The sequence below is a fragment of the Stegostoma tigrinum genome, chromosome 11 (genome assembly GCF_030684315.1).
Source record: "Stegostoma tigrinum isolate sSteTig4 chromosome 11, sSteTig4.hap1, whole genome shotgun sequence".
In the NCBI taxonomy this organism is placed as follows: Eukaryota; Metazoa; Chordata; class Chondrichthyes; order Orectolobiformes; family Stegostomatidae; genus Stegostoma; species Stegostoma tigrinum.
Window position 1 is genome coordinate 78,628,917 of NC_081364.1, and position 72,089 is coordinate 78,701,005.

The 72,089-nt window shown below is 44.5% G+C and overlaps 1 long non-coding RNA gene and 2 other non-coding genes across 3 annotated transcripts; 2 read left to right on the plus strand and 1 right to left on the minus strand.

Moving 5' to 3' along the window:
- Nucleotides 1-28,301: 28,301 nt before the first annotated feature.
- LOC132210150 (uncharacterized) lies at nt 28,302-36,906 on the minus strand. Its single transcript, XR_009446376.1, has 3 exons — nt 36,716-36,906; nt 36,523-36,609; nt 28,302-30,975 (listed from the first exon to the last, which is right to left on the minus strand). It is a non-coding gene; the product is annotated as an uncharacterized LOC132210150 (long non-coding RNA).
- Nucleotides 36,907-56,401: 19,495 nt separating this feature from the next.
- Nucleotides 56,402-56,474, plus strand: trnar-ucg (transfer RNA arginine (anticodon UCG)). Its single transcript has one exon. It is a non-coding gene; the product is annotated as a tRNA-Arg (tRNA).
- Nucleotides 56,475-62,292: 5,818 nt separating this feature from the next.
- trnas-uga (transfer RNA serine (anticodon UGA)) lies at nt 62,293-62,374 on the plus strand. The gene has a single exon. It is a non-coding gene; the product is annotated as a tRNA-Ser (tRNA).
- Nucleotides 62,375-72,089: the final 9,715 nt, after the last annotated feature.

The following is a 72,089-nucleotide window of genomic DNA, read 5'->3' on the forward strand; positions in this document are numbered from 1 at the left end:
GTGGGGTTGGAGGGCAGTGTGGAGCGAACAAGGGAGTCACGGAGAGAGTGGTCTCTCCGGAAAGCAGACAAGGTTGGGGATGGAAAAATGTCTTGAGTGGTGGGGCCGGATTGTAGATGGTGGAAGTGTCGGAGGATGATGCGTTGTATCCGGAGGTTGGTGGGGTGGTGTGTGAGAACGAGGAGGATCCTCTTTGGGCGGTTGTGGCGGGTGCGGGGTGTGAGGGATGTGTTGCGGGAAATGCGGGAGAAGCGGTCAAGGGCGTTCTCGACCACTGTGCGGTAAAGTTGCGGTCCTTGAAGAACTTGGATAATGGGGTGTTCGGGAGTGGAATGCCTCATTCTGGGAGCAGATGCACCGGAGGCGGAGGAATTGGGAATAGGGCATGGAATTTTTGCAGGGAGGTGGGTGGGAGGAGGTGTATTCCAGGTAGCCATGGGAGTCGTTGGGCTTGAAATGGACATCAGTTACAAGCTGGTTGCCTGAGATGGAGACTGAGAGGTCCAGGAAGGTGAGGGATGTGTTCGAGATGGCCCAGGTGAACTGGAGGCTGGGGCGGAAGGTGTTGGTGAAGTGGATGAACTGTTCAAGCTCCTCTGGGGAGCAAGAGGCAGCACCAATACAGTCATCAATGTAACGGAGGAAGAGGTGGGGTTTGGGGCCTGTGTAGGTGCAGAAGAAGGACTGTTCCACGTAACCTAAAAAGAGGCAGGCATAGCTGGGGCCCATTCGGGTGCCCATGGCCACCCACTTTGTCTGTAGGAAGTGGGAGGAATCAGAAGAGAAGTTGTTGAGGGTGAGGACGAGTTCGGCTGGGTGGATGAGGGTGTCGGTGGAGGGGGACAGGTCGGGCCTCCGGGACAGGAAGAAGCGGAGGGCCTTGAGGCCATCTGCATGTGGAATACAGGTGTATAGGGACTGGACGTCCATTGTGAAAATGAGGTGTTGGGGGCCAGGGAATCGGAAGGTCTGGAGGAGTTGGAGGGCACGGGTGGTGTCACGGTCGTAGGTGGGGAGTTCCTGGACCAAAGGGGAGAAAATGGAGTCCAGATAGGTGGAGATGAGTTTGGTGGGGCAGGAACAGGCTGAGACAATGGGTCGACCAGGGCAGGCAGGTTTGTGGATTTTGAGAAGGAGATAGAAATGGGCCAGTGCGGGGTTGGGGTGTGGATTTTTGGAAGGACCGTTTCTATCTCCTTCCCAAAATCCACAAACCTGCCTGCCCTGGTCGACCCATTGTCTCAGCCTGTTCCTGCCCAACGGAACTCATCTCCACCTATCCGGACTCCATTTTCTCCCCTTTGGTCCAGGAACTCCCCATCTCCGTTCGTGACACCACCCACGCCCTCCACCTCCTCCAGAACTTCCAATTCCCTGGCCCCCAACACTTCATTTTCACTATGGACGTCCAGTCCCTATACACCTGTATTCCACATGCAGATGGCCTCACGGCCCTCCGCTTCTTCCAGTCCCGCAGGCCCGACCAGTCCCCCTCCACCGACACCATCGTCCGCCTAGCCGAACTCGTCCTCACCCTCAACAACTTCTCTTTTGATTCCTCCCACTTCCTACAGACAACGTGGGTGGCCATGGGCACCCGCATGGGCCCCAGCTATGCCTGCCTCTTTGTAGGTTCCGTGGAACAGTCCCTCTTCCGCACCTATACCGGCCCCAAACCCCACCTCTTCCTCCGTTACATTGATGACTGTATCAGCGCCACCTCTTGCTCCCCAGAGATGCTCGAACAGTTCATCCACTTCACTAACACCTTCCGCCCCAACCTCCTGTTCACCTGGGCCATCTCCAAAACATCCCTCACCTTCCTGGACCTCTCAGCATCCATCTCAGGCAACCACCTTGTAACTGATGTCCATTTCAAGCCCACCAACTCCCACAGCTACCTCGAATACACCTCCTCCCACCCACCTTCCTGCAAAAATTCGATCCCCTATTCCCAATTCCTCCGCCTCCGCTGCATCTGCTCCCAGGATGAGGCATTCCACTCCCGCACATCCCAGATGTCCAAGTTCTTCAAGGACTGCAACTTTCCCCCCAAAGTGGTCAAGAACGCCCTTGACCACTTCTCCCGCGTTTCCCGCAACACATCCGTCACACCCCGCCCCCGCCAAAACCGCCCAAAGACTATCCCCCTCCTTCTCACACATCACCCCACCATCCTCCGGATACAACGCATCATCCTCCGACACTTCCACCATCTACAATCTGACGCCACCACCCAAGGCATTTTTCCATCCCCAACCTTGTCTGCTTTCCGGAGAAACCACTCTCTCCGTGACTCCCTTGTTCGCTCCACACTGCCCTCCAATCCCACCACACCCGGCACCTTCCCCTGCAACCGCAGGAAGTGCTACACTTGCCCCCACACCTCCTTCCTCACGCCTATCCCAGGCCTCAAGATGACTTTCCATATTAAGCAGAGGTTCACCTGCACATCTGCCAATGTGATATACTGTATCCATTGTACCCGGTGTGGCCTCCTCTACATTGGGGAAACCAAGCGAAGGCTTGAGGAGCGCTTTGCAAAACACCTCCGCTCAGTTCGCAATAAACAACTGCACCTCCCAGTCGCGAACCATTTCAACTGCCCCTCCCATTCTTTAGATGACATCTCTATCATGGGCCTCCTGCAGTGCCACAATGATGCCACCCAAAAGTTGCAGGAACAGCAACTCATATTCCGCTTGCGAACCCTGCAGCCCAATGGTATCAATGTGGACTTCACCAGCTTCAAAATCTCCCCTTCCCCCACCGCATCCCAAAACCAGCCCAGTTCGTCCCCTCCCCCCACTGCATCACACAACCAGCTCAGCTCATCCCCTCCCCCCACGGCATCCCAAAACCAGCCCAGCCTGTCTCTGCCTCCCTAACCTGTTCTTCCTCTCACCCATCCCTTCCTCCGACCCCAAGCCGCACCTCCACCTCCGACCGACTACCTCATCCCACCTCCTTGATCTGTCCGTCTTCCCTGGACTGACCTATCCCCTCCTGACCTCCCCAGCTATACCCTCCTCTCCACATATCTTCTTTTCTCTCCATCTTCGGTCTGCCTCCCCCTCTCTCCCTGTTTATTCCAGAACCCTCACCCCATCCCCCTCTCTGATGAAGGGTCTAGGCCTGAAACGTCAGCTTTTGTGCTCCTGAGATATTGCTTGGCCTGCTGTGTTCATCCAGCTACACACTTTATTATTATGAACTTTGTCAACAATATCTGTTTTGTTTCTGATATACAACATCCACAGTTCTTTCAGCGGTTATTTTTTACAGCTAAAGACCAGTCAATGTGATGATGGTTTTCACCTCTCCCACATTTGCAGGCTGTGAGTTTCAGATTCCCACCATCTGAGTGAAAAAAATCCTAACATCTCATCTAATGTGTCTGTCCTACCCCCCCCCCCCCGCTCCCCGATACTGATTCCACCACCAAGCAGAAAGATTCATCTTGTTTACTCTGTCTGTTTCCCTCATAAATGAACACATCACACTCACGTCCTCGCCACCCTCCCCTGTCCCCCGTCTCTCAGTGTATAACAAAAACAGAAGTTGCTAGAAAAGCTCAGCAGGTCTGGCAGCATCTGTGAAGAAAAAAAGTGTTAACCTTTTTGGGTCTGGTGACCCTTCCTCAGTCTATGCTGCTCGAAAGAATCTGACCCCAGTCTCTGGGGGCGGAGAGATTCCCTGCTGATAGATTAGATTCTGTCCTGCTGGGTGTCTCTCACATTCACTTTTAGTCTTTCAGATTTGAACCATCAGCAGTGTTCTTTCGTTCTGTAATCCTAACACATGGATGATACATTATCAATAATTCAATTCACGATTCTATATGTGTTTTGTAGTTTGCTTGAAACTGTGATAAATATTTGAGGCCTTTCTCATTTGGGAGAGAGTTTAAATGTATTTTCAATGTAACCAGCTCCCCCCAATTCGATCAGTTGCCAGCTCTGCAGGCCTTCGATGCACTGGCTGATGTAAGAAGTAAAATTGGCGACAGTTTCTTAAACAGTTGTATAAAGACTCTTCAGATCTTCGCTGAGACCCTGCACGCAGAACAAACAAAGTGTTGATTGTGTCTCTTCAGCCAAATGAGAATTCCTTACGATCTGTAACAGAAATGAATGGGTTTATTGAAGCAATTTCCCAAATTTATCCAGCGTCTGACAGTGTAATTTGCAGTCAAGTGGGCTGCTCAAAGATGAGGGCAATAGCTTTAAAATATTCATTTAAAATCCTGGAATAAGTGCTTAAAATTGGTTTTAATGTTCTGCAGGAGTAACAAAGTCATTTTGTTTCTCTCCAGCACCGTCTTTGTTAAATGTTCTTGTAATTATCTCTCTTCCTCCTCTACTTGGATCATAGGTCATCACTTCCCTTGCTATTGAGCTGTTAACATTTTACTCACACCATCGAACACTTTTTGATCACTGACAGAGACCTATTTTTGGACAGAGGCTCATCAGTTCCGACGTGCCACAGCAAAAACCCACAATGGCCTCCTCAGAAGACAGACACAGGATGCAACCTATAGAGTACCCTTCATCATAAAGTAATTCCCCAGAGCGGAGACATTGCACCATGTTCTCCACAGCCTTCAACATGTCAATGATGATGATCAGCATCTCACCAAGATCATCCATACACCTTCACTTCTCTGTTCAAACAAGCTCCAAACCTTAATCAGGCTGTCGTTCGCAGCCAGCTACTCAACCTTCAGGACAACGTCGACCACAACACCACACAACCCTGCCACTGGCACCTCTGAAAGATGTCAGATCATTGACATGGATACTAGCATCACACATGCAGCCACCACCCACCACATAAAGGGAGATACTTATGTGACTGGGCCAACATTATCGACCTCACACAGTGCAGGTAAGAATGCCCCAGGCATGGTATATTAGTGAGACCATGCAGACGCTATGACAACGGATGAATGGACTCTGTGCAACAATTGCCAGACAAGAATGTTCCCTCCCAGTTGGGGAACACTTCAGCAGTAAAGTACATTAAGCTTCCGATCTTCGGGTAAACATGCAACGTGACCTTTGAGATACACGACAAAGCAGAATCACCGAGCAGAAACTGATAGCCAAATTACATGCCCATGAAGACAGCCTCCATCATGATCTTAAGTTCATGTCTACATGTGATCCCGCTGTACTGTTCTGCATCTATAAAATCTTCCTTATTGTCCTATTTCAACACCATCACCTTGATAAATTGTTATGACATCTCTCTCTTGATCAGTTAGTACAATTTTGGATTATTTATTACTTTGCTTGGACTATCAGCAAGTGATTCTTATACCTATCACATAATTCCAGCCATAACAAGGTGTGGAGCTGGATGAACACAGCAGGCCCAGCAGCATCTTAGGAGCAGGAAAGCTGATGTTTTGGGCCTAGACCCTTCATCAGAAATTGGTTTGTGCCAAGCACGAACTTATTTTTAGTTTGTTTTTGTAATTATCTCTCTGCCTCATTTAATCAGATCACAGGTCATCCCTTCACCTGTTATTCAGCTGTTGACACTTTACTCACACCGTTTAACACTTTAGATCACCTGCAGAGACTCTTTATAGGAGACTGCACTCAAACCATTTGTACGATCTTTTGATCTCTCTGCCCATAAAATCTGGCAATGGAGATTGGAGAGCGAAGTCAAACCCTCTGCTTGCCCCAGTCTCACTCTGTGTGGAGCTGGGGAAGAGAGAATCATTGATGGGTGTGTTTTGAATCCAATCTTGTTGTAGCTTTTTCATGGGTTAAATGTAGGTCGGTGGTCACTTAAATTGTTTGATCCAAAATAACTAAAGTTGTGTGCCTGGATGGTCTCAAACACCCGACTTTTCGGTTTACCACCTAATGCTGACCGGTTGAGCCATAAAAACTGGCATCAACAAGCCATGCAAAATCCGCTAAAGCAGGGTGTTAGCGGAGTTCTGAAGGGCCGTTGTGAAGCCAGAGCTCTTGTTGTTTTCGGAGGCTGTTGCCCATTTTCCCACTTTCAGCACCGAGAGTATCAGAGGCCCAGGCAGCCACAGTTACCCAGAAGGAATGTAAACATTGCAAACTTGAAGTTGCCCAGCTCCTTCGATGTGACTGCCTGAGGTAGATCACTCATGATTTTGGTTACCGGTAAGATTCATACCCATGACTCGATAGAGACTAGAGCTTAAATGCAGTGATTTTGACCGCTCAGTCAAACTATCTACAAACAATTACTGCAGCCAGGCTATAGAAGCCCTTTCACATAGCTTCTTCGTCAGATCTTCCTTATCGATTTTGTCCAAGATCTTGTTGACGAATGGTCAAAAATACTCCCCCACGTCACTGTTGACAATTTGAGATTCTCCTGTTCCACCTGCAGCTGGAAAGATATCAGAAATACTGGAGTTAGAGAAAAATCTCTCAGTTGAGGAAATACCCAAGGAACAGGGGATGTCACTGTGCTACTGTTGCTGCATGATGACATCACACATGGGAATACAGGGCATCTGGGTTTGTGCAAACCAGAGATCACCCACACATTGGGAAGGACGTAGGGTCGTTGAGAGGGAGCAGACCTGTTCCTTTGCCAGGAAGGTTAAAAATGGAAAGGCTTATGATGTCAGGGATTAACTGAAGCTGAAGGGAGATTTGACGGAACTATAATGTTTACTGTTGGTTGAGGCAACGTAGACAAAACAAGGGGTTCACATTAACTGAAAAGAAATGGATCATGGGATACAAATGTCAGATTTAGATCAACATGAAGGTTATAACGGTTAAATTACCTGCAGTGAATGGTAATGACAGGGACCCGAATACTTATACTCAAAAGGCCAATAATGTCCAGTTTCTGATTAATCGATTGATCATGCCAAATTTTGATTTGATGTTTGTTTAAAGTTTCCTGTCTGTGATTTGTATTAATATATTCTGTAAAAGAAGTTTAGTAAGGACAGTGTCAGTCTCGGTTGGAAATCAGACACACAAATTATTCCTTTTGTTTGATTTAATATTTTATATGTAGGTCCTCAAATGAGCCTCAGTGAAAGAAGCTTCAAAAATCAATCACTATCAGTGCAGAGATAAAAGTATAATAACTGGTTCTAAACATTAGCACTATTTCTCTCTCCCTAGATGTTGCCAGGCTTATGGGGTGCTCCAACACCTCTCTTTTATTTCAGGAATTCACAACGTCCCTCCTCCTGGCTGAGGATGACTAGGTATACTCAGAACAGACATTATCATACATTGTGAAGGAGGGGAGGATCCTCAGAGGAGATAGATTCATTCATAAAATCTCCCTCCAACTCCAGGTGGTCCATCGCTTCACAACTCCCTCAGTCCTGAAACTTTCTGGTTTATGAATGAATCTATCTCCTCTGAGGATCCTACTGCAGCAACAGTAGCACAGTGAGACCATCTGTTCCTTAGGGATTTCCTCAACTGACAGAATTTTCTCTAACTCCAGTATTTCTGATATCTTTCCAGCTGCAGGTGCAACAGGAGAATCTCAAATTGTCAACAGTGACGTGGTGGAGTATTTTTGACCATTCGTCAACAATGTTGAGTTTTAGTGCTGTGCCTGTTACCTGTAAGATGTTCTGTAGCTTTAGGGCTGGTGTGTCTCCTTTAGTATGGATCTGAATCCATTTCAGTATATTGCTCTGTTTCACTTCTGCCTTACCTCTGTCTCTAATAATGTGTGAGTACCTGTCTGTTTAATGCTTCTGTTACTCTATCAGATTACGTCCAGATGAGCTTTCCACCACATTTCTTTCATTGAATCCTATGGTTTTAGAAGCTTTGTCTTCCCACAGTATATTTTGTAATCAGGAATTATTCTTAATGCAGTCTTTTTCTTTTCTGTTCTGAGCTTATATTAACCAACAAGTTCTGCACCATGTCATTCATTCAACATTTCCTGATACATGAACTTTGGATCACTCTCCACAGGTATCAGTAACTATTGCCAATCCTCAGTTACCTCTGGAGAATTTGATGTTTGACCTTTCTCGACGATGTCCGTGTAATGAAGTCGCACTTGCAACGATATTTGGTAAGGAGTTACCAAATGATCGTGAAGGATTAGTGATGTTTTGCAAAAGAGCAATTTAAATGTTTTCACATTTTTGATTCAATCCAATGATCTGACATATTACACAAGGTTGTCACAAAACAATATTTGATACCAGGCACTTATTAGGACAAGTGACCCAAAACTGGCCAATGAAGTAGGTTTCAAGGAATATCCTGAACAAACAAAGGGACTTTGAAAACCAGGGATGTTTAGGGATTAAATTCAAGAGTTTATGGCCTTGGAAACTGAGGCCATGAAAAAGGTGGGAAAGTTAAAGCCAGAAATCCACAGGAGGTTGGAAGTCAGGGAGAACAAATATCTTGACGGAAAAATCAAAAGAACAGTAGATGCTTGAAAGTAGTAACACAAACAGAAATTCATGAAAAACTCAGCATATCTGGCAGTGCTTGTGGAGAGAGAACAGCATTATTGTTTTGTGTCCAGTGACCCTTCTTCAGATATATCTCAGAGGGTTTTGCAGCTGGAGGCACTATCAAAAGAAGGAGGTTTGACGACAAAATTTCAAAATAAGGATATGAATTTCAATACCTTGGTGCTTTGCCACCCAGAAAATGTGTATGTTAATGAGCACCGGATGGCAAAATCCGAAGATGTTGAAATTGGTGAGAGTAAACACACAGGCAGTAGATTTTTGGGCCATTTCAAGATTTCAGGGCAGTAGAATTAAGAAGCCGGCCGGGAGTGTGTTTGGGGAGTTAAGTCGAGAGGTAACAAAGGAATGGATGAGAGTTTCAGCAGCAGATGAACTGAGATGCTGTTGAGGTTGAATTGTATGTGGTCTTTGTGATAATGAGTGTGGGGGTGAGTAATGTGGTTAGAAGCTCATCTTGGGGTGAAATATTGCACCATGACTGCGAGCAGTGTGCTACCAGCCAGTTACAGGGGCAGGGATGGAGTCAATTGTGATGGAGTGGAGTTTTGCTTCCAGCCTGGACTGACATTTAGCATTGTCAATTTAAATGTGATCTACACCCCTTTTCAAACAGGAATGGACTTGGCAGAAGAACTGATTTATGAACCAACTGTCAGCCTTATTGAGACAAAGTGTGGAGAAGTTTATCTGTTATGAAGTAAACTATAGTGACAACTCAGACAGCTATTTCCAGTTGAATGTGGGTTATACTGCTAATGTCAATGACTAGCAGATAGACAACTTATTGAAGTTTTTGTAGCCTTGGTTTCAAACTGTTTCCTCCGTCTTGGGCTTTTACCTTCTGATTCTTGTTGCTTTCCATCGCACAGACCTTTCTTGGGAATCTCTTTTCTGCTTGTTCTTTTTTGATTAACCTCCCTCTCTCCCCAATCACAGTTCATATGAACATCACTCACCTCACTTCACCACGTGGTGTTCTTCATGTTCATAATTATTCTCTTTACATCTTACCTGAGGTCTGTTATACCTGTATTTATTACCCTTATTTCATCGCCATTTCTCTATTCGCTGACAGAGCGGTATCAAGAGCTACCTTTAGCTTTGAGCTGCAGGAAGCATTTTCAGACGCGACTCATTAAAAAAAACAAAAGAACTGGGATGTTGTAAACCAGGAACAAAAACAAAGTTGCTGGAAAAGCTCAGCAGGTCTAGCAGCATCTGTGAAGGTAAAAAGACAGAGTTAACGTTTCGGGTGCAGTGCCCCTTCCTCAGAGCGACTTATTAAAACCCCAGGATCGCTAATGTAACAATCTTTCTCATCCAGTTCTCAGTCTCATTTGTCTCAAAATGTCAGAGTCTGAAGACAATGACAACAGAAAGTTTTGCGCATGCTCCAGGACACAATGGCGTCTGGTTGATTGATGTCAGTGTGGGACCAATAGGAACACAGGGTTGACGTGCATGACCGGGCGGACGTGTCTGCCCTTCTAACCAATCGGAATGAAGAGGGGGCTGGATCAGTGCAAACCACGTGATCATCCACGAGGGCAGTGCCGGTTCGCTTGGAAAAGTAGGAACTGCCGATGCCGGAGACTCCGAGATACTTAGGTGTAGAGCTGGATGAATATAACAGGCCAAGAAGTATCCGAACAGCAGGAAAGCTGACGTTTTGTGCCTGGCCCCTTCGCTGACACTAAGGTTTGTGTAATTGAGGTAAGAGCAGGACACGGTAAAGAAAGCAAAACAGCAGAAAGCGGGAGGGAAGTGATATTGGTATGGGCTCGGAAGTGCACGTCGGAAAATCCACATTTGAAACTCCCAGGCTCACGTTTGCAGAAAACATATCAACGCCTCAGATAGTGATATGCCTGTGTGACCGCCACCATCTTTATTGGGGGCAATGATCCTCGGGGCGCATGCGCGGCAGCATTGAAACTTTGAGGGCGGAGGTGAAGCTGGGCGCACGCGCAGCCGTCTCTGGTAGAAAGTGAGAGAACAAGGTGTGGGGCTGGAGGAGCACAACGGGAGAGGCAGCATCAGAGGGGCAGGAAAGCTGGCGTTTTCGGGCCTACACCCTTCAGAAATGGGGGAGGGGAAGGGGATTCTGAAATAAATAGGGAGAGAGGGGGAGGCAAGTGGAGAGGAGACTGACAAGTTAAAGAGATGGGGATGGAGCAGGTAAAGGTGAGTGTGGGTAGGGATGTAGGGAGGGGATAGGTCAGTCGAGGGAGGATGAACAGGTCAAGGGGGTGGGATGAAGTTAGCAGGTAGGAAATGGGGGTGTGGCTTGATATGAGAGGAGGGGATAGGCGAGAGGAAGAACAAGTTAGGGAGGTGGGGAATGGGCTGGGCTGGTGTTGGACTGTGGTTGGGGGAGGGGAGGTTTTGAAGCTTGTGAAATCCACATTGATAGTATTGGGCTGCAGGGTTCCAAAGTAGAATATGAGTTGCTGATCCTGCAACCTTTGGGTGGCATCGTTATCGTGTTTTAGGAGGCCCATGATGGACATATTGTCGGTGGAATGGGATTGGAAGATGCAGTTGTTTATTGTGAACTGAGTGTAAATATTCTGCAAAGCAGTCCCCAAGCCTCCGCTTGGTTTCCCTGATGTAGAGGAGGCAACAACAGGTACAGCAGAGGCAGTATACCACATTAGCACCTGCATTCCCCATGCGCACGGCCTAAAAGCCCGATGCTTTTTCTTGTCCTGCAGGTCTGACCGGTTCACCTCCACTGACCCCCTTGTGTGCCTAAGTGAACTCGTCCTCACCCTCAACAACTTCTCTTTCAACTCCTCCCACTTCCTACAGACAAAGTGGGTGGCCATGGATACCTGCATGGGCCCAAGCTCTGCCTGCCTCTATTTCGGTTATGTGGAACAATCTCTCTTCCATACCTAGACTGGCCCCGAATCCCACCTCTTCCTCCAGTTCATGGATGACTGTATCGGCACTGCCTTCGTTTTGAGTCTGGACCCTTCTTCAGAAATGAAATGAAATTACACAGAGCAAATTCAAACCAAGAGAAATGTTTGTTTCTTCTGGATTTCTTTCTCAGAGTGTGAGATCATAGCAGCTAGCACTGCTAACTTAGTTCTGTGCTTCCTGATCACATCTTTGTTGGTGTCTAATCTCTTCAGTCTCTCATGATGGATATATTTGATCTCTGTTTAGTATTTTATTGTTATTTTCTTATACCTATTGTAACTGAATTTTCCACTGCTGTCCACCTCCTAACTCTGCGCTGCCCTCTTACCAGATTAATTTTTGAATGGCGTCTTTCAAAGTCAGGCAATATTTTGGCAGAAAGAGAGTGCATTTTTATTCCATTTCAGACCACCAAATTTTACAGCTTTTTTATTCTGTTGTTCATTTTTGCACTTCTGCAACATTTACTCTGTTTCTCCTTCCACAGATACCAGTGATCGTTGCCAATGCCCTGTTGCCTGTGGAAAATGTGATGTTCAACTTTTGCGTGCTGCTGCAGTTTGTATGATGAAGGTACTTCCACAATGCGGTCATTTGAGAAGTTAGAGATCATTCATCTAGTGATACTGAAGAGCTGTTGGTGTATGTCCAAATCAACAAACTGTATGTATTTTTATCATATTTATAATTTCACAAAAATATTATCAAGAAACTTTTGATGTAAGGCCATATTAGATTAGTTGACCAAAAACATTACCAAATTCACAGGTTTTCATGACTATCTTAAAGAAGGAAAGCAAACCTGAGAGTTTTATCATAGGAATTCCAGACCATGTTGCCTGGCAACTGTAGAAACAGCTTCCAATAGTGAAGCAATGATTAAACACATTGACAAATCATTTACTTTCAGACTCCAACAGAGTCTCAAAGGTTGTGTGGTGCAGGGAAACAGGGATCATCACGGCCAGGAAGTAAATCACTGGTGAGAATTTTAAATTGTTGCTTATAAATAGGAGCCTTTGTGCGTCAGGGAGTACAGCAGTGATGAGTGAACAGGTTTTGGTACAAATGAACATGTGCGCAGCAGAATTTTATGTATTCTTTCGATTACAGGGACGTTGAATGTTGGAGGTCAACTGGGAGTATGTTTGGATAGTTAAGTCTAGAGGTAACGCAGGAATAGGTGAGAGGTTCAGCGGATGAGCTAATACTAAGGTGTCACTGTTGGGTCATTGTCACTGAAGTGGAAATAAGTGGTTTTTGTGCAGGACTCTGCTGTTTACCCTCACCTCACCTCAGGAATTCAGCTGCTTGTGAATTTGCGGATCAAGTCTGTAATAAGATCAGGAACCAAGTGCCCGCCGTGGTCCAAACTGGGTGTCACTGAGCAGGTTACTGCTGAGTATGTGCTGCTTAATACCCCTGTTGACAACACCTTCCATCACTTTTTACTGATGATAGAGAGTAGACTGCTTGAGGGGAAATTGTTCGGGTTGGGTCTGCTGTGTTTTTGTGCTGAACAGACCTGGGCAGTTTTCCAAATTGTCAATAGATGCCAGCGCTGTAGCAGTACTGAAACAGTTTGGCTTGGAGGCTGGCAAGCTCTAGAGCACTAGTCATTGGTACTGTTGCCAGCGTGTTGTCAGGGGCAGTATTCATCCATTTATTAATATGATTTGAAATGAATCAAATTGGATGAAAACTCACATCTCTGAAGTTGGGGACCTCTGGAGAAGGCTGAGATGGATCATTCAGTTGGCACTTCTGGCTGAAGATTGCTGCAGTCTTATCTTTTGCATAGATAGGTTGGGCTCCTCTGTCAGAAAGGATGGGGATTGTTGGCATGCTTCCTCCAGTGAGTTGTTTAATTGTCCATCACCATTCATGACTGGGTGTGGCAGAACTGCAGAGCTTACATCTGATCTATTGGTTATGAGGTGGCTTCGCCCTAACTCTTGCTGCTTATGTTATTTGGCATGCAGATAGTCCTATTTGGTAGTTTTACCAGGTTGGCACCTTATTTTTAAGTATGCCTTGTGCTGTTCTTGGCGTGCCCTCCGATACTATCCATTCGACGAGTGTTTGTCCCCTGGATCAATGGCAATGGCTGTCTGTAGGATATGCTGGGCCATGAGGTTACAAGTTGTGCTGGAGAAGGTCTGCTACTGTTGTAGTCTCTCACAAAGCCTCATAGATATCTGGTTTTGAACCCCTATACCTGTTCCAAGTCTGCCCGTTTCAGCCGAAGTTCGTGCCACCCAATGCAATGGGGGGTATTCTCAAGTTTAAGATGAGGCTTTGTCTCCACAGGACTGTGTGGTGGTCGCTGTTATCAATCCTGTCATGGACAGATGCTTCTGCAGCTGGGAAATTGGTGATGATGAGACCAGCTATGTTTTCCCCGTTTGGTGCGTCACCACTTGCTGCAGTCCAAGCCAAGCAGCTTTGTCCTTTAGGACCCGACCAACCTGATTGATAATCCTCCTGCAAACTACTCCTGAAGGTGGACATTGAGTACATTTCGTGCCATTCTCACTCACAGTGCTTCCTCCAAGAGCTGTTCAACATGGAGGAGTTTTTTTGTTTATTAAAATTCACTCTTGGGATATGGAAATCACTGGCTGGACCAGCATTTATTACCTGGAAGGCAGTTGACAGTCAACCACATCGCTGTGTGTTTGGAGTCACATGTCATCCAGACCAGGTAAGGATGGCACATTTCCCGAAAGGACATAAGCGAACCAGCTGGGTCTTTCCTAATAATTGGCAATGGTTTCATGGTCATCATTTGACTCTTAATTTCAGATCCTTATTTAATTCAAGTTTCACCATCTGCCATGGCAGGATTTGAGCCCAGGTCCCCAGAATGTTATCTCGATCTCTGGATTAATAATCTAGCGATAATACTGCTGCCAATTTATCAACAGAGGGAGGATGGTACATGGTAATCAGCAGGAGCCATGAGACTTCCAGGCATCAGAGTCAATGTTGAGTACTCCCAGGACAAATAATACAGTCGGAATAGCACTGTGCTGCCACATCTGCCGGTTCAGGCCTTTACTACGGACAGTGATGGTGATGTGTATCATTGTTTGTAAGGTGTTTCCATGAGCCTGACGCTGTTTCTTGACTCATCTTTGAGTCGGCTCTCCAAATTTTGCCACTAGCCCCAGATATTATTAAGCAGGAGTTTGGGGGGTCGATAGGGCTGATTCTGCAGTTGTCTTTCCTAGTTCCCTGGTAGATGCCAAGTGGTCCACCCAGTTTTATTGCTTTGTTGAGAGTTTGCAGTGATTTACAACTGAGTGGTTTGCTGAGGTTGGCAAATTTCTTTCCGTGAAGGACATTAGATTTTTTTTTCTTTTCTGCCACTCGCAATGGTTCCATGGCAACAGTTGATTCTTAATTCCATTTTCTTCATTAAATTCAAATTCCACCTGCTGATTTCATGAATTCAAATTTCATCTGCTGAGATGGGATTCGAGGCCGGACTTCTGTTGTTCGTTTTAATATTCTGGATAAAAGTTTGATTCAGCAGGTATTTTCACTCATTTTTAAATATCACTAACACAGGCATTCTTTGCAAAACACGCCCATCATCCTGTCCCCTCCATCCTCCCCTCCAACAGCCATAGAGGGAGACACATGGAGTTTCTATGTCACTAAGATTGAGACAATCCAATCAGCTGCCTCCGTTGCTTCCCTCTCTTCCACGAGCCCACCAAACCAAATTGCCTGGCATGTTGCTCATCGTTTTAGGCTTAAACCTGCACCTTTGTCCAGTCTCATGTCAAGCCTTATCAAAGCTCATCATAACACTTTGCCCTATTCTCACTAACTACAAATATTCCAACTGTTATTTCTCCTCCTCCTCCTCCGCCCTGCCTCTTTCCCCCATGCCAATTCACAGATATTGTCACTTGTTCTGTCTGTTTTTCTTTTCTGGTTATGTCCTTCTCACCCATTCTGTTTAAAACCAATGTTTGATCCCACCATCATTGGAAAATACCTCTCCCCCTCTCTCTTTCCTGTCTGAAATCCATGTAGTTTATGCCCCTCAAGGATCTATCCTTGGCCCATGCTGTTTCTCACCAACATAGTGCCAGGAGGTGAGACCTTCCACAAGCACTGTATTAACTTTCACATGTATACTACAGTGTTCAGATCTAACTCGCCTCCATCACTTTTCTCCACTGTTGCTCAATTATAAAACTGCTTATCATGCTTCCACTACTTGAGTAGCTGAAATTTCCGCCAATAACAGTTTGTGATAGTTAAACACATTGCTTTCAGCTATTATGACAAATTATTTTTCCTTACTACTGTACTGACTCCAATCCTCTCATTGGGAACTGTCTGAGGCTGAACTGCACCCTTCTCAACAATGCCCTCACATCTGGTCTCGAGATGAACATCTTACCATACATTTCAATCACAAATGCCAGAAATGTCAATCTCTAAAATGCTCCTTCTCTCCATCTCACTCCAGCTCATTTGCGACTGAAACCCCTTACCCATGTCTGTGTTGCCTTAAAATTCACGATTCCAAAAGAGAACCTTCTCTTCTCTGCCTTATCAAGAATCTGCTCCCACGATGAGAAATATTCCCTCAGCATTTATCCTGTCAACTCCCTTGAGAATCCTGTATTTTTAATTAGATCATCTCTGATTCTTCAAAAAAATATAGTTAGTATATTCCAGACATGTTTAGTCTTTGGTTTGGAGGGATTATGTTTAACCTATGATCATCTTAGTTCATCTTCTTTGAAATGCCTCCAGTGAAGTGATATACTTGCTCAAATAAGTGGACCAAAAAAGCTGCTCACATTCCTCCAGATGTTTTCTTGCCAGAAATTTGTACATTTGTCCTAAGACATGTATTCCAACTCTTATACTGCAAACACCTTGACATAAGGGATAACATCCCATGACCCTTCCCGATTACCTGTTGCAACTGTATGCTCGCTTCATGCTTCCTGCACAATTATACGTGAATCCCTTTATGTCACAGTTTTCCACAGTTTTCACCTTTTTAAATAACACTGTTCTTTGGCCATCTCCTCAAAAATAAACAACTTCACCTTTTTTCCATATTATACTCCATGTGCCAACTTGTCGCCCATTTATCAATATCTCTCCATAAACTCTAACCCTCATGGAACTTGACTGTTATCCCTTTTTGAGATCCTCCCTCATTCTTCTCATCTTTTTGTTGGGAGCACTGGGCAACATGACACTTATGTAATTGCTGCCTTTTTAAGGGGCATTCTTTCAAATGACTGGGAGAAGCTTACTGCTCATTTCTCAGAATCGAGACAACTTGTTCATCAAGTTGCATTGGGCTGGAAAAGCTAATGTCTCATTGTGGCAGTGCAGCAGCACAGAAGGAAAGAAAAGGAAGCAAATCCTGCTGCCTGCATCTCACTCATTCTTTGCCATGTGTCAAAGACCTGTTGATCTGTTCAGGGACATGAAGTCCAAATGTTGAAATTCCTAGAAACCCAAATAGATTTCCCCCGAATCAAATGTTCTCCTCCACAAGGAATAATGTGTAGCAGGAACAATGCAAAGTTATACTCGGCCAGGAGGAGGAGATGTTGTGAATTTCTACTCGGACTGTCAGTGATGGATTTTATGAATTTGCGTCACAGGATATTACAAGTGGACTTTCAGGTGGGAAGCCCAATAATTGTAACACCAAACTGACAGAATTATTCAATTCATCAGGAGGTGGATATTCGCATTGTGTGAGTATTGTGTTCCTGCTCATTCCCATTTGCCATGTAAAATTTCTCTCTTATTACTCCATTCTCTCAATAGATCTTTCCTACAACTTTCACTATATGTGCTGTAGTCCTTTTTTATGGCCAGTTGAGTGTACGTTTTACCATTCTAATGTTTATCTTTTGTAAACACCTCGTATCAAAGGTCCCCTCAAAATCCTTTGTTTCAAGGAGATCAATCTTATTTTCCCCAATGACAGATTGAGTGCCTTACACACAGGAAACATCCGGAATGTGTTGAACATTTTCCACTTACCTGCGTGAGGACAGCCCCAACAATATTAAAGAAAATTAACATCCTCCAGGTGATGCTGTGTCAGAGTGGTGTCCCACCCACCACATTCAACATTCCCCTCTACACCACCGAGGCAAAGTGGCATCACTATGCCTAAGGTAAAGTCACCATTGTCCTACCTGACCATAGGGCTGGTTTAACCTGAAGATTACTGCACCCCAGGCAAGGAGAGAGGTTGAGAAGGAGAGTCCACCTATTGTAGATGGATATTCTCAATATGTACCAGCAATGTCTAAGTCACATGAAATTATAATAAAAAAACCCTAACCATGCGACTAAAACCCTCTTCCTACAAACCATTCTGTAAAATCTCCTCTGCCCCCTGTCAGGGAACCCCCGTCCTTCACAGCGTGTGGGGGGTGTTTGGTTTGCACAGACTCAGCTCGTCTCTGTTCCTGTGTGTGATGTCATCATGCTGTGACAATGGCACGGAACCTCGATGTCTGTGAGGGTGGTAGGCACAGAAATCCTCATAGCGTTTAAGGCATATTTAGATGCACACTTGTGATGCCAACACAGACAAGTCTATGGGCCAAGTTCTGGAAAATTAGATCAGAGTAGTTAGGTAGTGGTTTTTAACCAGCACTGGCTGGATGGGCCACAAAGCATTCTTCTGTACTGTAGACCTCAGACTCTTCACATAGGAAGATGCCCAGCAATATTTCAAGTCATTTTCAGAATGAGATATCAGAATAAATGACTCACGATTGGTCAGTGTTTTCAGGAGAAAAATGAGGTATCGAGGTAAAGCGGTTTACCTCAATTCTGGGACCTGAAGACCAGGAAATTAAAAGTGCCGCCATCAAGTGGATGAATAAAAATAAGGATTGTATTAGAGGAAAGAAATATCGTTCTTGTATCATCCATTGTGAGGCTGGACAATATTAGAGACAGGAAGGGTTCTGACACTGGAGAAGACTACAAAAATAGAGAAAAGTGAGCTTGGAGGAGATTACAGAAATGGGGGGGATTTTGAGGCTGGAGGAGACTTCGGACAAAGGGAGGTTTGTGAGGCGAAAGACAATTATAGAGCTAAAGAAGTTTGTGGGCTGGAGGAGATGAGAGATAAGGTGGTTTGTGAGACTGGAGGAATCTGAATAGATGGTGTGAGTTATGAGACTAGTGGGGGATTCCAATTATAGGTAGGTCATGAGGCTGGAGAGGGATTCCAGAGATGTGAAGGGTGTTGAGGCTTGAGGGTGATGCCTGCAGTAATGCAGGTAGTGAGGCTCGAGGGCATGATCGGGAGAGTAGTGAGGTTTGAGGTATGATTCCTGCAATAGGGAGGGTGGTGAGGCTCCAGGGCAGATTATCATCCAAACAGCACAGTGGTGTACTTACAGCACATGGAGTGCAGCAGTAATAGAAAGTATCACTTTCTCCAAATCAAATAAAAATGGACAATCAATATTAGTCTGGGCAGCAAAGACCACATCCCATAAGTAAATTAAAAGTATCGTGGGTCTCTGGTTTGGAGAGAGCTAACAGAAGCTCAGATAATTCTCCGTTGTAGCAATGTTTGGTAACCGTAGAATACAACAGTCAGATAATTGGCAAATAATGCAGGGTGATAATGTGAAGATTGTTTGACTCAGCAAGTTCCCAGGCTCTGGAACAGTCTGAATGGCAGGTGGATGCAGATTTAGCAGTTATTCTCGGAAGAGAGTTGGGATTTAACTTTTCAAGGAATAATGGACAAATGGCAGGGGAATTGGGTCAGATTTGCAGCACCTCCCAGAGTGAGTGTGAATCCTTTGACAGGGTTCCACATGGTAGACTAATGAGTAAAGTTAGATCACACGTGATTCAGGAAGAGCTCGCTAATTGGAAGCGGAATTGGCTTAGTTGTCAGAGAGAATGTGGTGTTGTGGGATTTTTCAGAGTGGAGTTCTGTGACCAGCGTGTTCCACAGCAATCGGTGCAGGGGCCACTTTTGTTTCTCATTTAGATTAATGATTTGGATGAGAATTTAAGGGACAAGATTAGTAAGTTTGCAGATGATACTAGAATTAGTGGTTAGTAAAGGTTATCTAAGATGACAGCGAGATCTTGATGAATTATGTCAATGAGTTGAGTGGAGGATGAAGTTCAATCTGAATAAATGTGAGATATTGTATTTTGGTAAAGTGAACAAGGGTAGGACCGACACACCTGAAGGTTGCACCCAGGGTAGAGTTGTGAAACAGAGAAATGCTGAGATTCAGGTACATAATTCTTTGAAGTTTATGGCGACAAGTAGTCAGGCTGGTTAATATGTTGTTTAGCACACTTGCCTTCATTGCTCAGACATCTGAGTCTCAGATTTGGGATGTTATGTTGAGGTTGTATACAACATTGTTTAGGCTTCATTTGAGGTATTGTGTGCAGCTCTGGTTGCCCTGTTACAGGAAGGACACTATTATTAAACTGGAGACAGTTCAGAATAGACTTGCTGGGATGTTGCCAGGATTGGAGGCTTGATGATCAAACAGACAGCCAAAGCTAGGACTTTTCTCACTGCAGCATAATGGATTAAGGAGTGACCTTAGAGGTTCATAAAATCATGAGGGCACAGATTATGCGAATAGCAAGGGTTTATTCCCAAGGTTGGGTGATTTCAAGACAAGGGGACATGTGTGTAAGGTGAGAGGAGAAAGACATATTTAAAAAGACATGAGGGATTTTTTATTTTTACGGACTTGTCCATGTCTGGAACAAACTTTCAGAGGAAGTGGCAGATACAGGTACAGTCACATTGTTTAAAAGACATTTGAATAAGGACATAGATAAGAGAGCTTTAGAGGAGTATATGCCAGATGCAGGCAGATGTGATCAGTTTAAATATAAAACTTATACACTTCAAAATTCTAAATATGTATTAAATTGAAGTAAGGCAAACTTTGACATTATTGGGCAAGAACTTCCAAAAGATGATCGGGAGAGGTAATATGCAGTTCAAGGAATGCTTGGAAAGTGGGAGGCCCTCAAAACTAAAATAAGGAGAGCCCAGACACACTATGTTCCTGTTCACGTGAAGGGCAAGGCTGGTAAATGTAGGGGATACTGGATGACTGGAGAAATTGAGGCTCTGGTCAAGAAAAAGAAGGCTGCACATGTCAGGTATTGACAACAGGAATTGGGTCAATCCCTCGAAGGAGAGGGGCAGTAGGAGTATACTCAAGAGAAATCAGGACGGCAAAAAGGAGACATGAGCTATCTTTGGCAAATTGAGTTAAGGGGAATCCCAAGAGATTCTGAAACTTCATTTGGGACAAAAAAGCAACTAGGGAGAAAATAGGGCCTCTTTAAAGATCACCAAGGCTGTCTGTGTGCAACTGCAGGTTGAGATAGTGAATGAGTATTTCGCATTAGTATTTACTGCAGAGAAGGATATGGAAGTGAGAGAGCTTGGAAACATAAATAATGAGATGTGAGAAGTGTCGACATTACAGAGATGTAGGTGCTGGATGTCTTAAAATGCATAAAGGTGGATAGGTCCCTGGCACCTGATCAGGTATTACCAGCAAACTCTGGGAGAAGCTGGGGAAGTAATTGCTGGCCCCTTGCTGAGGTATTTGTATCACTGACACTAGTGAAGTGCTAGAAGGCCGGGTGGCTAATGTGGTGCCATTCTTTAAGGAAAAGCCAGACGACCATGGACCGTTGAGCCTGATGTCAGTGGTGGGTAAATTGCTGGAGGGGATTCAGAGGGACGGGATTTGCATGTGTTTAGAGAAGCAAAGACTGATTAGGGATAGTCAACATGGCTTTGTGAGTAGGAAATCTTGTCTCACTAACTTGATTGAGTTTTTTGAAGAAGGCAAAGCAGTGGACACTGTCTATTATGGGCAAGAGCAAGGCATTCACCAAAGCTCCACATGATAGACTGGTTAGCAAGATTTGATCAAATGGAACCCAGGGAGAGTTAGCTATCTGAAACAAAATTGGCTTGAAGGTAGGAAACAGGATCATGGTGGGGTGGGGGGGAGCGGGTTCAGTCTAGATGACTATGAACAGCAGTGTACTGCAAGGATCGGTGCTGGGTCCACTGCTTTTTTTATCATTGATGCAAATCATGTGGAATGAATATTGGAGGAATGGTTAGTAAGTTTGCAGATGACACTAAAATTGTTGTAGTAGACGGTAAAGGAGTTTACCTCCCAAGTACAATGGGAACGTAATTACATGGGTTGATGGGCCAAGGAGTGATAGAAATAAGTTTAGTTTGGATAAATGTGAGCAATGTCATTACCATAATGCAAATCAGTGCAGGATTTAAACAGTTAATGATGAGGCCCTGTGGACTGTTATGCAACAGAGACTCCTTGGGGTGCATGTGCACAGTTCCTTGAAGGTGGATGGCAGGTATAGAAGGTAGTGAAGATGATATTTGCTGTGCTGGCATTTATTGGTCAGTGCATTGAGTGTAGGAGTTGGGAGGTCATGTTATAGGCTGAACAAGACATTGATTATTCTGCTTTTGGAATACTGTGTTCAGTTCTGGTCTCCCTGCTATAGAAATGATGCTGTTAAACTTAGCCGGGTGCAGAAAAGATTTACAAGAATGTTGCAAGAGGTGGAAGTTTTGAGCTGTAGGGAGAGGTTGAATTTGCTGGGGCTATTTTCCGTGGAACATTGAAGGCTGACTGGTGACCTTATAGACGTTGTTAAAATTATGGTGGGCGTAGGTGAATGGCCAAGATTGTTTTCCCAGGTTAGGGGAGAGTAGAACTAATAACACTGGCTTAAGCTGAGAGGGAAAGCTGAGAACCAAAAGAACTGCAGATGCTGTAAATCTGAAAAAAAAACAAAGTTGCTGGAAAGGCTCAGCAGGTTTGGCAGCATCTCCGGAGGAGAGAAGAGTTTCGGGTTCTGAGGAAGGGTCACCGGTCCCAAAATGTTCTTTTTTTTTTCCTCCTCCACAGATGCTACCAGGCCTCCTGAGCTTTTCCAGCAAATTTGTTTTTTTTTTAATGGGAATGTGGGTGGTGCCTGTGTAGCATGAGCTGCCAGAGGAACTGGTGGAAGCTGGGACAATTATGACATTTAAGAAGCATCTGGATGGGTATGTGAATAGGAAGGGTGTAGCAGAATGTAGGTCAAATGCTTGCAAATGGGATTAGATTAATTTGAGATATCTGGTCAGCGTGGACAACTGGGACCAAAGGGGTTGTTTTGTGCTGTACAACTCTGATGAAGCATTTTTTTAGTTTTCATTTCAGATTTCCACAATTTTAATTGTGCACTATTCTTAGTCTTTCAGAGGGATCGAAAGATTGAGTTACAGATCTATACAATGACTGTCCTTCCTCACTGGCTCTCCCACTTCTCTCTTTTGGTAGTTAATGCAAACACTGGCTGGATCCCTTACCTGGAGGATATTTATGAATGAATTTGTTCTAATGGTGATCCAGCATATTCCCCAAGTGTTGCTCGACACATGTCCAGAGAATTTCTCAGTTTCACAATCTGTCCACTTCTGGTTTCTTCAACGCTACACTTATTTTCTGTTTGAAAAATAGTCTGCAGTTGGAGAATTCAAACAGGTCCACATCCAGGTCTGACAGTCACTTTGTTTATCACAACCCAATTATCTCAAGATTTTGAACATTGAAGGAAAAAGCAGCACTCACAGCGGGGCGAAACGCACATGGTGTGTGTGTTGAAGAGTCTTGAAGATTCATCTGAAATGTCCGAACACCAGTGCAGTGGCACTGGGGGGAGACTGTGGAAATGTGCAGATTACAGGAAGGAATTTCTTCATCCAACCCAGCTAGAAACTGACCACCACAGTCACACAGGAGAGAGACCATTGACCTGTTCTGCGTGAGGGAAAGGCTTTGCTGACTGGAATTCCCCACTGATACACCAGCGAGTTCACTCTGGGGAGAGACCTTTCATGAGCTCTGAGTGTGGGAAGGGATTCATTGTCATCCAAACTGTTAACACACAGCGAGTTCACAGACAACCACAGTTGAAGAACTTTGCTGTCACTCTTACTATCAAATGAACCATGGTTTTGGGCTGTTTGTACTGATGTTACTTATCCCTGCTCAATTAAAGGTGCTGGTATTGTGAATAAAATGTCACACTAACAGTTGTGTAAGGTAGATCTTGGAAATAGTCACGTTGTCACAACACATTGACACATTCACACTGACTAAAGACTATCCACCTGCACGATATGTGAAAAAGGATTTCCTGGTTCATCAGGACTGGTTAACTACGTTGATTGGTTTGAATATAGCTAACAGTAGAATCAAAAATAGTATCAGTGATAATGGGACCTGCAGATGCTGGAGAATCCAAGATAACAATGGGTGGAGCTGGATGAGCACAGCAGGCCAAGCAGCATCTCAGGAGCACAAAAGCTGACGTTTCGGGCCTAGAGAAGGGTCAAGGCCTGAAATGTCAGCTTTTGTGCTCCTGAGATGCTGCTTGGCCTGCTGTGTTCATCCAGCTCCACACATTGTTATAATAGATTCAAAAACCATGTGTTTTGGGCTTGTTTCTGGAGATCATAGAATCCCTCCAGTGTGGGAGCAGACCACTTCGCCCATCAAGTCCGCACTGACCTGACGAAGAGTATCTTACCCACACACTGTCTGGGACTATAGCAACTTTATTCTATCACTGGTTTCATTTTAAAAAAAACTCCATATTATCACTTCATTTTCTAATGTATTCCTTGGGAGTCTGATCATTTTCTTTTTCTCATTTTGTATCACTGTCAGCATTTCTACCCCAAAGTACACATTCCTTTCCACTTCCCAATAATCCTTGACTCCATTGTTATTCATGAATCTGTCTGTCTGTGCCTGAGAGTATTCATTAACTCTGCCTCCAATGCTCTCTGGGGAAGAGAGTTCGAAAGACTCTCAACACACTGAGAAAAGAAAAATAAATCTCATCTCGGTAATAAATTGAAGATGATTTTTAAAGAAAAAAAAGACACAAAATGTACCGTCTCGCTGCACTTTCAATCAACTTTGAAATAAGGATGTGACACAGTCAGAGCTTGTGATGGTTTTGTTTTATCTCCTTAACTGAGAAAGGATAAAGTGACATTCAAAGCAGTTCAGAGACGTTTCACTTCATTATTCCTGGATTGAAGTTCTCATATTATGAAGGTTTAACATGTTACCCACTCAATGAAAGGTGATCTTATTGAGGAGAGTGGACCGCCATTGCCTGTCTGCATAGTCCAAATGTATTGTCATTAGGCTTTGTGCGTTTGCTGAGGACGCTTGGTTTGATTATAAACCAGTTATTTGTGGCTGACAAAAAAACATCTGTCTGACTTGTTCCAATCACTGAACTTGACCCAGTCTGAGGCCTATGTCATTGGCCATATCACCAGCCTGGTTGCGCTTAAAATTTGTTGTGGCCAATAAAGGAGTGGGATTGGAAAAGGAATCAATGACACCTCAAACCTCAATCAGAACAGGGATTGGGGAGAAATATACAAAGTGGGAATCTGTTGAAGAGGGAAATCTCTTTCCCAGTAGTTTGTGGTGGTTGAATCTCAACATTATTTCGTGGCTGACTTCGTTTGATTTTTGATGGACAGGTGAATTATGGAAAATTTAGTATTGACAGAAAAGTGCAGCTGAGACCACAATGGGATGAGCTACGATCTTATTTACTGGTGCAGGAATGTAAAAGAGTTGATTGGATCATGCATGCTCCTCCATCTTATGTTCTGATGATCGATTCAGCCCCTCAGATCATTGAGGAATAGGTTGGAAAATATTCTTGGAAAATCCAACGTAGGTCAGGAAGAACACAACCACACCCACCCCAATCCCTCTTTACAGGCATTCCCTCTCTGCAATGTCTGCTTCGGATGTGGATCATGCTGCAAAGCCAGGTTCACTGTGAATACAGTCCCCATTACTCACCCAGCGTTCAATGACCCAGGATTGGCTCTGGTCTCTGTGAATGCAAAATTGCACAACATGACTTCTAAAAAAAACAGCTACTTTCTAATAACAGAACATCTGAAATAGGAACAGGAGTGGGCTACTCGGCCCCTTCAGCGTGACCTGTTAATCAATAAGAACATGGTTGTTCTGATCCAGTGTTCACCTCCACTTTAATGTTAACTGCTTGTATTCCTCAACTTGCTGATATATCAAAATTGAACCACCTCATCTGTAAATACATTCAGTTATCTAGCCTTCAAAACTATCTGGGTTAGCAAATTCCTAATATTCACTTCCTTCTGAAAGGAAACAAAAATCCTTTGCATCTTCTTTGTTCTGTATCTATGTCCTCGAATGAAAATGACTTCTCAATACCTACATTGTCAAGCCCCTCTGCATTTTTTTCAATAATGTCACTCTTCATTCATTTCAACGACAATGAATAATCACCTAACCATTTTAGACCTTGATTCGTCAACAGTTTAACCCCAAGAATCAACGTGGTTACGAGCTATACTAACATGCTAACTTTGTGTTTTTATACATTTTTTTTTGGTGTACTCCCCATTAAATAACAGCGTGGCTTTTGCCTCTCAGTGCCAAAGTGCAGGACTTCATACTTTTTGTTAAAATAATCTCCACTTGTCAAATATTTGTCAAGTCACTGGCCTAATTTATATCTCCTTTCATATTCCTTACATCCTCACTGCGAATTTCCCTCCTATGTATGTTTGCATCATCTGCAAATTTGGATACATAATGCACTCAAGCCTCACCTTCAAGCCATCGGTATAAATTGTAAATAACTGATGTCATAGGACTGATTTTGTGGTACCCCGGTAGGTATATCTTTTTAAACTGATAAAGACCTATTAATCACCACTCTCAGTCTTCTATGTGATTAACAATCCTCATTCCACACATATCTATTATCCATCACACTGTGAGCTCCTGTCTTGTACAAGAATCTTTATTTTGTTTTAATAAGAACCATATAGAAAACTAAGTGCAGTGTACACAAGTTCCCCTTTATCAAGTCTGCTTGTTATGTTCTCAAGGAACTCCAGGAAAAATTTACATGATTTTACAAGGCAAAACATAATTTTCCTTTCACAAAACAATGTTGAATCTAATTGCATTAAGCTTTTCTAAATGTCCTGCAATTCCTTCTTGAAGAAGGGACTGAATGGTCAAGAGGTTCCACTTTTCTGCATTGGTCCCTTTTTGAAGACAGTTGCGACAATGGAAGTTCTCCAATCTTGCTGAAACATTCCTACAATCCAGAGAGTTATGGAATATTTCAAACACTGCTGCCAGCCACTCTGCTGCCACTTCTTTTAGAACTGTGTAACAGTTATTGTTGACTTGTCTGCCGTTATGCCTGTATTTTTATCAGAAAAGGTATTCTTTTGGTTTGAGACTCTAAGTTTTCTCCTCGTAACTTCTTCCATATATCAATGAAGCACTTACGATGTCTTTACTTTTGAGGAACGATGTAAAACACTGGTGTAAATTACTTGCTTGTCCCCTGTATTCCCCAGTCATACCCTGCAGATGTACCACACGTACTTTCGTGACCTTCTTCTTCAAAGGGTGACATACTCACCTTGAACTGTTTCTTATGTATGCATGGAAAATCTCTTGCTACTTGTTATGTTTTAATCTTTCTTTCCGATGTACTTTCATAACGTGTTTTCTTTCTTTTTGCTTCACATCATTTGCTTCTGGCTCCGAGAATAAGCATCTCATTTCTGGCCTACCCTAGCTCTCAACAATTTGAATACTTTAGTTTGTGATGAATGGTATCCTTGGCAGCCTATGTGAATAATGGGCAGTTATTCTTCTTATCGAGTCCATCCTTTTGAAAAGAAACAATCAATGCTGAGCATTATGGATTGTCTACTTAAACTTCTGTCGCTGTACATTCTCTGACTTTTCTGTGGTTCGATTTTCATATCCTGCCTTCGAGCAGTTATAAGACAAAAACCTACAATTTAAATGTCTAGTTCTTTGGAATCATTCAGGGGAAACTTCCACATGTGGCTGAGCACATGATCAGCTGAGAGTGACTCCGTTTTCCCTGTTTCTCCGTTTCTGTCATTTCTGTTCAATGATGCCATATTCCAGAGGGAAGCCTTGGGCATGTCCTCCTTTTCCTTCCAAGAGAAATTTCCCCCATTTCTAGTGCACAGAGCCTTCAGCTGGGGCTGACCCTTCTCCTGTGTTTCTGTTTTCATCCTCTCCTCTTCTCTTCAGCAGAATGATACCCTTGTCCTCACTGTCCACTGCACTAGAATCCACATTCAAATAATCATCTTCCGTCACTTCCACCACTTCCAGCAGGACAATACTGACACGCAGCAGTTTAATGATTCTCAGCTTAGCCCTGCCAGCATTCTATACACTAGGCAGCCAAGAATCAAAGCCAAGGGAGGATACAGAGGAACAGAAAGATTCCAATTCAAGAAAGAAACAGACAGTTAATTAAATGAGAACATGTTGTGGAAATATGGGAAAAAAAATGGATGGGAGTGGGTCTAACCGAATGGGTGAGATCTTAGAGGGTCCCAACCTTAATAATGGCAGCATTAAATAAAAACAATGCCAAAACAACTGAAATGACACGTTACATCACATTCTGACTCTGCCTCACAGAACCGGCCCAGATTCCATAAATGGGACAAGATGTGAACTGAGCATGGAGCATATGTTAGTGTATTGTTCAGTAAAGTGGGCTCTCTGCCCAGCATAGACAGCATTGCAAAACTTTGCCAGTACGTTGCTACTATACTAGCACTAGACAACTACTGAATTTAGGGAACATTGTAGCTCATGCTGTAAGTGACAGTAAATGGGCATCCCATAAATTTATATGAGTACTTATGTTAATGTATATATTTATATCTGTGTCTATAGCTCCATTGCACAAGGGCAAACCAAGCGGGTGTGTGTGTTTGTGTGTGTGTGTGTGTGTGTGTGTGTGTGTGTGTGTGTGTGTGTAGGGGGAATAGGGCGGTTGTACATGTCCAAATTTGAGCCACAACACACATGGAAGAAATCAGTTCATGCATGAAAATCTGACAGTGTTTTGTGAATCAATTTAGACAGACTGAGCGACATTTCATGGATAGATGTGATTTTGTACTTGAGAATATTAAAATAAAATCACTACCAGATCTGAGAGTAATATTGTTCAGTGCACACAGGAATTACACATGGATGGGATTTTTGTGAGTTCAGATACAAGCTGTACAGGATTGACCAAGGCCTACTTAGGCAGGTTTGAATCTGGGAGTGTCAGCAGCAGATTATTCTCATCATATCATAGAATTCCCTACAGTCTGGAAACTGGGCATCTAGATCAAAAAGTCCACATCACCCCTCCAAAGATGATCCCACACTGACACATTCCCTTAATCCTGCATTTCCCCATTTCTAACCCACCCATCTGAAACATCCCCGAATATAGCTGGCAACAAAGCATGGCCAATCCACCTACCTGCACACCTTTGGACTATGGGATGAAACCGGACCACCCAGAAGAACCTCATACAGGCTCAAGGAGAACGTGCAAACTCCACAGGTAGAATTGAACCCAGGTCCCGGGTGCTATGAAGTAGTAGAGCGAACCACTGAGCCATCGTGTCATGAACAGTGTCTGGCATGTTATAACACCAATTAAAAGGGATTCCGGTTCAGATCTCTGAATCCAGAGATGTGGAGACAGGCACCTCAGTGTGTCCAGTGCGATACCGCAAACAATCCGGAAGAAATTGGCGAGACCCCCAGGGATAGTTCTCTTTTCTTTGTAAAGGGCAGGGCACCCTGGACTGGTTTGACCCTGAAAGAGGGGCCCATGCCTTGGAAAGCTTTGTGTTCCCGATGGCATCTGGTGAGCTCTCGCTGGCCCTTGAAAATCTGGGAGAGATGGTGTAAATCTTGCGCCGGACTGAACCCATATGTGCAGCAGGTGTCCAAAATTATTGGCACCAAAAAGACTGTGTTTCATAGCTCAAGGTTTAAATAGCAGATCTGACAAGCCAGTAAAGTAAATTTTGAGACTGTCAGTAGTTAAAATTATGAATGATCAGGGACCAGCTCATGGCCAAAATAATCACTGCCATTGTAATTCAACTGTTTCAACCTGAGATATTGGTTCATGATGGGATGGAGTCAGTGGAATTTGTAACCAGAACAGAAGACAGTAACCTCCATACTCCCAATATTTAAATAACAATTGTAGGAATGCAACGAATCACAGCAGAAATGGTATGGCTCAGTATAGAGACCCACGAGGACACTGCCAGTAGCAAAAGGGAGAGAGTTCATGAACAAGTTCACTGATACAGTTAATACTGTTTTGAAGCGGAATGTCTGGACTCAGAGGCTTAGCAGGAATAACAGCTAAGAGTGTAGAGTAAATGAAAAGAACAACAATACAGTTGAACAAGGCATATAGAAATAAAAATCGAACAGTGAGTCTTACCAGCAACACCAATGACAGCAAGGATAGGGTAATAAAAGCATTGAATAATGTAAAGCGTGCATTGTATCCGCCCTGGTAATGACATCCCATCATAATGTGTAGAAAGAAGCCAAACATATGCAGATAAACTCCTGTCCATTGTTGCAGCATTCCAGTCTATTGTTCTCAGATTCTGATCCATTGCTGGAGTATTTGAGTATAATTTTCTCAGACTCTGACCTCTGCTCCCCTTCTCTCTGGAGCTGCTGATTCCTGTTAGTGTTGTGGGTTATGCTCCCTCTCATACTATGGGATAACACATCGAACGGAGTCCATTTATCATTAAAAGATGGAACCATCCATTTGGATAATTAGAATCCATGGAGACTGAAATTAATCACAATCACTGAACAAACAGATTCAGTTAACACCCTCTTTACATGGTTTTTCATATCACAATAAAAGGGAATATTTATGCAGTCTGGATGATAGGAATGAAATTGCTGAGGAATGGACCATAAATCTTCCCATCTTTTTAAACTTTCTTGCTTGCATATAATAGTAGTACACTGCACAGCATGCCCCACTCTGTTTATAAATGGAGATAGGGATAAAATAACAGACAATGCATAAAATGACTAGTGGGGACATTTCTAGAAGTCATAAAGCAGGATAATAATAGTTATTGCTCATTGACTTTGCATGATGCTTCTCCTATTATTGAACACGCTGTTATCAAATCCGTTCATGGCCTTAAGAAAGTCTATTAAGCCTGCTGCTCAGGAACAGTGAGAAGCAATTCCACCCCATGTGCCTTTTACAGAGGGATAGGAAGAGATCATTCAGTCCACACTCGCCAATTACCACTTGAAGAAGTATAAAGCTGCAATGTTGGCTCATTTTGCAGCAGGTATCATTCAAAACATCGGGAAGTGTTCCTGCAGTTTTATGAGGTCTTACTGAGAGGAAACCTGGAGTCCATTGTGTTGTTTGTTTTTCTGTAACTCAGGCAGGAGGAACATCTGTCAGATCCAGTTTCGTGGCTGTTAATAACCCAGCCATTCATTCTCTCAAGTATGTTACACAGGAACAGGAGGAAGCCATTCAGCTACTCAAATCTACTGCAAAGGAAGAAGAAGAGGCCATTCAGCTTCTCAAGTCTGTCAAATCAGTCAGCTTACTTGCTCAACTACAGAGAGAAAAAAAAACTTCACATTTTGAAAATGTTTTACAGAAACAGGAGAAAGGATTTTGGAGATAGAAGCTGTAAGTAACATGAATAGGCCATTCAGTCCCTCAATTCCAATCAACAAGAGCAGCAGGAGACCACACAGTTGTTCGAAACTGTTACTCAGATTAGGAGGAGGGCATCTATTTTCACAAACTTTGTGCACAGGAATAGGAGGCAGTCAATCAACTGCTTGAGAACAGTACACAGGAAATGTCAGAGGCCAGAGAGCCCCCAGCATTCTGTTTCCCAGGAAAAGGAGGAGGCAACTCAACTTCCTACCAGAATGATGCAATAGGAGAGAAGGAGACTTGGCTTGTTATAAACAGAAATATATCAATACGTTGCAGGAGTGAACCATTAAATCCAGACCCACTATTCAATAAGGCCATGGCTGATCTGATTGTGACTCCTCGTTCTATTTTGCAGAGACTCCCCTCTCTGCAGTGTCTCCTCCATTTATTGGCCATGTCTCAGGGAACAATCTTCCAAAGAACTGCCTGTCTCTTCAGCATGAAGAAAGTGCCCTTTCCATCCTCACTTTTAACCTGATCTGTATATTGTCCCTTACTACAGACCTGTGGAAAAAAATGTACAGTTCTATAAGAAATCGACACTCTTTTTCCTTCAGCATTCCCGCATGCTTCTGGCCCATGGGAATAACAGTATTACAATAGATGCATGGCTGCACACACATCCCTGTGGTGAGATTGTTGCAAGCTCCTGCCTCTAAACTGGTTGCCAAACCTACAGTATGTTTTGGCTCGTCGCTACTGGCAGTTTTCGTAAGCAGCTTCTTAAGCAGGCAAGTATACATGCCTAGTATAAGCCACCAGAGTCAAGCTTTCTTTTTCTTAGGGTGGAAGCGTCAGTTACCAGGGGTTATAGATTTAGAGTGCAAAGGGCCTGTTCCTGTGCTGTAATGTTCTTCTTTATTGTACTTTGTTCTTTATTCTAAGCAAGATAACTAGCTAAATAATAATGTGACAATGCAGATCCAAGGATGGACCTTCACATTCAACCACCCGTTCCACAGTCTTATCCTCCATGTCTGAACATTCAGTATTTAAGTTACGTCCTCTTTCTCCTTTGAAATGATCACCATCAGTTTAGGCTACTTATGCATCAATTTGATGCATATCCTTGCGAGGTCTTGCCATGGTATTTGAACATGTCTCAGTCGGGGTGGGCGTTGCTTGTAGGGCTTGCCACAACTGAGCCCAGTTCCAAATAGCTGCCAGAGATGTTTTAATAGAAGTGTTGATAGTCATGTCCTGGGCAGACAGAACTTCTGTAGTTTATGCAAACTTGATTGTAGCTGCATCAGTTAAAGAATGGTCCTGGAAGTCGTCGCTGGGAAAAGGACACTTCTTGCACTTTTGGATGTAGAATCAGATTGACATGGAAATGTGAGTAAACCCATAACTGGAAACAAAATCAGTACCTTGTCCATATGCCCACTGGATATTACAATCAGAGTAATTGTGTAGCCTAAACACAGACTGCAGTACTGAATACCCCTCACATAAGCACACCCACTGATGGGCATGAGGGAATTTGGTAATGTCGAGCCCCACTACACTAATGTCCTTCCAATGGACTGTGCATTGAAGGTCATGCTTCGAGGTGGCCTGGAGAGAACTGTTTCCTCTGCCCATGTTATACAGCCTTAGCAGAGATAGGTATGCTGGGGTTGTGTGATACTCGGAGGAGGATTGGTGATAGTCATTTGCTCCTGAACAAGTGGTCATCATGCCAAGCAGCGTATGACAAATTTTGTAGATTCAGGGAATATTCTTAGTTGATGGGATGTTGATCCATATGGATAACAGTTCAGAAGTGACTCAAGAAGGGTCAAACCCATTCGGTTAGGCCAACAGTTGCACCCACAGATCTGTATATAAAGCGGATCCCAGGAATGAACAAAGGATTCCCGCATTGTCATTGTCCCATTATTAACAAAATCAATGAGAACATTCAGAGCAGTGGATGTGAGTTTGCTCGCTGAGCTGGAAGGTTAGTTTTCAGACGTTTTGTCACCATTCTAGGTAACATCATCAGTGAGCCTCCAACGAAGCGCTGGTGTTACGTCCCGCTTTCTATTTATCTGGTTAGGTTTCCTTGGGTTGGTGATGTCATTTCCTGCATTGGTGATGTCATTTCCTGTTCTTTTTCCAGGGAATGGTAGATTGGTTCCAAATCAATGTGTTTGTTGATGGAGTTCCGGTTGGAATGCCAGTGCTTCGTCGGAGGCTCACTGATGATGTTACCTAGAATGGTGATGAAACGTCTGAAAACTAACCTTCCAGCTCAGCGAGCAAACTCACACCCAGAACCTCAACCTGAGCTAGAAATCTTTTCAAAACTCACTATTCAGAGCAGTTTTATTTAAATTGTTAAAAGTGAGAGTTTTAGTCAGAATTTCAATCCTTCTTCTTCTAACCTAGTGGCTATTTCTTGGAAATCTACGTTATTTTCCAACAATACCTTCAACTTCTCTTTCAACACTCTGAGTTTTCTTGTAATAGCGAATTATCTGTGGCACTACCAGCAGAGGACCCCGTCCTGAATCGTGCCAGAACCCTCGCCTCTGCCTGGGTGATCCCTGCTTTCTCACCATTTGTATAAGGGGCATGCCTCCAAGGGCAGACTTAATCATTTCCAGAATTAAAGCTTGACCTGATGCATCAGTACAATTGTGTGGTAGTTCTAGACTAAATTTAATTAGTAAATAGGTTGTAGTCACTGAAGCGGTGAGGATAACATATTCATTTGCATCCATGAGGATCATACCATTCGCCCCAACAAGGATAATATGGACCTCAGAGCAGTTGAGGAGAGGACCCATTGCGTCACAATATGGCAGGGACAGTTGTTCCCTGATACAGTTCATTTGGCAGTTCGTATGCCATTAGTAAAGTGAGCACATATCTGGCATTCAATAGTATGGCTAAAAAGTTGGAGGGAGTCGATGCTCCAACAGATCCATATAGATCTGACCCCGGCAAGATGAAACTGGCATGTGTTTTGCTCACACACAAGATTATAATAGGATTTGCATAAGTGTTGTTACCTTTGTACACTGAAGATGAACATGGTATTGCAGTTAAGATCAAGGACGGCTGCAGTTGCCTATTTTCAAAGGAGAGGGGCACCACATATGGCTTTTAGCCTGACTACATGTTAACAGTGGATAACCATCTGCACGGGATACATTAAGAGGATTTCTATCAGCTACATATAAGTTCCTGGCAGCACAACTCACGCCCTTATTTCCCAATCAATTTTTACTAATCCTTTGTATATATCCATAGTCCTTGAGTCATCAACATTACGTCAATGGTTTTGGAGCACTGTGTGCCCCAGTGTCGATTCCTCAAATGTATATTCCTTGGACGGTCATTGTGACAGTAACGAACAGGGTCCTGTGGAAACACAAGGCAAACACACATGGCCGTGGCCTTGCCAACTCTGTTAATTGTTCATTTTCAGTTGTGACGGGTGTCTCCATTTGCCTATCCCAATTTTGACGACCAAAACTCCACAATCACCGTTGACAATCACCTCATAGTGGCCACCCTATTTTGAACTGCGCTGCCCTTTTGGATGCAGTACATGAATGAAGATTCCTTCCCCCAGCCCTTATCATCGGGCGTGCCGAGACATTCCCTCTTGTTCCCAGCCATGAACCTACTGTACCTGATTCATCTGGTATTTCAGCTGTTGGAGATGCATGAAAAGTTGGCACATACCTTCCTAAATCTGTCGTTTTGAGTTGATCATTTCTGGTCCCCCCCACCCAACATTGCAGGAGGCCCATGGTGCGACCAGTAATGAATGGGAAAGGAGTCAGTCCTTTTAGTCTGCGAGTTGTTCCTTGAGAAGCCATTAGAATGGCTGGTAGGGAAATGGTCCATTTAACCCCTTCTTCAATTATTGCCTTGGTGAGAACATTTTTCAGTCTTCTATTCATCTTCTCTACCATCCCCAAGTTCTGAGGGTGGTAGGGGATATGATACCTTTGAGTTATTCCCAATACTTTAGGCACTTCCTTCAGGGTCTTGCCAGTGAAATGGGCTGATTGGATTGAATCTATTTGCAGGGGAACCGGCCACCAAGGTATTATTTCTACTGTCAGTATTTTTGCCACTGAGGTTGCAGTAGTCTTTTATGGGGAAATCTTCTACCCATCTGGTAAACTGGTCAAAATATCCAGAAAACATTTTTTTTTATTCTGACTTTGTGTAAGTGGCCTTATGAAATCCATTTGAATGTGTTTCCATGGCCTCTGCGGATGGGGCTGATTGTTCATTTTAATTTTAATTCCCTGTCCTGGTTCTGTCTGTGCACATAAAGTACATCTTTGACAAAACTTGGCTTTGTCTCTTCACATTCCTTTCCACCAGCAGCAATTAGATATCACCTCTATCGTTTTATTTCTACCTATGTGTGCTAATCCAGGTAAACATTGTATAATGTCTGCTGGCAGAATGTGGGCGCTACCACTTTGCCTCCTTTTCTCCAAATAGTGCCTGATCCTAATGTTGCCCTGTCTTTTATTCATTCCACCTTTTTTCTTCTGAACTGGCCATTGCTTGTAAATTTAAAATTTTCCATTCATTATCTCTGGCTTCATGCTGTCTTGCAGCTGCTAACATTATATCTTCTTGTTCTAACACTGCTTTTGATGTGCTATCTGTATAGCTATTCCCTCTCTGCCCTGGTGATAATATTTTCCTATGTGCTTTTATTTTTAATTATTGCTGTTTCTTTCAGTACAGTAGATGATGCCACGAGGTCCTTGACACCAGGTCTCCAGCACAGAAGAAGACCAGTCAACCCATCAGGTCTGCACCAGTTAAACTCACGCTTCTGGCTGTCCCTGTTCCAGCACTTGGCTTATGGCCTCACCAAGTTTAGCAATGCAAGTGTACATCGAAATGTATCTTAACATGGTTGAAGTTTTCTGCTTGTTTCACTCTGACAGGCAAGGAGTTACATCTTCCCACCATTGGCGGTCTGGGTGAAATACTTATTCCCCACCTTCTGCGATTTCTCTCCAAAACACGAAGACAGAGAATAAAATCCCTTCTTATTTGCTTTCGACTCGCATTCATTGTCGGCAAGATGTCAAGCTGCGCAGAGATACCACAATGCATTTCAAGCTCATCACCTTTACCACTCGCCTACAATTGCAGAAGTACAGCAGCTACTCGCCTTTCTCCCTATGGAGCTGAGGGAGCGTGAATCATTACAAGGTTTGTTTGAATCCAACCACTTCTCAGATTTCTAAACAGTTAAATTCAGTACCAGGCAGGTCTGTTTGTTTCATTCTGATAGATGGGATAAACATTCATTGAAAAACAAAAACATAAATTTCAGGGAAAGCTCAGCAGATCTGGCAGAGAATCAGAATTAACATTTCAGAACTCTGTTTTACCTCACAGGTACTTCCATTCCTGTTGAGTTTCTCCAGCAGTTTTTGTTTCTTTTTGAGATTCCCCAAATCTGCAGCTCTTTACGTGAGCTATGAAAGCAACATAGAAACATTTTTGTGGTTACTCACTGGATAAGGTTTTCATTTGGGAAACACTTCCCAAACCGCATTAAAAACACAAATCTGCGTAACGTACAAAAGTGGTGAAGTGAAAACAGCAATCACTCTTGCCTGGGTACCCTTGAACGTTCGCCCTGTTGTTTAACAATTGAACACACTGACTGATTGTGTCTCAGAGGTCAGCTAGCAGGAGCTTGCACGATCTCTAAAAGTAGGCTGTTAGTGAATGCAAGCTTCAAACTGCCTCTCTTGGAATGGAAAATCCTCTATCAGGTTTACGTTTCCAAAAGAATGCCTGGGACGTTCGTTGTGCAGACGTGGGAATTTTGCCAGGCTTCTTTGGGAATATTACAAGCACAGTTGATAAAGGCAAGTGGTAGATGACGTGAATTTGAATTTTTAGCAGCTCCTCAACAACGAGCCACATAAAATATCGATGACAAGGTAAGAGTTTATGCTGTTAGGTTTAAATGAGCAGAAAATATAGAATCGGGATTAATGTGTATTTTTCAAGGTGGAAAGATGTGATTTCTGGAGTTCCAGAATGGTCAGTCATGGGGCTGCAATTATTTATCTCTGTATTAATTATTTGTCGGAAATGTACAACAAGCACAATGCTGGAGGGCACGCCTGGAGCAGCACCAGAAATACAACAGAAATTGTTGCCAAATAGCTGACTGAAATGAGTGGAGAGAATCTATGGAATTCAGGGCCATGGAGGATGTCAATGTTCAGACTGTACAAAACTGAGATGAATAGTTTTATGAGACCATAAGAGCATAAAACAGATAAGTGGAAGTAAGGCCATTGGGCCCATCGAGTCCACTCCGCCATTTAAGCTTGGCTGATGGGCATTTCGACTCCACTTCCCTGCACTCTCCCTGTAGCCTTTGCTTCCTTGTGAGATCAAGAATTTATCAATCTCCGCCTTGAAGACATTTAACGTCCCGGCCTCCACTGCGTTGTACAGATTTCTATAGATTAAAAACATTTAGAACTCCTGGGAAAGAGGAATAAAATGTCAGTGAAGTAGGAGTTCTTACATGATTTCATTAAGCGGCGAAGCAGGTTCAATGGGCTAATTGGCTGTGTCATATTTTTATGTTTCAAAATGAAAACAATTTTCCTGATATTCAGTTGGTAAATGTAATTAATATTCCGTTGAAATAATATTATTTTTCAACGCTACGACCTTGGATGTATTTCTCAAACGGCAATAGAGTTTTACATTGTTTGCCTCAGCAATTCCCTCACACAGGGAATTCACCAATGCTGCAGACGGTCATAACATCCCAGTTCCCCAGCCCCGGAATTAGGGAAATTCAGTGCCCCAACATTCTATATACGCAGGGTCAGTTGGATTCTAATCCTAAATTCCTATTCCAGTCAATTCCTGAAAAATTTGACAACCTTTGCTGAGCATAATATCTCTCGGTCTGCCTCACAAATATTCAAGAACTCTGCAGGTTGCAACGGAGATTTACGAGAACGTTGCCAGGACTGGATAAGGTGCAACTTTGTAGAATGTTTGGTTAGGCTGGGGTTGTTCTCCTTGGATCACAGGAGGCTGACTGGAGTTTATAATCATCTAACAACATTTATTAACATTTAATATTCTTCGGGACCTTGACAGTGTAGGTTATGGACAAATGGTTTCCCAAAGCATGAGAGAGAAGTACAAACGGACATCATATCCGGATAAGGTTTAGCCCATTTAATTTTGAAATGAGGGGGAGTTTCTTCTCTCAGGGGCCAGTGAAATTGTTGAATTCTTTCCCACAGACGGCTGTTGATGCTGGATTGTTGGGTATTGTCAAACTGAGCTTGACAGATGTCTAATCAGAAAGATGGCCAAGCGCTATCCAGGTCAGGCAGCAGGATGGAGTTGAAGATTATCATTGAAAGGTGCAGCAGACTCGTTGCGTCAAATCTTTCTGCTCCTAATTTATTCATATTTCTCCTCCATCATTTTGCCCATGGTCTTATTTAATCGATATGTCCAACATTATTGCAGGGTGGACTTAGATTAAATTATAGTCTTAGTTTCACGCTGTCATGCCTTGTAGCTAATCACGGCCCTTTCACACTGTCTCCTCTGCATTTGTTTTCCACTGATAATATTTTGGATTCTTCACCTGCATTGAAAGTCATTCTATGTAAGACTGACTGCCAGCACCACCCTACAAACACTCAACGACCTTGTTTATCTTTGTTAAGAAGCCCTGCCCACTGTAACTTCTCACACAACAGCAACACAGTCATTCTCTGTCTGAATTTTAAATCAAGGTTACAGTGGAGGGAGCTTGTTCCGAACAACGAGACCATTAAAGAAGCTACAACTTAACAGTAAAAGTTGGTTCATCAGCATTTCTTCTGCCTTGTTCCTTATTCCTTGTGTCGGTGAATTAAATGTGCCTCTCAGTCTGTCACAGGCTTTCACCTTTGTTCTTTTTCCAGAGTTGTGCCTATGAACTTCGAAAATGCTGGGAATACTCACAATGCTTCCCCCCCACCCCCCGCCACCCCCATCTAAGAATAAACATTTATTTGATTAAAGTAAAACATGTCACACAGGAAGAAGAAATCTTCAGTGTCTTGCAAAACCTTCAGGAGGCGTTCTCTCAGATTTCTTCTGTAATCTTAGCAAAAAAAGTTCATTCTCACTTGGATTCTGTTCATCACAGTGAGTTCAGGGACGGCGGGAAGATCCGATGCATCTTCAATGTGTCCCATTTCTTGAATTTCAAAATTAGGCGGTTTTCAGTTTCCTGACTTTAGACTCGTTGTTCTGTCGTCCTGGCAATACATCCACGTGATACATATTTCCTGGAGATTTTGCCTGTCACTCACACAACAATCAGGCAGTGGACAGCACCAAACAGCATTGGACCTGAACCATTGGATTTTACCGATACAGTCTATAAAATTCAGCTTCACCGTTAATGTGAAGAGGGGCTGTGGGACAGCAGTTTCCTCTCCTGCTGTTCAATAAGTATCATTCCAACTGTAAAGGGAATTGTTTTTGATTGGAAACATTTCTTCCTGAACTCACCGTCATCTGCTTTAACAGAAAGAGCTGAAATCTCCTGATAGTTTGAAACATAAAGTTGTCTGTTTACGAATTAAGTGAGAAAATACCTCTATAATGTTAGCAGCACAGCATTGTTACTGACTGAATGAAGCGGCTACCCAGAGGGAGGCAGTTGTGTGTTTAAACCCCAAGATGAACACTTTGTGTTTGGGCAAACAACATCCCTGCAGCAGTATTCCCAATATAAAACTTACAGAGAAGTACCACATGTAATTGAACTGCCACTGAATAAGAGAAGGACTACCAAGCAGCACTCTGAAACAACATGTTCTACTTGCGTATAAAGGAGAAACACTTTATTGAGCAAAGAGGCCATAAGCCTGACATGATTTGAACACACAACCTTCTGACCTGGAGTCACACACGCTTCCATTGCACCACAAGCTCACAGTTGACAGGCGCAATGCTGTGCGGAATTAAGGCAAGTGATCATACCCCAACGAGAAATTATGATGAAACAAAAGGTCGAAAGGTCCCACACTTTCTCCATCTTTTCTCCCCGCTCTCTCCATGTGTCTCCAAATGTCTTTTTATCACTTTCCACCTGTTTGTCTGTCCTTTCCTCCCTCATCCTGCCCTTCTCAAACTCATTCGTTCTGCCTCTCTCTTCTTGCTATTTCACTTTCTCGTTGATACATTCTGATCTGAACTGGGGAGATTGCTCCCGGGCTCTGTGTCACAGGGTGGTTCCGGAAATATTGTCGAATCTCCATCAGGTGGAATGAGAAATAAATGATTTGGTTATGGGATGGGAGTGGGGGTAGATTCCAATACAGATACGCTCAGGCATTCTCCACAAATGTTCTTGTGAGTAAACGACAAAACAAGTAACTGACTGTACTCCTACATTTGCATTATTAGAAACCTAATGTTCTTGGTTTCAAGTAAACCTGACTCGCTTTCTTAAGCTCTATCCGGGGCAACACAATGTATGACGTAATGAAACCAGTTTAGGGATTCAGAGGTTGTAGTTTTTTCTCTGGTCTTGTGCAGTTCATGACTTCTTTATACTCCCAAATTACTACTTCTCATTGGCCTGAAGCTGAAATGATGTTTCAATTTCTGTTGCACATGAACGAGAATCCTTTCACAGTAGAAAATCAGTAAATGTTAACAAGAACATCAGAGTGAATGTCCCAACATCAGTAAAGAGTGGAAGCTGAAATAGTCCTACAAGCTGCTCATGAGGACCTGTCCCATACCCACCAACCCAATCATTCAGTTCCTGGCAATGGCAAGGAAACAAAATGGAAAACCCAGTCTCAGCTTTGTGAATCTTTAGAAACACTTTGGGAAGTGGACTCAGCGGAGAATTAAATATTAACTGTCCCATTGAGCAGAGATGTCGTCTTTAAGAATCTGGGGCATTGACTCATGTTCTCGTAATCATTAACTGATCTGAGGCATTGAAAGGATTCTTGTCATAGTTGTTCTGCTTCTGCTGTTGTCACTATCAAGACCAATAAATCCTGATTCCCTGAACAAGAACGGAGATAGTCCAGGGTAGTGAAAGCGCCGAATCCTAACTGCTAGCGGGAAGGAATCAATTATATTAACATGAATATTTCCTCTGATTTACTTTTGTCAAACTCCCGCTTTTTCACATGTCTCCGTTTGCCGTTAGAATATTATCTACATGGAAAAGGAACGAAAACACAGGTCTGGTGGAATTTGAACCTGGTAGATAAAAGCAGGAATTGTGTCTCCAAGAGTTGGTTCACTCCGTAATTATTAGGGGATGACTTTCCTCACCAATTGAAAAACAAACAGCTGAATTTCATTGAAAATGCTTCACGGGGAACCATATGCCAAACATTTCAAAACCATGAAATATTTTTTACAGACAACGCTATTCAGGTGCACGCTTTCACACAATGTATTTACACCTACATTTCCTTTATCGGTTTTTGAAAATCATGATCAGTCGTGTCGCAATCTACAACAGGCTTCCCTTTGAATGCAATGCCGCACTTTTCAAAACCATACGCGTTTTCATACTCAGTCTTAATCATATGTTCATGAAATGTCTTTGCACCTGAAGTCATTCAATTTCGAATTGATCTCCCTGCCCCATCCTGCCCTGCCACCCAGTATCCGGCACCCATTCCTCTCAGACCTGGACACTGACTCTGTCCCCTTGTTAAATTCACTCCTTGCATGTTAGCTCACGTATCTTTTAAAACACTCCGGAATCAGTATCTACTTTTATTTCTGAAAAATCGTTGCCCACTAAAATAACTATATGAGTAAGAGAAATCCGACTCCTGTGTTTTCTTTGTCATTCACCGTTATTTTTGAATCTCTGACTTCTTGAGCTAGATTGTGCCGAAACAGGGGGTCTTCTGCAAATATAAACACACTGAAACTCGCATTGTCAGGGAAATTTCCGTTAGTTTACTTCCCAATTTTCCCAACCTCAGGTGCAGCTTTTTCAACTTTTCCAACATCTCGTGAATGTAATCTTGCATTCTGTCCACAATCCCGACAAAATCGTCTGCGTCTTGTCTAATCTCTGGCGTTTTGGTGAGGATGAAGAACAAGGATTACACACGTTGCTCGAACTGAGACTGAACTACAGACATTGCAGTTGTACAACGATCTATTCGTTTAATTAACGTGATTTCTCCATTTAGAAACTCAACTAACCTAAATTATTGTCTAACCTCATCATGGACATCGTCTCTACGGGGACCAAAAGCTCTTGACTCACTTCTTTGGTACTTTCATGGAATGTGGGAAAGGCTTGTAAGGCCAACATCCCTAAATCCCTGTGACCCAACTGACTTTCAGCTTTTTCGAAATGTAACTGTTATTCAACTCCCTCTCTGTGAGGTTCGAGTCACTTCCATTGCAGACTGGTAAGGGCAGTTCATATCCTTCACGAAATGTCAGAGTGAAACTGAAATCAACACTTTAAAAAAAAAGAATCTCCTATTTATTGTGTATCGTCTCTCCATGTAGATGTTCTGTTTGTCCATCACTTTTTGCCTTTCTGTATTGAATTCTACGAAATGATTATTTTGTGAATGAATATATATATTCCCCATCTCTCACCATTCTGAACTGATAGCGCACTGCCTGATATTACTTGTATGCTCGTGGATCCTCACATCCCTGGGATGAATCCAATGGACATTCCTGACACGAACTTGCAAGCAGGTATTTACTTCTCTGTGCTAGGAAATCGTTACTGCAAAGATCTGCAGTTGTGTGCTCATTAAAACCAAGACAATTGCAGCAAGAATTCCACATTCAGTTTTTGCAATCTGATTCCTGTATGGGTTGACTCAAATTAGAATTAGAATTCCTACAGTGTGGAAACAGGCCCTTCAGCCCAACAAGTCCACACCAGACCTCAGAAAATCCCACCCAGACCCATTTTGCTATAACCCACCTGATCTACACCTCCCTGAACACTCTGTAGCAATTTTGCATGGTCAATCCACCTACCCTGCACATCTTTGGACTGTGGCAGGAAGCCGGAGCACCCGAAGGAAACCCACACAGACATGAGGAGAATGTGCAAACTCCACACAGACAGTTGCCCGAGGCTGGAATCAAACCTAAGTTCCTAGTGCTGTGAGGTAGCAGTACTAATCACTGATGGTTACATTGCATTACACACATGGCTACCATGCTGCCTGTTTCTACTTACTTCAGAATTTGTCTGAACTCAATCATTTACTGTTCTCTCTTGATCATCCTGTTTTGTACTTTAACATCAGGTAATTTGTCAGTTTATCTGAATTTTCCAACAATTTAAAAACAAAAATCATCATTGTAGTTAACGAACCAATACAGTGTATCAGTTTAATGAAAATAGAAAGCAGGGCCAAGAGGGAAATCTTTGGGCTCGTAAACCAAAAATTGTGGGTTCAATCCCCACCTGTGTCTCATAGCCTACTGGTTACAAATTTCAGCTTGAAAGAGCCCACTGCAGTTCTTTCTCAGAGTAATAATGCAACTCAGAAGCAGTGATCTGATTTTTCCATTCAGTCTAAAGGAGCAAAAGTTGGATCCAAGATAAGTACATCAAACCTTAAAAGTGCAATGGTATCAGACTGAAATTAGGACTGATGTGAAATGAAAAATTAGGATAAAAGTTGGCTCAGTACAGCTGCAACAGCAGTGGTTAAAGGAGATATTTCAGAATATTCAAAACAGAAAGCTCATTTTCTTTGCCTGTTTTCATTCACTTTTGAAAATGAGCACATGTTTTTGCAGCCTGACTCTCGCTTCACAATTCCAAAGCATCACATCACCCTGAAAATAAGAGTCAGGCAATTAGACACGCAGAAGAACATAGGACGGTATAGTAGCTACAGTAGTTAACACCACTGCCTCACCTGCGTTTGATTCCATCCTCGGACGACTGTGTGGAGTTTGCACATTCCCTCTGTTTCTACGTGGGCTTCCTCAGAGTGCTCTGGTTTCCTCCCACAATCCAAATATATGCAGGTTAGGTAAATTGTCCGTGCTAAATTGCCCATAGTGTTCAGGGACGTGTACATTCGTTGGCTACAGGGGAATGGGTTTTATTGGGATACTCTGAGGTTCAGTGTGGACTTGTTGGGCCAAGGACCTGTTTGCACACTGTCGGGATTCTATGAAAGCACCTTCAGTGCACGTACAATGATAGATAAAGTGCTGAGGAGACACGAGACGGAGTATGACTATTTCGGTGAAAGGATTACTTCCATAACGTCTGCTACGTAAAGACTCCTTTCATGTTGGAAAAATGAATTTCCTGTCTGTAATTATGATGAGCAGCTAAATATTTGCCCCACTATAGCACAATGCTTCGAGGCAGTGACATACCATCTTCTTGTGTTTGGTTGGCTCACCGAGCTGATTCGTTGTTCTGCAGATGTTGCATTACACCAAAAAGAAGGAGAGTACCTCTTCCAAGTATTCAAAGACAATGGATACCCGAAAAACTGGGTCAGAAGATACCTATCACACGAACAACACCAGGAAGATACTATACGCCCTGAAACACTCATCAAGTTACATTACATCAGAAACACGTCTGAACTGACTGCAATACTCCTACGACCACTGGGCATCAGAGTAGCACACAAACCCACATCAACCCTGTGTCAACCGCTCACCCAGAACAAAGACCCACCACTCACTACGAACAAGACCAATGCCATACACACGCTTCCCTGCAAAGACTGCAGCAAACACTACATTGGACAAACAGGAAGGAAATTAATCACAAGGGTACACAAACATAAATTGGCAATAAAAAGACACACCTAATACTCACTCATCTCCACCCACATGAATAAGGAGAACCACCATTTTGAAAGGAAAATGCCAGGATCTTGGGGCAGGCAAAGCAGAGAGAAGCACGGAAATTCCAAGAAGCCTGGTACTCCACTGAGAAAGCCGTCAATAAACAAATAGAGCTCGATCCCAAATGCACTCCATTGTGAAAAAACTGTAAGTGAGGTTTTCCAGCTCAACAGACACCAGAGTGTAAATTAACAGGCTGGAAAACACAAAGGCGCTTCATTGAAGGTTGCACTGATGTTGCTAACCGTTAGGATAATGAAACGTCTGCAGAACAACCAACCAGCTCAGCGAGACAACCAGCAACAACATCCACAACTCACACTACAAATCGACACTAAAATGTTGAAGCTTTTTGCCGTTTCTTCAGTCAAATCTCAATCTGTTTACCCTGTATCTTCATCTAATTCCTGCTTCCAGTAAACACTTCAATCCAGAAGTAATCTATCTTAGCGCTTTCATTACAAAACAGACACAAGGTGCACCTTGCAGAAGGTGCATGTTGGCAATTTCAGTGGTAGTCTGTCTCCCCTGGAGCTGCAGATCTGCCCGGCGCTGGTTCAGACAGCACCGTCCTTCCTGTGACATGTCCCACCTTGAATGGGAGGGCAGATAGTAATAACCCGCACTTGTCAATGTGTCAATGTGGAGCGAGTGTTAGATTGTGGAGTGCCTCAGTAATGTGGGAGGAAGGATGTAACAGAGGGTTTGTGATAGTAGGAGGGAGAAATATCTGCGAGAAGAGGCAAGCAATGCAGTTTAGCATTGGTTACTTCACCAGATCCCTCATAGAAGGAAGCAACCACTGCTGCAGACGACCATACAATCCCAGCTCCTGGGCCGGAATCAGAGAAACTCAGTGGCCCAGCCATGAAAATATAACCGGAAATGGGGATGGCAGTCAGCGCAGGAGCTCCTCTGTGGTAATAGACGACGGGATAGTCTGTGCATTATAGCTGAGACAATGTGACAAAACCGAGATAGGGCTGCAGGGATCATGTGCAGAAGGATGAGAGAATGCAGTTCTGTATCAGCAGTAAGCAGGGTGCTACAGATAGAAGCAACACAATCTGTGAGCACGCCGTCCTTCTATGACGGTGTCGAGGTGCATGCAATGCTGAGGCTGTGAGCTCCAACCTCTCCCAGAGCAGCTTTTATTGACATGAAGCAGGGCTTATTGAGAATTGGTCAGTGCGAAAGGGTACTCAGCAATTTTAATCTGAAGCAAAGTAGTTTTCTGCAGCACAGGTCTGTCAGTGAAAATGTCTCAATTGTAAAGAAAAATGATGCAAATATTCAAGTTGTCAGGAGAGAAATATGTGCAGGGAGAAATGGAGGTAATGTTTTCGCTCTTTGACCTTTCACATGTGGCTAGTCCTGCACTGGGTTGAATTGCGGGAAGCCTTTTTAGCTCATTTCATATTATTCAATTTATTGCCAGCCTGCACAGGTCATTAATGTTATCCAACTTTCTGAAAATTGTCAGTAATATACAATGTTGTGATTAGGCTCAAGTTTAACTGAGGTCGTGGAGGAAAAGCAGGAAAGCAGAGGTGAGATTTTTTTCAGGTCAGTGGTGATCTCATTGAATGGCTGCTTCCTGACGACAAACATGTTTTATTTGGTATTGAAACTCACCAGAACAGGGAAGGAAGGCTATGTAGGTGAAGCTGCGATGATGATTCTCATTGCTGGTGAATCATCGTGTGAGTGTGACTATTACTGCTCATGCCCCTGTTAACGACACAGCACAAAGGTGAATAGTCCCACTGAGCAGGGATAGTTAAGGCACCTTTCCTCTCTTTAAGAAGCTGAAACATGGACTCTGATGTTCTTGGGGACATTAACTGATCTGAGGCATTCAAACAAATCCACTCAGAGCTGCGCTTCTTTTGCTGTTACCACTATCAGGAATGATACGTCTTGATTCGTTGACCGGGAATTGAACCCCAGCCGCAGCGGTGAGGGCACCAAATCCTGACCATTAGACCACCAGGGACACTTGACAGGGGAGCTGCATTGTTTCTTAATGACACAGCTTCTGGCTTTCATTTTCCTCTGGCATTCTTTCTCCTCCAATATGATTCAATCATTGTGCTTTTACAACACTGAAAGAGGCTCAGCATCCCAGTTCCCAGCACTTGGCCCATAGCCTTGTGAGCTTTGACACAACAAATTAGGTGGAGGGGAGGAGGTGGTGACTGGCTGTTTGAGATGCTGACATCAGCTTGTCGGGAAAAAAAAGTAGTTAATCAAAACAGAATTTATTGGAGAAGATCACTCTCTGTGTTCGGATAATGATCCATACCTGGGGGATATACCTCAACTGCCAACTGACTGGCATTAATTTTCAACTGGAGAAGGATCATCTGAGGAGAAAGAAATGGAGGTGATGTTTTCGCTGTATCGCTGACACTGTTGTGTGCTATAATCTGAAAAAAAAGGTTTCTCTGTTTCATAGTACTCAACTTCCCACGTGCAAATTCGTACAAGTCGTTCCAATGATGGAAAAAGAATTATGCTCATCTCATTAAGCTTTTTAAATGTTGTGTCAAATGATTGAGATAGTGAACGTGAAAATGTGTGACTTCTGCAAGTTAGCAGGATCAGTCTGTATTGGACTGTAAAGAATTTGATAGATTTTTTCCTGATTAAAGTGTTCACTGGAAGCAGGGAGCTGAGCGAGATATTGGTGAAACCAACTCAGCTCTGAGAGCAGAAACAACAAATTCCTTTCTTGCAGTCCAAAAGAGGTTGTATCACACAGAAAATATAGCTGCATTGAATACGGGTTGATGTGACCAGCATCCTTTCACAAGACTGGGTTGAGTAAGGAATTCGGAGGGTAGCAGCCTCCACTTGCTTGTCTTTAGTTGTAATGAAGTTGCATGGAGAAGTGTAGCACTTCACATTTTTTATTATAAAAAAACATGGTTTTTAAAGGTGTGTCTTATTATTCCATGTGACTCATTGAAAATTGTAAAGGAACTGAGCTAATAAAGTGTGAAGCTGGATGAACACAGCAGGCCAAGCAGCATCTCGGGAGTTGTGATTTAAATGTTAGATTACGGAAAGTTGGTTAGTTCAGATCACTGGACTGTATTCGCGTTGCCTTGGGATGCATTTAATGCCTTCTCAAAAGTCTATTGGGTTGGGATTTTCCCAACATTTGACTCCTAATTGAAGGATTTTATTGAATTCAAAGAACAACACCTGTGATTGCGAATTAATAGCCTGGTGATAATGCCACTAGACCCACGCATCTCTGCAAGGTGGTTATTTTCTCACTGCGTGGACAAACATCCAAAATATTTGTTTTCAGTTTCTCCATGTGTGTTGCTGTGCCATATTTGCCTCAATGAACCCTGTGGCTCAAACCGCGATATCAGGAAGTTCGACATCATTGAGTGCAGCTCTGTTCGAAAAGCTGATCAGGGTATTTGACAAAATGGAAGGCAACCTGCCCGGGCTTTGAGGCATTGGCAATGCAACAGTTTTAACAACAAATTTAGTATACCTCTTTCTAAACTAAGTCAATTCCCTGTTGCTTCAGGAGAAAAGGCAGCAAACTGGTTCAATAACAGCTGCTTCCCATTCTGACTCTCTGCTCCCAGGAGCCTACTGTTTCTGCCCTTTCTCCTGGACCAGCATAGGTCCATTGCCAGATGTGTTCAGCCATTTCCTTCCTCTGGCACACAGTGCTTTGCATTTGAACAAGAGAATGCGTATTGGGAAACTACCCTTGTCTGCACAATCCAACAATGTACAGTGTCCAACCAGCAATAGCAACAATTTGAGAGATTGCATTTAGATTGAAGGGTCTACTGTCAGCTTGTGGAAAATCACTTTCAGTGAAAGAAATGAAACTGGCAGGTCAGCATAGAGAGGATCTGACCTTGTGGATCACTGGAGAAAATGTTAACAGCATAGGACCTTTTGAAAACACCGATCCCTGGTTAACGGGACCACCTTGCTTCCACTTCACAAGGAATGCTCTTGCCTGCTGTTTAGTGTTGGCTCACTGAATGAGACAAATATTCACATGTTCCTTCCACACTACAGCAACAAGACATGTTGAGGAGATGCACAATGAAGGACCGAAAAAGCTGTTAAGAGAGAACCATCAACTCACTGAGATCAGCCAGTGATCAATTATGTAAAGGTCCCTTCTCGGTGACATCAATTTATTTGAAAATTTTGTGAAATGTGCAGACGAGGAGGAGGTCACTCTGCCCAGTGTCTCTGTGCTGAAGGAGAAGTGGAACACTTACCTCAGCCCACTTTCCACAATTGCAGCTGTAGATCTTCAATTATAGAACACGACTGGAAAATCCAGGGAGGTTTTAATTGCACTCAGTGCTTCTGTTTCATATATTTCCTGCAGTGTATTCCGTACACCAACCACCCCCTGTCTGAAAAAATGTCCTCACCCCATAAATCTTTATGATACCTTTAGCATATATCCATCCTCAAAATTTCCCAAACATGTCTTCGTATTGTTTTCTAAATTGTGCAATCCATTACTGTGTTGGATCGCCCCAGACACAACACTTCACTTTTCTCTGGGCTTAATTCCATTTGTCACCTTTTTTGCACGCCTGACCAGTCCATCGATATCTTCTTGCAGACTACACCGACACTCTTCGTTTTCAATGAAGTTCCCAAGTCTTGTGTTGCCTGAAAACTTCTTAACCATGCCTCCGATATTGATCCGCAAATCATTAAACGTATCTGTAGGCCAATGAGGGAAATTTCCAAACAACCTATAAAATACCAACAGGACGAGGCAAGGTAAACAAAAGATGCATGTTCCCGATCTCTGGAGAGTCCAAACCCAGACACCATAGCTTGAGGATAAGCTGTAGCCATATAGGAATGAGGTGAGGGGAACATCATCACCATAAAATAACACGTCTGAAGCATTCTGTTCCTCACAAGCGGTTGAAGCTGAAAGATTGTTTATTTTTCAAAGATGGAGTTAGTTATGGTTCTTAGGTCTCATGGGACAAAAGGATATGGAATGAGAAGTAAAACAGGGAAATGAGTTGGGTGATCTCTATGATCGTATTAAATAGTGGACCAGGCTGGAAGGACCGACTGGCCTCTTCCTGCTACAATGTTTCTGTGTCTGCCACATATATCACGTGACCTTGCACAGAGCCTGTTGAAACAACACTGGAAACAGGTTATCAGTGACAAAAACAACCATCAACAATAATCCGTTGTTTCTTGCTGAAAATTTGTATCTGTTTAGATATTCACTCTTCTTTGAGAGATGTATGTAAATAGCTGTGTATTCTTAAACATAGAAACGGTGATTATAGTTGGTGTAGTGTGGGTCATGTCGTAGAACGAAAAACTCCATGACAGCGGGGATGTAAAATTGTCCATGAGGATTTGTTTTCCAGATTTGGGAACAGTGCACAATGTTGTTAAATGGAGTCCTATTGAGACCACCTCTCTTCTGAACAGATGTGAATGAGCCGCACATTTTGGTGCAGACAATTTCAAAATTCTAAATAAGAAAAAAAAAACACGCAGAGTCAGAGATCACAGAAAACCTAATGCATACACAGTGACCATTCGGCCCATTAAAGCATGGAATGTCCCCAGCATGATCTCCGGAACAAGCAGGCTGCTCTGCTGCTTCATGTTCCAGACAAGATGCATTTTTCACTCTTTTCACTGAAAGCGAATGGAGATCGTTACACTACTGCTGCTGTGAAATCAAATCCTGCATTAATTCTTACCGCAGTTATTTGCTGTGATGTGAAAAGGAGGATAATTGCGATGTGAAATTTTGTTAAATTTCTCTCATTTCACCCATTTCTGTCCTGGAGAAGGGAACTGATGAGCCGCTATCTCAATCCGCTGCAATCGTTGCTGTGCAGGCACACCCCACTGTTGATCAGAGGGGAAACACAGCCTCTTTGAAATTGTATCAGTGATAATGGGAACTGCAGATGCTGGAGAATCCAAGATAATGAAATGTGAAGCTGGATGAACACAGCAGGCCAAGCAGCATCTCAGGAGCACAAAAGCTGATGTTTCAGGCCGAGACCCTTCATCATTCTCTGATGAAGGGTCTAGGCCCGAAACATCAGCTTTCGTGCTCCTGAGATGCTGCTGGGCCTGCTGTGTCCATCCAGCCTCACATTTCATTCTCTTTGAGATTGTGATTGTTAATCATCACTTTCCATGGGTCATTCTCATCCTTTCTTTCATTTTCCTTATGAGAGCATTTTCTGGAAAGTGGCGTTGGACTAAACTCCCAGTATAGTGGAAGCACAGTTTGGGATTGCCCCGCTGCCACTTGTGCAAGTAGATCACGACACAAACAAGCCGAGGTGTCTCACAGACAGCAATTATGCTTTGGTGCGTCTGCAACTGTGTTCGCCTTGTCATTTTAGCCTCGGCTGCACGTTAAGACCTGTCCATGTTGGGCATCGCTCGATTCATGATGAGCAAACACGGTTATTTTCTGGCAGCCAAAAAGCGCCCTGGAGAATGGGTCATTGGGTTAAGAGTGAAAAAGCACTGCGTCCCTGGGTGGGCTCGAACCACCAACCTTTCAGTTAACAGCCGAACTTTTCACTGAAAGCGAATAGAGAACGCTCTAACCAATTGCGCCACAGAGACTGGTTCTACTGGCATTTGCCAACAAACAACTAAATTGGGAATGAGCAAGTGTCGCTTCGTCCAGATGGACAGCGTGAAAAGAGACACTTCGGTGCACCTCGTCCATGCTGCCCAGATATTTGAAATTAATTTAGCCCCATTTGCCAGCATTTGGCCCTTATTCATGTACATTTCATCCACGGGCTCCCTTTATAAGCTCCATTTTTAACATTAACAAGCAACTCTGAGAAAAGTGTCAAGTGCAGATTTCCTTTCATCAAACGATGTTGACTCAGTTTGACTGCGGTCATCTTTGGTGAATGTTCTGCTATTTTTTCCTTTACATTGTTCCCCAGCATTTTCCAAATGACAGATAAGCAATTGGAGCAGATGGAAGCCATTTGGCCAATCAGGTCAGCTATACATTTTAATGAGGTCCAGGCTGATCTGGTAATCCTCAACACCACTGTTCTGCCGTATCCACGTGGCCCTTGACTCCTGAAATGACGAATTGTCTGTCTGTCTCAGCCTTGAATATATCAAGCCAGCACAGCCTCTGTTTTCAAGAATTCCACAGATTTGCTTCTCCCTGAGTGTGAGAACACCCACCTTATCTTTGATTTAAATGGGCAACTCGCTTCCCTGAAATAACTCACTCGGGTATAAATCAGAACACAACAAGCTTCCAAAGTTCGGTGTGAACTCACTGGCGTCCCCAGCCCCAGCTGTAAGTATTTAAAGTATTTTGTTTCTAGGCCTCTCGTTGAACCAACTGCCCTGATTTGCACGTTAGATTTCCCAAAGATGAATCTGTTCCAAACGTACTTCGTTGGCTGCGGTTTAGGTGGTGGTGAAAGGCGCGATTAAAATACAAGGACATAATTATTTCTAGATCCATTGCCCTGACAATCAATCTCTCTGCTCATGGAAATGGATCCTTTCCATCCACTCTATCGTTCATCAATGTGTTTAGTTCAGTTCAATCCCACAACAGCCGACTCTGTTCTGATCAAGTACAGGGTGACAGGAGATATTAGGGTCATGGTGCAGACATCACAAATCGAGCACTCACCTTTCCTGTTAGAACCATTTCATGAGAAATATTAACAGATGTTCAGTGGCCTGTAGTTGTAGCCAAGTGGTTAAGGCAATGGCTTAGAAATCCCTTAGGGTTTCCCCATGTAGGCTCAAATCCTGGCAGCTATATTTCTGTCAAAACAAGGTCATGTTTTCTCAGCTTTGGCAGTGCATTGACATTCAGGGCACACATGCTGTGAACAAGAATCCAGCTGCACTGAAAACCTCAGCTCTGTTTTTCTTTCCACCAATATTGTTGAACCTGTTGAGTTTCTGCAGTATTCAGTGCATTGATTCTGCAACACTGCTGTTTTTTACCTGAAATAGCTCCAATTTCGGAAAAGTACAGCTGACACAAGACAATTATCACTCCGTTCGAGACAGGTGGGAGTTTGAATTCACTACGAGCCCGGTATAAGGGCTGCTGCAAGTGCTCGCCATTTTCTGTGATGCAAATGGCTGTCGCTTCTGGCTGTGAAATGTGATGTTGGGGGTTTGAAGCCACTGAGGAAGGAACAAGAGCTGTTCGCACTCTACCAGTTCCCTTTTGACTGTACTGTTTCAGGCTTTATTGCAGTCAGGAAGATATTCCCCAAACGTAAATCTTGTCCGGTGAGTGACCAGACTGGTATTTTGATGTTGCTTTCCTTACTTCCATAAAGAGCTGGGGATGCTTCGAGTCAGAACGATGAACAGAAACTGCACTACAGAAAGGAGAAAACAGAGTTCTGAAGAGGTTCTGAAGACTTGATTGAAATTCTTGGCCCACAGATGCTCCCAGATCTGCTGAGCTATTTTCCTGCTATTTATATTTTGCTTGCAAATGAATGTTTATTTTATCTGTTGGAATAAATCAACCAGAATCACCATGAACCAAATTTCATACTTTAAAAATCTGCAGAGTGATTGGATTCAAACAAACCAGGCAAGGATTCATTCTGCCACAGCTCAACTGACCACCGAAGGCGACCTGAAAAGATAAAGAGCACCATACCACTTGCAGTAATCATGGCCAAGTGGTTTAGGTAAAGGGCTCCAAATTTGTTGGGGCATCCCTGTGCTGGTTCAAATCCTGTTGACTGTGTGCGTGGGGGGGGGGGGGGGGAACTGGAGACAAGTGTGAGGGCTGTTTGTTCCCTCCATTTTGCATGTGACTGAAATCACAGCAGTGGGAAACAAACTTTTCACTCAGGGCATCAGTGGTGGGGAGAAGGCAACTCACTGCCTGTCATTGCAGAACAGGCACGAAACTTCATAAACGTCAACCAGTTTGAAGATATCCACTTGCAGGGCCAGCCGTGGTGAGGCTGTGAGCCATCTGCTGGCAAATAAGACGAGAACAGTCAGCCCTGAGAGAGGGTCAGCCAACCCACAGTGTTAATCCCGATTTTTCTTCACAAATACTGCCAGGTCTGCTGAACTTTTCCAGCAATTTTGATTTTGTTCCGAGAACAGCCAAGGTGTTGAGTTCAACTGGTCAGGCCGGATGGGATGAAGGGTCTTTTTCTGTGCTCGAGCCCTCTATGATCATTTGTGGTCAGCTTCGTTTGTGAAGTGACAGGACAGCGTTTTCAAAATGCACCCGAGCCAGGAAGGTGTCGGTCTGACTGTCCCCTCATCTGGCGATCAGACACGTCATCCATTGGGATTGGGGATAACTGGCACTGTGCATGTTCCTGGAATCAGTATCTGGGAGACAGGAAGATGGAATCCTGGTGTCTCTTCGCACAACCATGTGATAACCCATCGCTTCTCAATCCGTTCCTTGTGCCTGACATTCCCTGGACCTGCTGCCAAGGTAAAGATTGGCTTCACGATCTGACTGCATTTGTATCGACCAGCTCATTGACCTCAGATCTGGGCGGTCAGAGGGAGCTAGAGGTGAGGCAGGGACAGAAGCAGAAAGAGATGCGACATGAATATGTTCAGAGTTTGTTGTGGCCAAGTTCATACAGGTGAGATGATACACTTGAGAAGGCCTGAATGGTCTTCTCCTGTTCTCAGTTGGTCTGCTCCGAGCTGAATCGTCAAACTTCCTCTCTGAGATGAGAATAATCCGGTCAAGTAGAAACACATTACTTGCATAACAAAGTGTGCAGCTGGATGAACACAGCAGGCCAAGTAGCACCTTAGGAGCACATCCAGCTGCACACTTTGTTATCTCAGATTCTCCAGCATCTGCAGTTCCCATTATCTCTGAACACATTACTTGCAGTCTCTTTTGTCATGCCTGGCAGTAATTCCCAATGCTGTTTCAGACATGATTGACAAAAGGATCAGGATGCCAGAGACTGCATCATGACACATACACAGTTCACCATTATTAGGGACAGATATCAAAACTTGTGAATAACTACAGAGAAATACAAGAGGCAGAGAGTCGCTGTGGACTCGATGGGCTGAATGTGAATGTGAATGACACCATGGGTTTATCACGTCACTCTCCCTGTCTCTGTGAGGGAGCGGGTGGGGGAGAAACAATGGCTCATTATTAACCCTCCCTTCCACGTTGTACTGTCTGCAGCCCAGCAACTCAGGGTCGTTGGGGGTGTCTCTCAGTGCGTGAGTGTTTCACTCAGATTCACTTAACGCGGGACTGTTGGTGTCAGACATTAACTCCTGCTGTGGAGGTCACAAAGAAAAGGACGCCCTGTGTGCAGACAAATTCTGAACATCAAACAGGCTGTACAGAAAGATTGCATTTTAAGTTGCTGTACAGACTAATCTCTAGTTTCGACTTCTATCTTTCCCAGCAGCTCTCCATCTTTCTGTCTGCATCTGATAAAAGTCATTTGATGAAAGTTCCAAATCGCCTTTAAAATTTGCTACACAAGTCTGATTCCATGCCTTCTGCTCCTTCCTTCTTCCAGTGTTTGAGAGACAGCGACAAAGTGTATACCACTCCCAGCACTGCCTGCCCGTGGCTAAATGGCTTAATGCATTTGTTGATGGAGAGAGCTCTGACTCCGTGGTAGAGAGACAGAACAAAAAGAAAATATTCACTGCTGCATTGGGAAGTAGGATTTTTTTTAAGCAACACGTTCAGATATCTTATTACATACCTCTGGAGCAGATAAAACTTGAACTCTTTCTCCTACATCCAAGGTAGGGAGACTATCACTGCCTGAGTGGCACCTCATTTATTGTTAAGTGGGGTGTCCACAGACTGCGTCATTGGCCTTGTGGTCTGATTCTCACATCAGGTGGTTGTTAGGAATGTGACAAGTTGCTGGCTTGAATCCTACATGAGCCGTTGTTGCCTCTGATGTATTTTTTTAATGTTCGGAGGAGCTTGGGGGTGGTTCTTTATGAAATCAATTTCAGCCTATGATCAAAAAGGGTGTTTTCTGCGAATACATCACATGCATTCACTTACCTGACCAAGGTTTAGGGTTAGTAATCGTATGAAATTATGTTTCACTGGATTGGTCGGTAAACTTGCGCAATAACTGAATGAAATGATACCAAGTCTCAGCAGAGAAACAGATGACAATGAAGCAGGCATCTGAGGACAAATTTGTTTTTTTTTGCAAGTGAAATTTTCTGCTTCACAAAATGAGGCCCATTGAAATGAAGCAGTGACAGAGATTGCCTTTGCTGGTGCTCATCTCATGTATCACATTTCCACCTTGGTCCCTGTAAACATCTCAACTCAACAAGAAGCCAGTTCACCATTGCGAGCCAGTGGCGTAATGGATAACGCGTCTGACTTCGGATCAGAAGATTGCAGGTTCGAGTCCTGCCTGGCTTGAGTGCAACCTACCCATTTTCAAGGCTAGCAAGATGACATGTTCACCTGAAGTTGGAATAGAGGGTGGGTGATTTCGTTGCCAACTCCCTGAAGCTAAACTACGAAATTGGAAGTTGAGCAGTTTTGGGGACCTTTTCAGCTCACTGTTGGCTTCATTTCTGAGCTCAGAACAACATGTCTCATTGCTTGGAGAACTTGCTTGTGCTCCATATAAATCTGCCTGTTGTGGGCGACACATGTGTGGGGACAGAGAGTGAACGTGAAGCGCCTGGAGGTAGTGTCATCCTGAGCAATGTGCCTGTGTATCTCCCTCTGTGGCTAAACATGAGGATGAGTTCCATAAGTAGTCTGTAACACTGTTTTACTGTCACAAAACCTTGATTACAGGGTTAATCTCAATGACGTTTGCCCTTGATGTGTCAGAATGCACAACACGGTGGGCCAAATGCTGGAAAATGAGATTAGAATAGGATAGATGCCTGATGACACACACAGACACAATGGCCCTGATAGTCTCTTTCCACGCGATAATAACTCAGACTGGGAGAAACTGACCTGTCACCAAAAGGATCGAAAATGGAAAGGCAAAAACAACGTTTTTGAGAAATGATACAAGCATCTCCGGCATGTTCTTTGGTTGTCTAGTGGTTCGGATTTGGCGCTTTTGGAACCACGGCCCTGGTTTGAAATACTGAGTGGAAGATGTTACCTCCTCGCTTTTAGCGATGACAGCTTTGCTGACTCATTGTACTTTTATTCATTAACTGGCGTCTCTGGCTCGGCAGCATTTATTCAATCAACCACATTGCTGGGGCTTTGTAGTCACATGTAGGCCAGACCAGGTGAGGGTGGGCAGTTTCTGTCCCTAAAGGGCATTAGTGAACCGGAGGGTTCTTCCGACAATCGATTGCATGGATTGCATCGCCTCCCTATGAGGAGAAGGAAAGGGGCTGTGAGGTAACTAACTGTGTCCCAAACGATACTCAGGCTAACGTGAAACAAAGAACTGTGGATGCTGGGAATCTGAAACAAAAACAGGAATTGACAGAGAGGCCCAGCAGGCCTGGCAGCATCTGTGGAGAGATACAGTTAACATTTCAGATCCACTGACTGTTCATCAGAACCAGGTCAGTTATGCCTTTTTATATTATAATGCCAGGGAAATGATCACTTATATCTGTCAAATCAGCATATTTATTAAAATATCACATTAATTTCCCATCGTCAACTTTACTACTTTAACAGACTTTTATCGCCTGTAATGCTGCTTCCGTGGCCCTCAGGTGGTAAAAGGCTCTGCTTAAAAGGTTTTATTTGCCTTTTCCTTTCAGTTAGTCAGCAGCGATGTCGAATGGAGAATTGGTCCTTTTAGTGTCTGCCTCAATATGCACCTCTATTTGTCTCTGGGTATTCACCTCACCAAATTTTATATTCTCCAACTCTGTCCATCCATATTGAGGGCAGCACAGTGGCACAGTGGTTCGTCCTACTGCCCCACAGTGCCAGCCACCAGGGTTCAATTCCAGCCTTGGGCGACTGTCTGTGTGGAATTTGTGCAATCTCCCCGTGTCTGCATTGGTTTCCTCCCACAGTCCAAAGATGTGCAGGGTGGGTGAATTGGCCGTGCTAAATTGCACGTCCTGTTTAGGAATGTGTAGATTAGGTGGGTTATAGGGAGGTGGGATGCTTTGAGGTTCAGTGTGGACTTGTCGGGCCAAAGGGCCTGTTTCCACATTGTAGGGATTCTATATCAATATCCCTCATTTCCCATTGCTGAACTTTGAAAAGTCTGAAGACTGGACAGTGTTTGAGACTGGAGCTGCTGAGAGGCTTTCCCACCCCGATTGTAAAGCCTGGAACTGGGCTCACATTCTCCAAATAGTGTTTCTGTTACTTAGGGCTGAGCCAAGGAGACATTTATTCCCTCAAAACATGATGAGTGTTTCGACTTCTTAACAGAATTCCTAATCCACCAGAAAAGAAACAAAATGCCACAACTACATGATTGCTGTGATGTTTTTACTGTTGGTGTAAAATGAATGAATGGTGACAGCAGAGAATGAGGGTGAACAGTTCGTGGTGCCTGTCTCATTACCACAATATTCCGCACGAAGGCTGCAGTTTATTCTGCCTCACCTTGTTATTCCTACCAAACCTCAGGATGAATTATTTGTTAGCAGGAAACCATTCCCTGATGGGGAGAAAACAGGCGACAGGAGTGCCAGCATCGAATGATAACTGTCTGCACTAAAACATAGGAACCATGCTCAGTTCTCTGCACTGACAGGGCAAGTAATGGCTGAGTGGTATTGTCGCTGGACTGTTTATTCAGAAAGCCAGGTAACGTTCTGGAGACCAAAGTTCAAATATCACCCCCAGAAAATGATGGGATTTCAATTCAATAAATATCTGTAATTTAGAATGCAATGATGGCCATACATCCATTATCAGGGGACCAAAACCTATGTGGTTCCCTAATGTCCTTCAGGCATCCTTAATCCTTATTGATCGCGCCTACGTCTGGCTCCAGGCCCAGAGCAAACATGGTGGGTAATTAGCAACGGGCAATAGATGTTGGCCGAGCCAGTGACACCTTCAGTCTGTGAATGAATAAAGGGGGGCAAGTAACTTTGTTGTTATATGGCATTTCAGAAGCGTTGAAACAAGGCATCTTCAATGTAAAGCTCAGGCACCGCTGGGATTTTAACTCAAGATCGCCTGTTTACTACACACTGATTTTTTACCCATCCATTAGGGCATTTCCTTAACCAGCAATCACAGTAACTTGGGGGAACTTTCCTGTATCAGTGTTACTCAGTGAGAATTTCAATCTGACACCACTTTTCAACACGGATTGTTGGCAGCTCAATATTCTCCTGTGAAAATACATGGAATGAGCCAATTTTCTCCTGAGATAATGGGAACTGCAGATGCTGGAGAATCCAAGATAATAAAGTGTGGAGCTGGATGAAGACACCAGGCCAGGGAGCATGTCAGGAGCACAAAAGCTGACGTTTTGGGCCTGGACCCTTTGGTTTAAAACCGACAATTTCACCTGTTTCAGCTGACTGGATAAAGAGCATGGGCCCATCCTCTTGGGGCCCATGAACAACGTTAACACACACTGAGGGAACCTAACAAGAAGAATAGGTTCATTTTGGTGACTGAGCAAATGTAAAGCCTGGCCCATTGGAGCCAACATTGATCCTTGCACCAACAGTTCCACACTCACTTCCTGCCTCATGCCCCCCCCGCCCCCCCCTCACGGCCATTGTTGCTTTTCCCTTTTGCTTCACTCCCACACTTTGCTTCTGAACGTGTTCCTGACCAATTGTAGGTGTTCAGTTAGAAACTACAACTTGAACCCGGATGCCTTCGATAGGACTTCATTCAATGGGATTGGATTTATTGCCCTTCCCTAATTAACCCACAGATGGAGGTGATAAGTTACTTTATTGAACACTCAAACTCCTTGGCACTTGGGTACAGCTTTGATGTTATTAGGAAGGGAGTTCCTGGATTTAGAAGCAGAGACGCTGAAGGAACAGTGGCATAGTTCAAACTCAGAATGGTGAGATACTTGAAGGGGAGTTTGTTGTGGTCAAATTCCCATGAAACTGCTGCCATTACCCTTCAATGTGAAGGCAAGCTCTCATTGGACTGATTCTGCTAGATCCAGGGTGTGTGTTCTGTGCATAACCAGCAACTCATTTTCATTCCTGAGGTTAACAGGAAGAGATATAAATCTTCATTTCCGAAGTGGGAATTGCATCCATGCCTGAGCGATGCAAGCACTAAAAGCCAACCAGTTTACTCGACACTAATCCAAGCATCCTGACTTGCACACACTCCCAAGTCAGTTCTTACACCAGAAGCACCTTCACCAGCGAAGTGTCTTTCTCCAAGTTTTGAAATGATTCATATTATTGCCCTGCGTTTCAAAGCGGAGAAAACGGGGCTGTAATAATCTGATGTTGTTCAGTAGATGTATTGCAGAAAAGCTTCTGTTAACTGGTGATAGCAAGAACTGCAGATCCTTTATTCATACGCAGGATGAGGGGGATGTTTGGAAAGGCCAACATTTATCAGCCATTTCCAATTTCCAGAGAGGGCAGAAAAGAGTTGACCACATTGCTGTGGGTCTTGAGTCACATATAGGCCATACCAGGTAAGGATGGCAGTTTCCTTCCTGAAAAGATATCAGTGAACCAGGTAGGCTTTTCCCAACAATTGACTTGACTCCCAAAATGACGAAATATCTGTCTATCTCAGCCTTGAACATACCTCGCCTTGTCAGAACACAACGGGCCAAGCAGCATCAGAGGAACTGGAAAGCTTGATGTTTCACGTCGGGACCCTTCTTCACAAATGGGGGAGTGGCAGGGGATTCTGAAATAAATAGGGAGACGGCGGAAGCGGATGGAAGATGGAGAAAGGAGAAGATAGGGTGAGAGGAGACAGACAGGTCAAAGAGTCAGGGTGAGAGCCAGTGAAGGTGAATGTAGGTGGGTAGTTAAGGGGGGATTAGGTCAGTCCAGGGAGGATGGACAGGTCAGGGGGGCGGGATGAGGTTAGTGGGTAGGGGGTGGGGTTGGGGCTTGAGATGGGAGGAATGGTTAGGGAGGCGGGGACTAGCTGTGCTGTTTTTGGTGACATGTCCATCCTGGGCCTCCTGCATTAAGACAATGACGTCACCCGAAAGATGCAGGAACAGCATCTCATATTGCGCTTGGGAACTCTGCAGCCCAAGGGTATCAACGTGGATTTCACAAGGTTCAAAATCTCCCCTCCCCTGGCCACATGCCAGAATGTCCTGGGAACTGGAATCACAGGACAATGAAGAGTGAACTTTCTGATTGAGCACAAACAGTCCAGACACCTGCCACTTCTTTAAGAGGCCGGGCATTGACACAGGTGTTATTGGGACATGAACTGAGCTGAGACATGGGAAGAATTCTTGTTCCTGTGCAACAGGAATTCAAATCTCGTCTCAGGGACAATGAGAAAACTGAGAAATAGACAAGACACTGAAAGGGTCAAAGTGAGACGGGCCCGGTTGTAGAAGATCTGGTTCCCAGTGATGTGGATGGGTCTGCAGAGGGAGGGATCAATCTGATACCAAGTCTCCTCAATGAGTGTCCCAGGTTTTATTTTGGAAAAGTGCAGCTGATACAAGACAATTGTCATTCCAAGTGAGGCAGTTAGAAGTTTGAATTCACTACAAGCCCGCTTTAAGGGCTGCTGCAAGAGCTCGCCATTTTCTGTGGTGCAATTGGCTGGTGCTTTCGACTGTGAAATGTGAAGTTGGTGGTTTGAGGCCACTGAGAAAGGAACAAGTGCTGTTCTCCCTCCACCAGTTCCCTTTTGAGTATATAGTTACAGGTTTTAATGCAGTCAGGAAAATGTTCACCAAACGGATATCTTGTCTGGGGAGTGACCATAAAGTTATTTCTATGTTGATTTAATAGCTACAATAAAGAGCTGGGAATGCTTGGAATCAGAATCAAAAACCTAAACTGCACGACAGAAAGGAGAAAACAGAGTTCTGAAGAAGTTCTGAAATGTTGACTCAAATCCTCTGCCCACAGATGCTCCCAGATCTGCTGAGTTTTTTTTTCCTGCAATGTATATTTTCATTTGCAAATGAACGTTTATTTTATCTATTGGTATTAAACAACCAGAATCACCATGTATTACATTAAACACTTTCGAAATCTGCAAAGTGATTGGATTCAAACAAACCCAGCAATAATTCATCCACAGCGTGACTGGCCATGGAAAGTGACCTGAAAAGACAAACAGCAGGGCATTTCTCCCAGTAGTCATGGCCGAGTGGTTAAGGCGATGGATTTGAAATCCATTGGGTTATTCCTGCGCAGGTTCGAATCCTGCTGACTACGGGTGAAAGCTGAGTAGAAACGCAAAGGCTGTTTATGACAGGAGTCAAAGCAGCACCAGCAAGACTTCTTACTGAGATTGCCAATTGTAAGAAAAGGCAACTCACTGCTGGTCATGTTCAAACAAACCAAACCTTCATAAAAGTTGTGATCAGAGATAATGGGAACTGCAGATGCTGGAGAATCCAAGATAACAAAGTGTGGAGCTGGATGAACACAGCAGGACAAGCAGCATCTCAGGAGCACAAAAGCGGACGTCTTGGATCTAGACCCTTCATCAGAGAGGGGGATTGGGAGGGGGTCCTCCTCCCCTTCTCTCCCTATTTATTCCAGAACCCTCACCCCATCCCCCTCTCTGATGAAGGGTCTAGGCCCAAAATGTCAGCTTTTGCTCCTGAGATGCTGCTTGGCCTGCTGTGTTCATCCAGCTTCACACTTTGTTATCTTCATAAAAGTTAACGTGTTTTTGGATATAAACTTGCAGGGACAACCATGGTGACGCGCTGAGCCATTTGCTGGAACTCCAGACTAAACTTTCTCGTGGCATCAAAAATGAAACCAGCTTTGAACTCTTGATCTGCAGGCAACAGAAATTCTTTGAAGGTCTCACTGAGAACAGCAAAGGGGAGGGGAAGCTGAAATAGTCCACAAGCTGCTCATGGGTATGTGCCAATTTATGAACGCCACCGACCAAATCACTGCAGTTGCTGGGAATGAAAAAACACACAAAAACCCAGGCTGAGCATTATGAACCTTTAGAAGGGAGGGGAGAATGAAGCGTGAATCTGTCCAACTGAACAAAGACAGTCAGGCACCTTGCCCTTCTTGAAGAAGCTCACACATTGACTCTGATATTCTCGGGGACATTTGTTGCTGTGTGTGCAAGTATTCTATGTATTTTTCTCCTACAAGGATAACTTATATATAAGCCATGTGTCAGCTTTTGACACCTCCTCCTACCGTCCCCCGATCATAACCCCATCCCGACCACCAAAACAGCATCTTCCAGACCACCCATAACCTCATCACCAGCAGCCTCATGCCTCATCGTTTCCCAACCCCACACCGCCCGCTTCTATCCCCTTCCCAAAATCCATAAACCCGATTGCCCTGATCGACCCATCGTCCCTGCTCCTGCCCCACCAAATTTATCTCCACTTATCTCGACTCTCTTTCCTCCCCCGTGGTCCAGGTGCTCCCCACCTACATCCGGGACACCACCCATGCCCTCCACTTCCTCCAAAACATTCGAATCCTTGGCCGTCAACCCCTCATCTTCATCATGGACGTCCAATACCTGTATACTTGCAATCTCCAAAAATGCCCTCTGCTTCTCTCTGTCCCGCAAGCCAGGCCAGTCCCCATTCACTAATATCCACCAAACCGAACCTGTCCTTAATCTGAACAACTTCTCCTTCACCTCCTCCCACTTCCTACAGATGAAAGGGGTGGCCACAGTCACAAGCTATACCTGCCTCTTTGTGAGAAATGTGGAACAGTCCCTTTTCCACAGTTACACTGGCCCTATCCCCCCAACTCTTCCTCTGTTACATCGATGACTGTATCAGTGCCGCTCCATTCTCCCACGAAGAGCTCGAGCATCCACCTTACCAGCACCTTCCACCTCTCTGCTCCCAAAATGAGGTGTTCTACTTCCGGACATCTGAGATGTCCTTGTTTTCCAAGGACAGCAATGGCCGCACGTGCACACCCACACACAAACACACACACACACACACACACACACAAACAACCCCAACAGTGGTTGAAAATACCCTTGACCCCATCTCTTGCGTTTCCCACACCTCAGCCCTTACACTCCCTCCACACAATAAAAACAAATACAGAATTCTCCTTGTCCTCACGTATCACGCCATCAATCTCTGGATCCAACAGATCACTCTCCACCACTTTCACTACCCGCAATCTGACCCCAACACCAAAGACATTTTTCCCTCCCCACCCTGATCTGCTTTCTGGAGGGACCGCGCTCTCCATGGCTCCCTCTTCCACTCCACACTTCCCACTAGCCCCACCAACCCTGGCATCTTTCCCTGCATTCGCAGCAATTGCTACACCTGGCCTTACACCTCCCTCCTCACTTCCATCCCAGACCCCAAGAAAACCTTCCACACCAAACAGATGTTCACCTGTACATCTGCCGATGAGGTCTTTTGCACCCACTGTGGCTTCTTCTACATCGGTGAGACCAAGCGCAGGCTCAGAGATCCCAGAGACTACCTTCACTCAGTTTGTGACAAACAACAACACCTCCCAGTCGTAAACCACTTCAACTCCCCCTCCTGCTCCCTTGATGACATGACCATCCTGGGCCTCCTCCAGTGTCACAACGATGCCACCCGAAGGTTGGAGGAACAGCACCTCATATTCAGCCGGGGTACCCTGCAGCCCAGTAGTATTAATGTGGACTTCACAAGCTTCAAAATCTCCCCAACCCTGACCTCATCCCAAGATCAGCACCTGCTCATCCCTGCCTCCTTGATTTGTCCATCTTCTCTCCCACATATTCACCTCTCCCTCCTGACTGACCAACCCACATCCCCAGTCCCTTCCGACACTCACCTCTTCAAGCTTCATACCCACCTCATTGACCTGTCCATCTTCTTTCCCTTCCTATCCACTCCACTATCTACCTGCTATCACTGTCCACCCATTTATTTCAGAGACCCCTCACCCTCCCCATTTCTGAAGAAGGGTCCAGACCTGAAGCGCCAAGTTTCCTGCTCCTCCAATGCCGCACGGCCTGCTGTGTTCACCCAGCTCCACACTTTGTTATATCAGACACCTCTTGTATCTCTCCTTCTCCATCACCACTCCCCTTCGCTTGAAAGCTTTTGTCGGCGAAATTCTCCCACCCTTCACCCGCTCATTCCCTCTGTTCACCGTCCCCCTCCCCCTTCCTGTGCCCTTGCTGACTGATCTGAACCAATCTCCCAGTTTCGGAGTCCACAGCAGCGAAAAAGGCCTATTGGACCATTGAATTATTGCTGGTCAAATAACTATTCAAGTGTCATTTCCAGCACTTTTCCCAGAGATGTGTCCGAAATGTCATCACAATTAAACAGAAATTGCTGAAAAAAACTCTCTATGTCTGGCACAATCTGCGGAGAGAATAGATCTAAGGAAGGGAAACTTGACACGAAATGTTAACTCTGATTTCTCTTCACAGATACTGCAAGACTTGCAGAACTTTGTCAACAATTGTATCAGAGATAATGGGAACTGCAGATCCTGGAGAATCCGACATAATAAAGTGTGAAGCTGGATGAACACAGCAGGCCAAGCAGAATCTCAGGAGCAAAAAGGTGACGTTTTGGGCCTAGACCCTTCATCAGAGAGGGGGATGGGGAGAGGGTTCTGAAATAAATAGGGAGAGAGGGGGAGACGGACCGAAGATGGAGAGAAAAGAAGATAGGTGGAGAGAGTATAGGTGGGGAGGTAGGGAGGGGATAGGTCAGTCCTGAGAAGTTGGAGAGGTCAAGGAGGTGGGATGAGGTTAGTAGGCAGGAAGTGGAGGTGCGGCTTGAGGTGGGAGGAAGGGGTGGGTGAGAGGAAGAACAGGATAGGGAGGCAGAGAGAGGCTGGGCTGGTTTTGGGATGCAGTGGGGGGAGGGGATGAGCTGGGCTGGTTGTGTGATGCAGTGGGGGGAGGGGAGATTTTGAAGCTGGTGAAGTGCACATGGGTAACATTGGGCTGCAGGGTTCCCAAGCGGAATATGAGTTGCTGTTCCTGCAACCTTCGGGTGGCATCATTGTGGCACTGCAGGAGGCCCATGATGGACATGTCATCTAAAGAATGGGAGGGGCAGTTGAAATGGTTCGCGACTGGGAGGTGCAGTTGTTTATTGCGAACAGAGCGGAGGTGTTCTGCAAAGCGGTCCTCAAGCCTCCGCTTGGTTTCCCCAATGTAGAGGAAGTCACGCCGGGAACAATGTACACAGTATACCACATTGGCAGATGTGCAGGTGAACCTCTGCTGAATATCGAAAGTCATCTTGGGGCCAGGGATAGTGATGAGGGAGGAGGTAGCATTTCCTGCGGCTGCAGGGGAAGGTGCCGGGTGTGGTGGGGTTGGAGGGCAGTGTGGAGTGAACAAGGGATGCATGGAGAGAGTGGTCTCTCCAGAAAGCAGACAAGGGTGGGGATGGTAAAATGTCTTGGGTGGTGGGGTCGGATTGTAGATGGTGGAAGTGTTTTAGGATGACGCATTGTATCCGGACGTTGGTGGTGTGGTGTGTGAGAATGAGGAGGATCGTCTTTGGGCGGTTGTGGTGGGGGCGGGGTGTGAGGGATGTGTTGCAGGAAACGCGGGAGAAGCAGCCAAGGGCATTCTTGACCACTGTGGGGGGAAAGTAGTGGTCCTTGAAGAACTTGGATATCTGGGGTGTTCGGGAGTGGAATCCCTCATCCTGGGAGCAGATGCGGCGGAGGCGGAGGAATTAGGAATAGGGGATGGAATTTTTGCAGGGAGGTGTGTGGGAGGAGGTGTATTCCAGGTAGCTGTGGGAGTTGGTGGGCTTGAAATGGATATCAGTTACAAGCTGGTTGCCTGAGATGGAAGCTGAGTGGTCCAGGAAGGTGAGGGATGTGTTCAAGATGGCCCAGGTGAGCTGAAGTGTGGGGTGGAAGGTGTAGGTGAAGTGGATGAACTCGTTCAAGCTCCTCTGGGGAGCAAGAGGCAGCGCCGATACAGTCATCAATGTAATGGAGGAAGAGGTGGGGTTTGGGGCCTGTGTCGGTGTGGAAGAAGGACTGTTCCACGTAACCTAAAAAGAGGCAGGCATACCTCTGGCCCATGCGGGTGCCCATGGCCACCCTCTTTGTCTGTAGTAAGTGGGAGGAATCAGAAGAGAAGTTGTTGAGGGTGAGGACGAGTTCTGCTAGGTGGATGAGGGTGTCGGTGGAGGGGGAAAGGTCGGGCCTCTGGGACAGGAAGAAGCAGAGGGCCTTAAGGCCATCTGCTTGTGGAATACAGGTGTATGGGGGCTGGAATACAGGAGATAGAAACGGGCCATCCGAAAATCCACACCCCAACCCTGCACGGCCTGTTTCTATCTCCTTCCCAAAATCTCAAACCTGCCTGCCCTGGTCGACCCATTGTCTCAGTCTGTTCCTGCCCCACCGAACTCATCTCCACCTATCTGGACTCCATTTTCTCCCCTTTGGTGCAGGAACTCCCTACCTACGTCTGTGACACCACCCACGCCCTTCATCTCCTCCAGAACTTCCAATTCCCTGGTCCCCAACACCTCATTTTCACCATGGACGTTCAGTCCCTATACACCTGTATTCCAGATGCAGATGGCCTCAAGGCCCTCCGCTTCTTCCTGTCCCGCAGGCCCGACCAGTCCCCCTCCACCGACACCATCATCCGCCTAGCCGAACTCGTCCTCACCCTCAACAAGTTCTCTTTTGATTCTTCCCACTTCCTACAGACAAAGCAGGTGGCCATGGGCACCCACATGGGCCCCAGCTATGCCTGCCTCTTTGTAGGTTCCATGGAACAGTCCTTCTTCCGCATCTACACAGGCCTCAAACCCCACCTCTTCCTCCGTTACATTGATGACTGTATCAGTGCCGCCTCTTGCTCCCCAGAGGAGCTCAAACAGTTCATCCACTTCACCAACACCTTCCGCCCCAACCTCCAGTTCACCTGGGCCATCTCCAAAACATCCCTCACCTTCCTGGACCTCTCAGCATCCATCTCAGGCAACCAGCTTGTAACTGATGTTCATTTCAAGCCCACCAACTCCCACAGCTACCTAGAATATACCTCCTCCCACCCACCTTGCTGCAAAAATTCCATCCCCTATTCCCAATTCCTCCGCCTCCACGGCATCTGCTCCCACGATGAGGCATTCCACTCCCGCACATCCCAGATATCCAAGTTCTTCAAGGACTGCAACGTTCCCCCTACAGTGGTCAAGAACGCCCTTGACCGCATCTCCCACGTTTCCCGCAACATATCCCTCACACCCCGCCCCCGCCACAACCGCCCAAAGACAATCCCCCTCCTTCTCACACATCACCCCACCAACCTCCGGATACAACGCATCATCCTCCGACACTTCCGCCATTTAAAATCCGACCCCACCACCCAAGACATTTTTCCATCCCCACCCTTGTCTGCTTTCCGGAGAGACCACTCTCTCCGTGATGCCCTTGTTCGCTCCGCACTCTCCTCCAACCCGGCACCTTCCCCTGCAACCGCAGGAAATGCTACACTTGCCCCCACACCTCCTCCCTCACCCCTATCCCATGCCCCAAGATGACTTTCCATATTAAGCAGAGGTTCACCTGCACATCTGCCAATGTGGTATACTGTATCCATTGTACCCAGTGTGGCATCCTCTACATTGGGGAAACCAAGCGGAGGCTTGTGGACCGCTTTGCAGAACACCTCCGCTCGGTTCGCAATAAACAACTGCACCTCCCAGTCGCAAACCATTCCAACTCCCCCTCCCATTCTTCAGATGACATGTCCATCATGGACCTCCTGCCGTGCCACAATGATGCCACCCGAAGGTTGCAGGAACAGCAACTCACATTCCGCTTGGGAACCCTGCAGCCCAATGGTATCAATGTGGACGTCACCAGCTTCAAAATCTCCCCTTCCCCCACCGCATCCCAAAACCAGCCCAGCTCTTCCCCTCCACCCACTGCATCCCAAAACCAGCCCAGCTCATCCTCTCCCCACACTGCATCCCAAAACCAGCCCAGCCTGTCTCTGTCTCCCTAACCTGTTCTTCCTCTCAACCATCCCTTCCTCCCACCCCAAGTTGCACCCCCATTTCCTACCTACTAACCTCATCCCACCTCCTTGACCTGTCCGTCTTCCCTGGACTGAACTAACCCCTCCATGCCTCCCCACCTATACTCTCCTCTCCACCTATCTTCTTTTCTCTCCATCTTCGGTCCGCCTCCCCCTCTCTCCCTACTTATTCCAGAACCCTCTCCCCATCCCCCTCTCTCATGAAGGATCTCGGCCCGAAACATCAGCTTTTGTGCTCCTGAGATGCTGCTTGGCCTGCTGTGTTCATCCAACTTCACACTTTATTATTATGAACTTTGTCAACAATATCTGTTTTGTTTCTGATATACAACATTCACAGTTCTTTCAGCGCTTATTTTATACAGCTAAAGACCAGTGGAATGTGATGATGGTTTTCACCTCTCCCACATTTCCAGTCTGTGAGTTTCAGATTCACACTATCTGAGTGAAAAAAAAATCCTTACATCTGATCTAAAGTGTCTGTCCTAGGCACCCCCTCCCCGATACTCATTCCGCCACCAAGCACAAAGATTCATCTTGTTTACTCTGTCTGTTTCCCTCATAAATGCATACATCACACTCACTTCCTCCCCACCCTCCCCTCTCCCCCGTCTCTCAGTGCAGAACAAAAACAGAAGTTGCTAGAAAAGCTCAGCAGGCCTGGCAGCATCTGTGAAGAAAAAAATGTTAACCTTTTGTTCCGGTGACCCTTCCTCAGTCTATTCTGCTCTAACGAATCTCACCCCAGTCTCTGAGGGTGGGGAGATTCCCTGCTGATAGATTAGATTCTGTCCTGCTGGGTGTCTCTCACATTCACTTTTAGTCTTTCAGATTTGAACCATCAGCAGTGTCCTTTCGTTCTGTAATCCTAACACATGGATGATACATTATCAATAATTCAATTCATGATTCTATATGTGTTTTGTAGTTTGCTTGAAACTGTGTTAAATATTTGAGGCCTTTCTCAGTTGGGAGAGAGTTTAAATGTAGTTTCAATGTAACCAGCTCCCCACGATTCGATCAGTTGCCGGCTCTGCAGGCCTCCGATGCACTGGCTGATGACAGCAGTAAAATTGGCGACAGTTTCTTAAACAGTGAAACCTCCAGTTGTACAAAGTCTCTTCAGATCTTCGCTGAGACCCTGCACGCAGAACAGACAAAGTGTTGATCATGTCTCGTCAGCCAAATGAGAATTCCTTATGATCTGTAACAGAAATGACTGGGTTTATTGAAGCAATTTCCCAGAATTGTTCAGCGCCTGACAGAGTAGTTAGCAGTCAGGTGGGCTGCTCAAAGATGAGGGCAATAACTTTAAAATATTCATTTAAAATCCTGGAATAAGTGCTCAAAATTGGCTTTAATGTTCTGCAGGAAAAACAAAGTCATTTTGTTTCTCTCCAGCACCGTCTTTTTTTTATTTTCTTGTAATTATCTCTCTTCCTCCTCTACTTGGATTATAGGTCATCCCTCTCCTTGCTATTCAGCTGTAAACATTTTACTCACACCATCAAACACTTTTTGATCACCGTCAGAGACTTATTTTTGGACAGAGGCTCACCAGTTCCGACGTGCCACAGCGAAAACCCACAATGGCCTCCTCAGAAGACAGACACAGGATGCGACCTATAGAGTACCCTTCATCATAAAGTAATTCCCCAGAGCGGAGAGACTGCACGATGTTCTCCACAGCCTTCAACATGTCATTGATGATGACCAGCATCTCACCAAGATGATCCGTACACCTCCACTTCTCACCTTCAAACAACCTCCAAACCTCAATCAGGCTGTCGTTCGCAGCGAGCTACCCAACCTTCAGGACAACATCGACCACAACACCACACAACCCTGTCACTGGTGCCTCTGAAAGGTGTCAGATCATTGACACATATACTACCATCACATATGGGCACATCACCCATCACGTAAAGGGAAATACTTATGTGGCTCGGCCAACATTATCGATCTCATACAGTGCAGGCAAGAATGCCCCAGGCATGGTATTTTAGTGAGACCATGGCAACAAATGAATTGACTCCGTGCAACAATTGCCAGACAAGAATGTTCCCTCCATGTTGGAGAACACTTCAGCAGTAAAGTACATTAAGCTTCTGATCTTTGGGTCAGCATGTGAGGTGGCCTTTGAGACACACGACAAAGCAGAATCACTGAGAAGAAACTGATAGCCAAATTCCATGCCCATGAAGACAGCCTCAATCATTATCTTAAGTTCATGTCTACATGTGATCCCGCTGTAGTGTTCTGTATCTATAAAATCTTCCTTATTGTCCTATTTCGAAACCATCACCTTGATAATTTGTTATGACCTCTCTCTCTTGATCAGTTTGTACAGTTTTGGATTATTTATTACTTTGGTTAGACTGTCAGCAAGCGATTCTTATACCTATGACATAATTCCAGCCATAACAAGGTGTGGAGCTGAATGAACACAGCAGGCAAAGCAGCATCTTAGGAGCAGGAAAGCTGATGTTTTGGGCCTAGACACTTCATCAGAAATTGGTTTGTGCCAAGCACAAACTTATTTTTAGTTTCTTTTTGTAATTATCTCTCTGCCTCATTTAATCGGATTAAAGGTCATCCCTTCACCTGTTATTCAGCTGTTGACACTTTACTCACACCGTTTAACACTTTAGATCACCTGCAGACTGTTTATCGGAGACTGCACGCAAACCATTTGTACGATCTTTTGATCTCTCTGTCCTTGATCTCTCTGCCCATAAAATCTGGCAATGGGGATTGAAGAGCGAGGTCAAACCCTGCTGCTTGTCCCAGTCTCACTCTGTGTGGAGCTGGGGAAGAGAGAATCATTGATGGATGTGTTTTGACTCCAATCTTGTTGTAGCTTTTTCATGGGTTAAATGCAGGTCGGTGGTCACTCAAATTGCTTGATCCAAAATAACTAACGTT